The sequence below is a fragment of the Vicia villosa genome, linkage group LG1, assembly GCF_029867415.1.
Source record: "Vicia villosa cultivar HV-30 ecotype Madison, WI linkage group LG1, Vvil1.0, whole genome shotgun sequence".
NCBI lineage: Eukaryota > Viridiplantae > Streptophyta > Magnoliopsida > Fabales > Fabaceae > Vicia > Vicia villosa.
In genome coordinates, this window is record NC_081180.1 from 152370381 (window position 1) to 152442469 (window position 72089).

Sequence of the window (72089 nt, forward strand, 5' to 3'; positions counted from 1 at the left end):
CCACATTTGATCTAAACGAATCAATGTAGTATGATGTGAACCCCATCTAGTATCCCCGGGTCTAGTGAGACTATGTGATTGGTGCAACCCCCTTCCTATAGATATCTCATCACTCTCAAGTTTATTTAAAATATCTTGGTGTTGTGCCTCCGTCAAAGCATCCCTCCTCTTACAAGATGCACTTGTTGTGGTCACAATCAAAGAGATATACTCAAAGAAATCATGAATAGATGAACAACTACTAGCAACAGACACAACAACCAATTGCAAACGGTGAGCATAACAATGGACATAGAAAGCATAACGATTTTCATCTAGAATCTTTCTTTGCAAACCATTAAATTCACCTCTCATATTTGAAGCTCCATCATATCCTTGCCCTCGTATCCTTGAAACAGATAACGTATACTTATCAAGAATACCATAAAAAGCATCCTTTAATGACTCAGATGTAGTATCTTTATCATGATGTAGAGCAATAAATCGTTCGACAACACGCCCTTTGTCGTTCAAAAACCTAAAACAAATTCTACAATTTAACTTGGCGGCATAGAGAATAATAGGTAATGAAAATTATAATGGAAAATACAACTACTAACATCAACATCACCGCCATTTGCTCTTTGACGGATATATCACGTGACTCATCAATAAGCACGGAGAATTGTCTATCATCAAGCTCTTCCATAATCACCTTGGTAACTTCATGTGCACAACACGTCGCAAGCTCCTTTTGAATGTCATCGGAAGTCATTGTGCAATTTTTCCACCACGATCAAAAGCATCCCTCACTTGTTCATTCGTAGATTTTACCCAATCTACCATCTCTCTAAAATTGCCCTTATTTAGAGATGCAGAGGATTCATCATGACCACGGAAAGCCATACCTTGTGCCATGAGATATCTTGAACAATCTACAGAACAAGTCAAACGAATGTTATACAATTCTTCTGATTCCTTGGTTGCTTTAGCAAACTTACTTGCCACACTTTGTCTTTGATTATTATAATCATCGTAATGCGTGACACATGAGTTGTGTAAACTATTATGACTACCAACGTGATCTTTCAAGCTTTTAGATGCATGCTTCCAATCTCTATATCCGCTTTTAGTGAAGACTTCAAAACCAAAGTGCTCGGCCCTCCCGGGTTGCTTAAAGAGAAAGCAATAAAAACAATAAGCTGCATCCTTGATCTCACTGTATTCTAACCATGTGTAATTCTTATACCATGATTTACTAAATGCTCTAGAAACACTTCCAAATGGAGTACGAGGAAAGCTTGGCAAATCTGGTTGCATTGGACCCTTCAATATATATATGCCCTTCTCACTTGATCTTGAATATCTGGAGCATATTTATTAATTTGTTTCCTACGACCTGGATCACGCACAATCTCATTTGGATTAAACTCATTAACCACATTGGTTGGTGGTTCTAATTTGGTTTCTGATTGCACATCATTCACACTCTCAATACTTGCTCTATCAACCAAAAATCTTCTCATCTCTGAAATTAAATGATCTTAAGTTAATACTCAATTAACAATTAACAATCATAAAATCAAAATTTAAATAAGAATATTTTCACAAAATAAGAGTAATTTCTTATGATTGATAAAGAGTAGGAGCAAGCATTATATTATATTCAATTAAATTTTTTTATAGAAACCAATAAAATTAGATAACCAAAAAATGGTGAGACCTAGCTAAGTCACTCTTAAAAATTGTAGATACTTTATGAATGCTACCAAACCAATGTTTTGGTTTTAACCAATGAATCTTGCAGTGGAATGATCTTACACTTAGCACACAATGACAAAATATGTTATAAAGTGTAAATGTTTTTCAAAAACAAATTTACTCATAATATTAGCTAGAGTATCAAAAACAAATTTACTCATAATGATCTGACACTTAGCACACAATGACATAATATTTACTCTCTAAATTTACGCATAATAATGTTTATTGAAATTGTGTTGTGGTTGGATAATTTTGTTAAGAGTATCAAAAGATGCAAAATATTATAATATAATTTCTATGAGATGTTAGATAAACTAGATAAACTTGAAAAAAGTGGGACCCATTTTTACAATATTATTATAAGCAACTCAACTGGTACTTCTAAATAGTACTGGTACTTCTAAATAGCATAAAACAAAATATTGAACATTGTAAAGCAAACCCATATCCAATTTTTTTTCTTCTTCTCTGCTACTGCTAGTATAGGCGGTGTAAATGGAAGAAGATAATATTGTTTCTCTGCTGCTACAAACAATTTTTATCTGCTACTACAAACAGTTGAAGTAAAATAATTACTATTTACTAACCGAAACAATGGGGGAGTGTGGTAGTCGGAAAAGAACGGTGTAGTCGTCGGCGTCGAAGGCGGAAACTTCACGTTTTTACGGTGCTACTGTGGTGAGGGAAGCTCTACACTTCTCTTGTTTCTGTTACCTATTTCTTTTGCCCTTTTAATTTTTAACCTTTCAATTATTTTTCCCTTTCAATTTCTTGCCATTTCTTTAATTTTTTTCATTTAATTTTTACCTTATTTTTTTATTTTTTTACCAAATGAATTTGGGCCAGAGCCTGGGCAATTGCCCAGTGTAGTCGGGCCTTGAAACCGCCTGTGAGTATAGGAAGATACTTAATCATAAAGATAAGGGTTTTAGGAAGATTTTTAATCCTCAAGTCAAGGAGACGTATGCTATGAAAGTTTGTTTCGGCCAGAGGAAGATCAGAAAGCCATACATACCTACAAATCCTTTCAAACCAGATTTATGTTTTCAAACAAAAGAAGAAGAATATTTAGAGTTAAAAAAGGCACATGTAGGTGAATTAGAAAAACAAGTGACTGCGTACAACCTTCTAGAAAAAGAAAGTAGCAAATTTCTGATCTTGGCTTCGTTAAATATTAGAATCCAAACCAAAGTGGTTCGGTTCATGAAGGAGAATCTAATAGTTCATCATGTCATAGCACCCAAAAGTAGGTGGAAATATCAATTCTCAAACACATAACTGATAGACGTCCAAAGAAGAAAGTCCAAAAGAGAGAAGGAGCAAAATAATGTTCATCTCTATTCCTAAAGTCAGAGCAAACCGTTTTTCAATCCCTAAAGAACTATAAACCTAAATCAATAAAGGAGCCTCTCCCACACACCTATCAAAACTTGCCCCAAATTTGTTTCTAATTTCTCAAAACTCTTTCAATCAAAATTGTCAAAATTTTATAGGGGATCAACCTTATGTAGCAATTTACACTACTAAAAATAAGATAATTGATGTGAAAAATATTTGTCAAAGGATTTTACCTCAGATTTTATAACAAATTGATGTGAAAAAAAAATTTGATTTACTAATTTTACATCAGACATTTAACTCAAATGATGGGAAAAATAACGCGGTGGCAAACTTAAAATTAAAACAAAAATGGGTTATAAGGGCTTTTACATCGGTGGAGAAATAAACCGATGGGAAAAGTGGGCCACTTAGGGCGTTTACATCGGGTCATGTATGCATCTATGGGAAAAGTGGGCCACTTAGGGCATTTAGATCGCGGCATGTATGCACCGATGGGAAAAGTGATGGCAGTTACATCGGCCCACACTGAATAAATCGATGGGAAAAGTCACTTTCTCCACTAAAACCCTAATCCCCTTTCAAACCCAAAACATATTTCTTTTTCTTCTTTCTTTAGTTCTGCTCCGTCCCTCATCTCCTAACCTGCAACCATTCAACTGTTGTCGTTGTTCCTCCCTTGCGCCGCCATCCTTCCGCTCGCGTCGTCGTCCTCCTCTCTCGCCGCCGTCACCTCTCGTGCCGTCGTCCTCCTCTCTCGCTGACGTCACCTCTCACGCTGCCGTCTCTGTCTCCACACCGCCACGTACTTCTCCGCCTCCTCTTTCTAAGGTAACCTACTACATTATCATTATTTTGCTATCATTTTAAGGGTTTATGAAGAATATTATATGTTACTGCTACTAAGTGTTTGAGTTTTTTTGTTTGGATGATATATATATATATATATATATATATATATATATAAATATATATATATATATATATATATATATATATATATATATATATATATATATATATATATATATATATAACTGTTAAATGGTTTAGTATATTGAGTCATATTTGAACTGGTTCAATATTTAGTTCTCATAACAAAAGTTGAAAATAGATGAAATACTGTAGCAATTTTCTGTGTTGATTGTTAGAATTTATTTTTTGTTGTGTTGCCACGGTCTATTTTCCTCTTCTTCTTTGTGTTAACAATAATTTATATTGTTGTTTTTTTCAGTTGAACATTACTTATTGGAAGTACAACAAAATAAATGAGTTAGAAAAAACTAGTTTGCAAATAGTAAATATAACTTTTAGTATGTGCTGATTTTAATTTGGTTTAGCGGAAGTTTCAAGAATTTCATACACAAGAAACTTTCTTCTCTCTTAAAGTGATGTGATTACTCATTTATCAAGTTTTGAAGCATATAGTAGTAGGCTTGTGAAGCATATAACAACTTTATTATTACCATTTATGTCCTTCATAGTGCTACTTGAAATCAAAGAAAGAGAGGATATGAGAATATTCATAACATATGCCGAAAGGGTAGGGAAAATGTGGCTAGGAATGTATACTCACATGTATTATCTCGTGGAGGGTATCCCTTGCTCGAGGAGACAATTAAAAATGAAAGGATATCATCAAGATATGATTCTACATTAGATGATAATGGTAGTCCATCTCCACCGTCACGCCATGAGTTATGGAAGAGAGTACGACAAAAGAAAGGAGGAGAATACACATCAAAGTCTACACAAGCTGTTGCGGAGAAAATTGTCAGTAAAACTTGGAAATTACCTCAAGTATCATTATAATTTTGATTATTTAAAAACTATTGAATTTAGTTGTGGCTTTTGCATTTTGTAGGATTCTCTAGTTGAAGAAGCTGAAAAAGGTGTCTTTGTTTCACATGGACGTAACGATATCTTAACAGCAGCCATTGGAACATCTGAGCATGGGGGTCGTGTTCGTGGTGTTGGAAAGTACCATAAACAAAGCACTTACTTTGAAAGGTCGTATTCACGTCAAGGACAACATATAGATGTAAATGAACAACTTGAACAACTTTCATCAAAATTGAAAGCAAGACTTAGAGCTGATTTTGATAAAAAGTTGGTTGAAGAGCGTAAGGCGTTGGAACAATCTTTTATGGAGACACTTAAGTCTATGGGTTTTTCGCAAAGCACATATAATACTAAATGCATTGAAAAAATGGAAGTAGTTGAAGGAAGCAGAAAAGGAAATTGTTCAGCTGCAAAAGGAAGCACAAAAGATGTGGAAGTTGACGATGTTCAGAGAATATTACTCATGGTTGTGAAAATGGTTGACCAACACTTGGAAATGGAATTAAGTCATTGTAAATCTGCCACTCATTTTTATATGTCAGCTAAGTGTATCAGACAGTTGTTGATGGATTTTCATTGGCTTGGCGTGTCTACTCTGGAAGTTTAGTGCATGTAAGTACATTTTCTTTTTTTATTACTTTCAATATCTATTAATAGGTTATATCTCTCATCACTTTGAATCTAATGTTTATTTTAAAATTATTCAGGTATATTCATCGTATATGTATTGATAATTTCACATCAGAAGTGTATGGATTTATGGACCCTGCTATGTGTATGTATTATGATGATGTGCCAAAATCTATAGCAGGTGTTAAAAAATACATATAAGATAAGTTAATGTTGGAAAATAGAGTTTTCCACTTACTACCACTTATTCATGGGTAAGTTTTATGAAATTCTGTTTTCTATTTTTTAATTTTGATAACAAAGATATTTTATGTGACTTTTGTATTTCCATACACATGTACAGACAACATTGACAATTAATAGTCATGTGTCCAAGAGAAAATATTGTGGTCGTCTTTTGTTCACTTCATCGGGATATTGACAAAGCCACGAAGAAAATTATTTCAACGTAAGTTTATCTTTTATGTGAATTTTGTTATAATATAGTATATATCATATATATACACAAATTGTTACAAAAGTAATTTCATATTTTATGTGGCTTTATATGAATTTTTTTTTTTTGAATTAGTGCTTTTGAGGTTCATCAATTTGCAAATGGCAATAGAAAAAGGCTACATGGCTTAGGCCCAATGTAAGTGTGATGTAAATTATAATTCTATATTTGATTTTTTGATAATTATTCACTAATTATGTCTTTCATTTGTAGACAAGGAAACAACATAACTCTAATGATTGTGGATACTATGTGATGAAAAATATGTTGGATATTGTCTCTGCCAATATAACTGAATCTTGGATGCAGGTAATAAAATAACTTTAATTTGTTATTTACTTTGCGTTTCGCAACTTAGTGTGAATTTTCAAAGAATAACTCTATTTTGTTATTTACGTATTGTAGGTATTTGATGATCCTACAGAACTAACACAAGAAAATTTGTATGATTTGCGACTCCGTTGGGCAAAATATTTCTTTGAGCTATATAAAGAATAAATTTATGGTTCTCGTGGATGCATGTTGATTTTTCAAGTGCGCGAAAGGACTTAAATGATTGGATATTTGTTGTGTTATTATTTTGTAGTAGTATACCGTGTGTAAACCTTTCTTATCATTTTGTACACTTGTGTATCTTAGATTAATACTTTTGTATATTTTGACGATATATATATATATATATATATATATATATATATATATATATATATATATATATATATATATATATATATATATATATATATATGCATCTTAGCTATTTGGTGCAATTAAATCTGGTCTGTGTGTTGTGTGAAAAATATGCAAAATAGCGACCTAACTTTGGTTTGTGTGGTATTTGAATCTTATATGGAAAATTAGGTACAAAATAAATTACAAGTTTAAATAGGAAAAACAACCATTATATGTTTAGAAATAGAAAACATATTACATCGGGCATTATGAAAACCGATGTAAAAGCCAGTCTATTACATCAGGAAAAGTTGAAAACCGATGTAAAAACAATCTATTACATCGGACATAGTGGACAACCAATGTAAAATATGGCGTATATTTTTTTATAAAAAAGTTGCATTATTTTTCACATCAGACATCTGAATTCAACCGATGTGGTATGTTAATTTTTCACATCGGGCCTTGGCCCGATGTAAAATATCTCAGACTTATTACATAGTCTGGCTTTACATAGGGTCCGGAACCGATGTAAAAAGAACTTTTTTCTCGATGTAAAAAGTACTTTCTGCACTAGTGTTAATGAACTCATCTAATGTAACAAGAGGAAATTATATGTTCTTGGCCAGAGAAGAATTCGAAGCTGCAAATGAAATTTGGAATATTTAAGTCCTTTGCTTCTTTTATAAAAGTTATTGTTGGTCTTTATTTCTTTGGAAGCAGCAGCTAATCAATTTCTTAACATGATCTGCACTGGTATAGTTTTTATTCAAAACTTTAAGTCCATAGGCTAACGTTTGGAAGATAAGTCAGAGTTACAACAATTCTCTCACACTTGAGAGATTTTCAATATAATCCAATTGATTACAATTTCCCAAAGATATATCATAGTACATTTGCCCTATATCTTATATTTTTCAAACCCAGAGAACTAATCCAAACTGATCTCTGTTTATTCTCAAATATTTTGGCCACAACTTATTCCTTTGAAATAATATTTTTTTTCAATAAGCAAGATATATTAAAGAGAGAACAAAGGGTTCTCTAAGCCTTTTACAAGAGGACACGGGAAAAAGCCCAACAAAAAGAAAAAAATTACAAACCAAATTAACTTACGAGAGGAAAAACAACGGATCCTTTGAGAACTCGTAAAAAGAAAAATTGGAATGTGTAATTTTTCCACAAAAAGTCCACCTCCAAACAAGCATCTTAATATTCCAAATGGTATCGTTAACACTCCATTTATCCTTCCGGAAAGACACCCTATTCCTAAGTAACCATATGGTCCAATTAGTAGCTAGCCAAACAACACCTAGCTTCCTCTCTTTCACCCTTTTAAAACGAAAGAACCGGTGCCAATTCATAAAATTTTCCAATCCATCTTCCTCACCAATTTCCCCTTTTCCCACCCACAAAGCAACCCCCCTCTAAACCTTCTTAACCACCGAACAACTATAAAATACACGCTTCATGTTCTCCACACAATTCCCACACAAAACACAATTTAAATCATCAAGAGACAAAGGCGTACCTCTAGACAACAAAAGATCTTTTGTGGGGAGCCTAATCCGGAAAAGTCTCCAACCGAATGCCTTTATTTTGAATGGAACTTCCATTTTCCAAGAAAACCAAACGCTTCATCGTTCTTGTTAGGAGGACAAAAGGGATTCGAAGACGATCATAAAAATTATAGCACGAAGATACCGAAAAAATTGACTCCGAATTTCCCCTCCAAGCTACCGAATCCTTTCCTTCCTTCCACCCCCCGAAAACCTCCAACCGACCCTTCAAATCTTCCAAAATATTACCAAAACCAACATCCCTCATTACTCCCGCATTTAAGCCTAAATCCCCCCAATACCACCTATTATCCCTCCAACCACCCATCGCCGCCATCGAAACACTCTTCAAATTAGAAGCCTCGAAAAGATCCGGAAATTCTTCTTTCAAAGAAATACCATCCAACCAAATGGAATCCCAAAACGGAGTGGTATATCCATTGTGAACGAAGAACCTAGTATTGGCTTTAATTGGATCATGAGAAAAAGAAGAAAAGGATGAAGAGGTAGTAGAACCCAACTTAATTAATTCCTTCCACCAAACGGAAAAAGAGGAAGAAACATTACAAACCTTACCTCCTCCCATAATGAACGACGATAAATCACCGTAACGAGACTTCAACACATTATACCACAAAGAATTATGCCCATCAAGAATTCTCAATCTCCACTTATTAAGAAGAGCCAAATTGAATAAAGAGATGTTCTTCATACCTAACCCCCTTTCTCTACCGGCAAGGTTACATCATCCCATTTAACCCAATGAATTCTTCTTTTTTTCCTCCACACCCCCCCAAAGAAACTTATTTTGAATAGAAGTCATCCTCTTTACCACAACTCTCGGCATTTTGAAGAAAGACATAGTGAAAATGGCTAAAGAACTAAGAACGGCCTTCAAAAGAGTAGTTCTACCTCCCAAATTTAAGTATCGATTCTTCCACCCTTCCAATCGATTCTTCAACTTTAACACAAGAAGATTCCAAGTATCTTCCTTCCTTGGATTGAATCCAATCGGAATACCTAGAAAATAAAAATTACTCTCTTCCTTTTTGCAAGAGAGAAAGTAAGAAACCGCATCCAAAAAAAGATTATTAGTGTTAATACCAATTAACTTACTTTTATGAAAATAAATACCGAGACCGGAAACAATTTCAAAAGCCCGAAGAACCGCTTTGATCGCTCTAACATGTTTCCAATTACCGTCACCCACAATTAAGGTATCATCCGCAAATTGGAGGATGTCCACCTTGCAAGAGTCCTTGATGGCAAAACTTTGGAATTCCCCCACTTCTATAGATTTTCTAACAAGACCCGTAAGACCTTTCGCTATTAGCAAAAAAAGAAAAGGGGAAAGGGGATCACCTTGTCTCAATCCTCTTTGAACAATAAACTCTTTTGTTGGACTCCCATTTACAAGCACCGACATACTACTTTTAAACACCAATAATTCCATCCATTTCATCCATTTCGCACCAAACCCCATCCTTCTAAACATGTACCGAAGAAAACTCCAACTAACTTTATCATAAGCTTTCTCAAAATCCACTTTAAAAGGAATGCAACTTTTCCCTTCTTTTCTAGCATAGTCAGCCACCTCGTTTGCCACTAAAACTCCATCCAACAATTGTCTCCCGGGAACAAAGGCACTTTGACAAGGAGAGATGATAAAATTAAGCACTCCTTTCAATCTACCCGCCAAAAGTTTAGACACCACTTTATACATACACCCCACCAAACAAATTGGCCTATAATCGTCCAAACACAACGGATTTTTAGACTTAGGGATCAAAGTCAAGAAGGAAGAAGAAACCGCCATAGAAATAGAACTTCCCTCAAAAAAGTGGTTGAAGAAATTAATAAAGTCTTCTTTAATAATATTCCAACACCTCTTAAAGAAAATAAAAGAATACCCATTCGGCCTCGGACTTTTATCCCCACCACAATTTCAAACCGCCTCTTTTATCTCGCTAACAAGAAAAGGTTTTTCAAGCCCCACCGCTTCTTCTACACTTATGGATTTGAAAGCAACACCACCCAACACCGGTCTTTCCTCTTCCGAATCGATAAACTTATTACCAAAATGATTAAAAACCGCTTCTTTCACTTCCTTCACCGAATCTACCACTCCGCCCGAAGTGAAAATCGGACCAATGTGATTGCGCCTTCTTTTTTCTTTCATCACCTTATGAAAAAAGCCACTATTGGAATCTCCCTCTTGAATCCATTTCAATTTAGATTTTTGAAGAAGCATATTCTCTCTAATACCCAAATTCTTCCAAAATCTACAACACGCTTCCCTTCTCTTTTCAAGGTTCTCATTGAAATGTGAATTATCATCCGAATCCAACTTCTCATCGGCGGTATTGATATCCCGAACTCTTCCCTCAATCTCCAAATCAAACTTCCCGAAGACCTCCTTATTCCACCATTTGAGCTTCTCTTTAAAAAGTTTAAGCTTTTCTTTTAACACAAAATCTCCTCTTCCTCCAACCTTCAAACTATTCCACTCTTTCTCCACAAAAGGAATAAAGGCATCATTAGAAAACCACTCGTTATTAAATCTAAAAGGTTTAAGACCCCAATTAGATTTATCCGACATCAACCAAATTGGACAATGATCCGACAAGTCCCGGTCTCCAATGAATTGACCAATAACCTCCCACTTAGATAAAAGAAACCGGTCAATCCTACTCTTAGACTTACCATCTCCGCTAAACCAAGAAAATTTCTTCCCTTTGCAAGGGATATCCACCAAAGAAGTTTTATTGATGAAATCCGCAAATAAATCCACCTCCCTATTATTGTGCATAACCGCCCTCCCTTTCCTCTCACTAGCATTTTTAATGGCATTAAAATCTCCACCCATAATCCATTCTCCATCTTTGAATCTTTCCATCACCGTAAGTAAGTCGTTCCACATGATTTTCTTTTTACCGAGAACACACGAAGAGTAAATATTCGTCACATAATAAATTTTATTCTTCCACCGCACTTTAATCCCCAAAAAACCATCTCCTTTGAAACTATTCAACACTTCAACATTGTCCTTATTCCATAAAGTGAGCAAGCCCCCCGATCTTCCCAACGAATTTGAATAAGAGAACCCCAAATCCGAACAATTCCAAAAACTATGGGCGAGAACATCATTCATACTAGAAATCTTAGTTTCTTGAACCAAGAAGATATCCGCTTTTCCTTTATTGATCAAAGAACAAATTCTTCTCCTTTTGAGTGCATTCACTCCCCCTCTAATGTTCAATGATCCAATAATCATTGAGACACCATTTTAGTCTCCTTCCATACTATTCCACCTCTTCCTCCTCCTTTTTCCAAGTCCACGATTCTACTAATAAGCTTTTCTCTTCCTTCCGCGTCCACCACCCCTAAAGCAACAATAGCCGACCATATTTTTCCCGGAACATCATTCTCCAAAAAATCCCATTGTCTAACATTATTTCTTTGAATATCGGACTCTTCCTTTTGATTACCATAACACACCGACACTCTCCCACTGCCATCATCTTCCGCTTCCTTATTATAATGCTTCAACAGAGTACCTTTTTTATTAACATTGGGTGCCAAAGAATTTTTATCCTTCTTATTTCCAAGGACTAAACTATTTCCCTTTTTACGCCTATTACTATCTTTCCCCGAACACAAATTACCTGCACCTCCCACCCCATTAACATTCTTCCACCTTATCTTTGTACTCCATTTGTGACTCAAAGGATCCTCCCTGATGCTTAGAGAACATCCCACCACTGTTTGATCAAAACTGTGTTTCGAAAAATCGCTCCCCTTCCTAACAGCATCCCCTGTTTCCTCCCCACAAAACTCCCTTATTCTTGCCAACTCTCCATCGAAACCACCCTTCTTACATTTTATACATTTACCCTCTGCCTCCTCACTCACCAATGCCTCCGAATCTCCACTGAAACCTATCCCACCCACTACTTCCATATACTGTCGCTCCTTAGAAATATGACTCTCCAATAAGTTCATGCTACTGTTACCGAGAGTACTCCCAGCGGTGCCAACCAATTCTGTCCCAACCTTTTTCCCCTGCTGCGTGTAGCATTTCTTCTCTTTATTCCAAACAACAAGAGGCGATGAGAGAACAGCATCACCGCAATCAGTTACATTCAAATTACCGCCACGGAAACTATTCTTACTAATTTTCTCAGAACCAGAGGAAAATTGATGAATACTATCTTCAGAATATAACGTGTTTATATCGTCTCCTACCTCTAGATTATTATCACAGATGAAATCATTGTATTTCGATGATTCAGAAACAGAATATAGGGAATTCAGGATACCTGGGCTAGAACGAACGATTCCCATAGCGTCTTCTCTCACTGTGACCTTGAACAAGACACCGTCGATGCTAATAGATAAATTGTTTTTGAAATAATATAATCAAATAAATAGAAATTAACAGAGTATTTACAAATATCACTTACTAGAGGATGTAAACAAATTTGAGCATAAACACAAATGTTTAATAGTGTATACACTAAAAAATCATTTATTGTTTGCTTTTTTTTTTTCCTTCTTTATTTTCTTTAGTAGTTTTTTTCTCTCTAGATATTTCTTTTAAAAGTCTTTTAATTTGTTGTTTCTCAATTGTTTTATAGCTAGATATTTTGATTTCTTTAGTTGAAATTGTCCAGGAACAAGGCTAGTAGAGTTGGTGAATGGGCCACATTAATGCAAAGGGTTAAGTCTAGAGGATGGATTATTTCAAGAGACTTATCTATCCAAAAATCTCAATTATTTCAAAAATGCTATCTCCTTCCGGTCATTATTATAAACAAATATATATTTTTTTAAATTCATTAAGTAATAAATATATCTGGTATACATAAAAGACTAAACACATTAATTATTCATTAAATTTAAAAAAAAACTTTGCTTATAATAATGGCGGAATTATATGTTTAAATCAAAATACCCACGATAGAATAATATAGATTTTTGATGCATTCAAAGAATTATCGCTTAACTCCTATAGTCCTATTATAGGAGCATGTTGGCAAGCCATCAAAATACACTACCCATGCCCTCTTGTTAAATTTAAAAAGATCCAATAATGCACTTAGCTGCAAGAAAATATTAATAAATAATGTAAATAATTTATCTTTCAATTAATTAAATAATGTAGATCAGAAGATACAATAAAAACACAGGAACATTGGCATAAAATATTAGGATCAAAACTACCATATGCACTCTTGTAAAATTTAAAAAGACCCAATAATACAGTTAGCTGTAAAAAATATTAATAAATAATGTAAATATTTTGTCCTGCAATTAATTAAAACAATAGCATCAGAAGATCCAATCAAAATTCATTTTTAAAGACCTCAAATTATTAGGAGAAACTTATTTTAATAAAAATAGCAATAATTCACTACATTTATCTGTCAAAAAAAAAGATAAAATAATTATGGTAGGTAATGCATTACTCTTCTCTATCAATATATATATATAGCTCCTCATTTTTTGTTAGTAATATCATTGAGTAGTGAAACATAAGCACATGGAGAAGCTTATTTCAAACTGGTCAAGCATGGAATCTGTGCCTGGTGGCTATACATTCCCACCAGAATTAAGACCAGGTGATACCAAAATCCCAATCAGCCACACCATCCCAGTGATTGATCTCAGTGAAGAATATACTGGTGATAGAACAAATACAATTCAGAAAATTATCAAAGCTTCTGAGGAGTTTGGATTCTTTCAGGTTCATAGCTCTTACAACTACTATTAATTTTATAAGATTTTAAATAAACAAGTTGAATATTTATTGATTGAATTTGAAGCAGGTTATCAATCATGGAATTCCAGAGAATGAAATGAAGCAAACGATGAGCGTTTTTGAGGAGGTGTTCCAGTTGCCTGATGAGTACGAGCAAATCGTGTATAATGATGACCCTTCTAAGACATGTAAGAAGTTTAGTAGCAGTCTCAGGTCTGAAACCGAAGAGGTTCATTTATGGAGGGAGAGTTTTAGACACCCAGCATATCCTTTGGAGGAGTGGCAACACTTGTGGCCTGAAAATCCAACTTCTTATAGGTATATATATGAATGAATAATCACTCCATTTTTTCTATGAATTAATTGTTGTTATTGGTCCTATACTATAAATATTGAATACATTGTTATATATAAATTATAATAGCTCTTTTGTATGTTGCAGAAAGTGTGTTGGAGATTTCTCGGTTAAAATTAAGGAGTTGGGTTCCAGGATCATGAATTTGATTAGTGAAGGACTTGGTCTAGAGTGTGGATATTTTGACGAAGATCTTAGCGGATCAATGATTATTTCAGTTAATCATTATCCATCTTGTCCTAACCCAAGTTTAACTCTTGGTTTAACCAAGCACTCAGATGCTTATCTCCTCACTATTTTACAACAAGGTGATGTATCTGGGCTTCAAGTATTAAAGGATGGAGAATGGATTGGTGTTGAAGCTTTTCCTGACGCATTTGTCATCAACATAGGCTATGCTTTGAAGGTACATTTTATGATTGACATTGCACATTTTCTATAAGAGAATCATTTGATTCAATTCTTCAAATATTTTTTACTTGTGTATAGATAATAAGCAATGGTAAGCTACAAAGTGCTGAGCACAGGGCTGTTACAAATTCAACTCATGCTCGCACAGCTGCTGCCTTTTTTATAGCTCCAAAAGGTGAATGTTTTGTAGAGCCTGCAGAAGATATCATTGATGAACACAATCCACCAATTTTTAAGTCGTACAAATACCAAGAGTTCCTCTGGCGATTCTTTGACAAACATGGTGACATGGAAAAGGTGATGAAAACCTTTGAGGAATAAAACTAAATATTGTGGAAGATAATGTAATGTTGTATTAGTTAAATATTTTAATTTATAATTAAGGATTTACTACGGCAAGTCAACAATGCCCTTCAATAAATAAAGGGTTAATAGTAATTCATCCTCCGGTAATGTTAGCGAATTTTGCTTTTCTCCCTCCCTACCTTTTGGCAACGGTGGGGTAAACCAAAACACGCTCATATTAAGGGAGTAAACTACTATTAACCCATAAATAAATTAAAGGATTGGTGGATATGGAAGATTTTCTAGGCTTACAAATGGTATCCTGATAATTTGTGGGGAACTCCTGGGCTTTCTCTGCTTGGCTCGAGGACTCTATCCGGCTTTTGAAGCAATAGCAGTTTGAGTGGCCACGACCTCCGTTTGATGTGTTTTTGCTGCTCAGCAAAATGTGGTGTTGTTTTCTTGCCATACTACAGTCTTCCTCTAGTGTTTCCTCTATTTATCTTGATGTTTAGTTGATTTGGTTATGCTTTTTTTATTGTTGTTTATATTTTGTTGTTTGTCAATATAACTCTTATGTCATCTTTTAGCGCTTTGTTGTATATTATTGACTTTTAGTTTCTCATTATATATACTCAATAAATTCATATTGTTTTAAAGCATTATGATAACTATAATGGCTTAGTCAAAAAAAAATGATAACTATAATGGCTATGAATTTTAATGATAAAAAATTTATTTAGTAATTATTAGATATTTTAATATATCAATTATCAATTATTATTATATTTAGAAGTTTTTTACGTGAATGTGCCACTTGGATGGTTATGAATGTGCCACTTGGATGGTTAGGATGGATTTGAGTTTTTTTTTTTGATAAATGTAATGTCTTATTTTAAAATAAAATTAAAAAACCTTATGATTGTTATATTTATTTTAATAGCAAAATAAATCAATAAATATGAAAAAAAGAATAAAAATCTAAAACAAAGAATGCTAAGGGAATACAAAAAAACAAATAAAACCAATAAAATTAACAAAAGACCCATGTCAAAACGGACCAAAGCACATTCAACACCTGCCCAACCAAACACACTGAAGTTACACACAACACCAACATAATACCAAAACAACATTTATACCGGCAAGTAACAAAACTAAACCACCTATTGAGCAACTAGAACAACTCACGACCAGGAAACAAAGAAGGAAAAACTACCAACACCACTAACATAAGCAAGAAGCCTACTCTGAGACATCAGACACAACACCTTTTAGAGCGCAGAATGAAAGGAGTAAAAGACGAGCACCCACAAGAAAACAGAGAAGGGAACCTAGCCACCTAACCCACTCTGAAATACTGTTCATATAGGGATTTATTCTAGTCATAAGATCATCCTATAAAAAAGCTTATATTTGAGGATTGTGTGATTGATTCTAGGTTTGGTTGAAGATTAGTCAATATTAAAATATTTAAAGGTTCTTGGTCAGCCCGGTTAAAACCAAGATAGGTTGAAGCTCAACCCCGTATTTAAAACTTCATAGGTTCAAATTCAGCCCGATCAAAGTCTCTTGTTTTTGGTTAGCCTGGTTAAAACCAAGGTATTGAGCTCGATTTTTTTTGGAACTTTAAGGCTAACCTCCTAATGTCCATGTTTGTGGAAAGAAGACTAAGCGCTTCATTCCACCGTCGGGAAGGAAGATTGGTCGCTTCACTCTCATAATATATTGAAGAAAAGATGCAAACACCCACATTCATCGTCTCGTAATAATTAATTGAAGATAAACCATCATTTCTTTGTATAAGGGGTTCGTGAGACTTTTCTACTAAAAACTCTCAACTATTATTTGAAACTCTCAAGATCAATTCTTGAGGAGATGAGTAGGTCCTTTTGATTTGAAGGAACCTCTACAATTATTGGTGTTCTTCTTTTCCCTTGACTTTTCTTTTTCACATTTTATTTTCCACTGCTTCATTTTTTAAAATGATTATAAACTCTAATTTTCCTTGTCAAAAGTTTTCAAAAGCTAATTTTTCCAAACCCCACAATTCACCCATCCCTTACTTGTGTGCGTGAAATCGCAAGTCCAACATGGTTGAAGAGACACTGAGTCATTTAGGCGAGGCGTTTTATCCTTTCTAGTGGAACTTCTATTAAGCGCTTAAGCAAGACTTGAAACAATGTCTTCACGACTTGATATAGGTCGCGCCTCTTAGGCATGACTTATTAGAAATAATCGCGCCCAAAGGGACATGAAGTCCCTCAAGAAATAGTCTAGTTAGACTGAGAAATCTAGGTTCCTTAAACATCGCAACACATAACCTAGCTGACGAGATACTGCGTCTCTCAGACGAGACGTTTTACCCTTTCAAGCGGGACTTCTATTGAGCCCTCAAGCAAGACTGGAAACCAAGTTTTCGGGGCTTGATATAGGTCGGACCTCCTATAGTTTTAGGGGCGATGTATTAGGTGTCACTTCGAGAGGAATCAAGGATCTTTATGGGGAATTCCAGCCTATGTATTTCCTCGAAGGATAGCAAGGACCTTTGTAATCAAGTTCAACATATGTATCGCCCCGAGGGGTGACTAGGACCTTCGTAATGAAGTCCAACATATGTATCGCCTCAAGAGACGGCAAGGACCTTTGTAATAAAGTCTAGCATATGTTTGCCTCGATGGGCGACAAGGACCTTCGTAATAAGGTCTAACATAAGTATCACCTAGAGAGCTGGCAAGGGAATTCGTAATGAAATCTAGCATATGTTTTGCCTCGAGGGGCGACAAGGACCTTCGTAATAAGGTCTAACTTGTGTATCACCTCGAGGAGTGGCAAGGACCTTCATAAAAAAGTTGAACATATGTATCGCCTCGAGGGGATCTAAGGACCTTCATAATGAAGTTCAACATATGTATCGCCTCGAAAGAGAGCAATGACCTTCGTAATAAAGTACACCCTAGAAAGCACTTTAAAGAGGGAATATCCATAGCTCAAACAAAACACTTGAATAATTGTTCAGAGTTACATGTGCCTAATATTTTATGGAGTTCCAAAAATTCTAACTATAATAATATCAAAAACGAGGAGCGTTCCAAGTCCGGGGTAGAAGTGGTCCTTCAAGTTCTTGTAACTTGTACACTCCATGAGGGAGTTTCTGGTATATGTGATACGGTCCATCCTAGTTAGGTCCCAGCTTCCCTGTTATGCAGGTATGACTACTTCACTAGTACTAGGCCATCCTCCTGCATCTTCCTCGGCTGTACCTTGAAGTTGTATCTCCTTGAAACCCAATGTTTGGCATCAAATTCTCGAATAGCTTATGGTAATTAATCGATCAGATTTGCCACACATTTCAGACCTATCTTGTTCGCCTCTTCGTTGAAATGGGTTCGTCGCCATGATGGTGTCTCGATCTCGACGGGAAGCATTGTGTCTGTCACATAGACCATGGAAAGCCGTTAGCTTGAGGGTGTAACACGTACATGAATTTTCTGTGCACGCCCAAGTCTTTACTAAAGGTGAAAGATAATGAATAAAACATAAAAATTGGCCGAAACCTTGAGATACACGCAGAAGCACTAAAAGGCACAAATATTGGCTCAACAAGGCAAGTCCAATAGAGAGGTAGCCAATGGAAGTGACATCAAAATCCTTTACTTGAAATGACTAAGAGGAAGGTGAAGTTTGACGTCCTCAAACACCACATCTTACATCGAAAAGTAGAAATTTGGATAGCGGTTGCATATACAGTTTTCAGGTGTAGGAACATTATTGGCCCATCTTAAGGCATCTTCCGCTTCCAAGAAGAGAGAAAAAAATACCATCCTACTTGTTCAAAGTACATATATATGGTCTTAGAGATTTCGTCGCAAGATCACTACAAGTCCAACTGAAGGGTATCAAAAGATTCCATCCATATCTGACATGGTCACACAAAAGAAGCAAGTCTCACACTACGTCAAAAAAGAGCAAAGAAAGTGTAACACCCCTCTAATTAACCCGCGGCAATTAAACAAATTATTAAATCAGAGTAACATGTAGAGAGGTATCACAATTCAAAATAACAAAATACACGTCACATAAGTCATGCATCATTGGAACACCTGAAAATCATAACTCATTATTCAAACCATGTTCTACGCAGCGGAAAAATACATCATCAAGTCTACATTATTACTAAATGTATCAGACTTCAACCAAAACAGATAAATATAGAGTTACAATCAAAACTACAAACAAACGTTCCCAGTGTTACAACTACCAGAGCATGACACCTGACGCTAACTAAAAACACTGACTCATGAGCTAATCCTCATCGAGTCGATCAGCCGCTATCCTCAATCTGAAAATGACAACATGTAAGGGTGAGTCTCGTCATAATTAACAAATGTTATAAGGTTATAAAGCAATAACACGTCACAGTTGCATCATTCACCCAATTGTTTCATAAATAGACAATCAAAACAAAACAAATAACAACCAACGCATCATCAGCAATTACAACACTGGAATACCTCCAATCATGTCATAAATCATGCATATGAATGAACTGACACTATGCATGTGGTACCAACGTCATCCAATGGGAATAATCCATGACCGATCTATCATCATCCAGATACGGCCCTGCCAGCACAGATTCCACACAATGGGAATCATGCCCTTCACTGATCCAACACATCCCTTATGGATACAGTATCAACAATGCACATGAATGAATGCAACATATATAACATACTTATATCATTATCATCATCATCCTCAATAATCATCATCATCATTCGAGTATGTTCATATATATTAACATCATTCAACCACAATTCTATCATCATCATGTCGAAAACAGGCACATATTTGCTACAATCATCATCATCATCAAGAAATAGCAACATATATTATCATCATTCCAAAACCAGTCAAATCATCATCACATAGATCGTTTAATAAGGTTCATTTAGCCCAAAACGGCGCATCAAATGAACTAACGGTTAGAAAGTTATGCCTCTTTGAACTTTCTCAAAATATCACAAAACATCAACAGCACGCGGCGCCATCACACATTCGCGGCGCGGAACGAATCGAAACAACGCCTTCGCGGCGCGGCCACATGTTCGCGGCGCGGAACGAATCGGAACAACGCCTTCGCGGCGCGGAACGAATCGAAACAACGCCTTCGCGGCGCGGCCACATGTTCGCGGCGCGGAACGAATCGGAACAACGCCTTCGCGGCGCGGAACGAATCGAAACAACGCCTTCGCGGCGCGGCCACATGTTCGCGGCGCGGAACGAATCGGAACAACGCCTTCGCGGCGCGGTCACCTGTTCGCGGCGCGTACTGAACGCAACAAAACTTCCTGACCTTTTGCCTTCAGGTTCGCGGCGCCTCCCCTCTGTACGCGGCGCGAACCGCGATTCTGAAAACCCCAATCTGCAGAAAAGACAGCATTCCATGTATCCCAAAACACCCCAACACATACCAGTGCGAACATGAAGAAATAGAATGCACAAACAACACAGATTACAACTCGTAATGCACCAATTATACATCAAATGAGACTATAACAACACATACATCATAGATTCAAACACAGGGGTCAATATCATACAATAGACACAATCCCTAAACCTATCATATGACTCAATTGATCCGAATTCTACATCTATTCAGCATCATCAACCCCTAACCCGATAATAGATGATAACCAAGACAAGTCCCCCCTTACCTTAGAAAATTCTGGATTCTTGGTCTCTCCCTCTACCGTTCTCCTTCACGTTCCTCGTTCTTCAGACTTCTTTCTTTCACGCCCTTTCTTGGTTCCCAAATCCAATGTTTATGAAATAATAAAATTAGAAAAAGGTTTTAGAGAATCACCCCCCCTTCTTCCTCTATTTCCACATATGGCCCAAAAGCCAAAAACTTCATTTATTCATTATTTCCACAATTTCTTTAATAATTCTAATTATTAATTCAATAATAAAATTAAATTAATATTAAAATTATACGGGCGTTACAACTCTCCCCCACTAAAAGAGTTTTCGTCCTCGAAAACAAACCTCAAGCAAAGAGCTCCGGATAGGAATCTTTCATCTGGCTCTCTAGCTCCCAGGTAACATTTCCTTCAGCTGGTCCTCCCCAAGCTACTCTGACTAAAGCTATTTCCTTGCCACGCAATTGCTTCAGTCTTCTATCTTCAATCCTTACAGGCAACGTTTCAACCGTTAAGTTGTCTTTTACCTGTACATCGTCCACTTGGATCACATGGGACGGATCTGGAATGTACTTCCTCAATTGAGACACATGAAACACGTCGTGCAAGTTTGCAAGCATCGGCGGCAAAGCGACACGATATGCCAATTCTCCCACCTTTTCAGAAATTTGGAACGGTCCAATAAAACGCGGAGTCAACTTCCTTGACTTCAATGCCCGACCAATTCCTGTCATAGGAGTAACTCTCATAAACACATGATCTCCCTCTTGAAACTCAAGTGTCTTCCTTCTTTTATCATAGTAACTCTTCTGACGACTCTGAGAAGCTCTCATCTTCTCCTGAATCATCTTAATCTTCTCCGTAGTCTGTTGTACAATTTCTGGCCCGATCACAGCACTCTCACCAGACTCATACCAACACAACGGCGTCCTACATCTCCTACCATACAAAGCCTCAAAAGGAGCCATACCAATACTCGAATGATAACTATTGTTGTAAGTAAACTCGATCAAAGGCAGATAGCTATCCCAAGTACCTCCTTTTTCCAGCACACAAGCACGTAACAAATCTTCTAACGACTGTATTGTCCTCTCCGTCTGTCCATCCGTCTGCGGATGATAAGCAGAACTCAACCTCAGTTTAGTACCTAAAGCCTTCTGCAAACCTTCCCAGAACTTAGACGTAAACCTCGGATCTCTGTCTGACACGATACTTGAAGGAATACCATGAAGACTAACTATCTTCTCGATATACAACTGAGCTAGCTTCTCCATCGGATAATCCATCCTCACCGGTATAAAATGTGCAGATTTCGTCAACCTGTCTACCACGACCCAGATAGCTTCACAATTCTTGCCAGTCCTCGGCAAACCCGACACAAAATCCATTGATATGCTATCCCACTTCCACTCAGGAATAAACATCGGTTGCATAAACCCAGACGGCTTCTGATGCTCAATCTTTGACTTCTGGCAAATTAAACAAGAGTACACAAACTCGCCAATTTCTTTCTTCATTCTCGGCCACCAAAACAACTTTTTCAAATCATGATACATCTTGGTAGCACCAGGATGAATACTCAACCCACTACGGTGTCCTTCCTCTAAAATACGTTTTCGGAGTTCAACAATATCAGGGACACACACTCGATCACCAAACCTCAGTATACCATTTTCATCAATTCTAAATTCACCACCCTTGCCTTGATTAATCAAAGTCAACTTATCTATTAACTCAACATCATCTTTCTGACCCTCTCTGATCTCTTCAAGAATGCCACTAGTCAACTTCAACATACCCAATTTGACACTAGTAGGAGTACCTTCACATACCAAACTCAAATCTCTGAATTGTTCAATCAAATCCAATTCCTTCACCATTAGCATAGACATATGCAAGGTTTTCCTACTCAATGCATCAGCAACAACGTTTGCCTTACCCGGATGGTAATTCAAACCAAAATCATAATCTTTCAGGAATTCTAACCATCTTCTCTGCCTCATATTCAACTCTTTCTGGTCAAAGAGATACTTCAGGCTCTTATGATCACTGAATACCTCAAATCTCGAACCATACAAATAGTGTCGCCACAACTTCAAAACGAACACTACAGCTGCCAACTTCAAATCATGAGTCGGATAATTCCTCTCATGTACTTTAAGTTGTCTCGACGCATAAGCAACTACTTGCTGATTTTGCATTAACACACCACCTAAACCCATTAGTGACGCATCACAGTAAATCACAAATGATTCTGTCGGATTCGGCAAAATCAAGATAGGAGCACTAGTCAACCTTCTCTTCAGCTCTTGGAATCCCTCTTCACACTTTGCATCCCAAATAAAAGCTTGTCCCTTCCTGGTTAGTTTAGTTAACGGCAACGCTAACTTTGCAAATCCTTCAATGAACTTCCTGTAATAACCTGCAAGGCCAAGAAAACTACGAATCTCTGATACTGACTTCGGAGCTTCCCACTGAGACACGGCTTCTATCTTTGTAGGATCAACAGCAATACCATTCTTAGAAATCACATGTCCAAGAAAACTAACTTCTTCTAACCAGAATTCACACTTCGACAGTTTGGCATAAAGTTGCTTCTCCTTCAACAGTTCTAACACAGTTCTGAGGTGTTCGGCATGTTCTTCCTCATTCTTAGAATATATCAGGATATCGTCGATAAATACCACCACAAACTTGTCGAGATAAGGATGAAATATTCTGTTCATATACTCCATAAAAACACCAGGTGCATTAGTAACTCCAAACGGCATTACCGAATACTCGTAATGTCCATACCTTGTTCTAAAAGCAGTCTTCTGAATGTCATCATCTTTCACACGTATCTGGTGATACCCAGACCTCAAATCAATTTTACTAAATACCCGTGCTCCAACCAACTGATCCATCAAATCATCAATCCTCGGCAATGGATACCGATTCTTGATAGTAACCTTGTTCAATTGTCTGTAATCTACGCACAGCCTCATCGAACCCTCTTTCTTCTTTACTAACAGCACAGGCGCACCCCATGGAGAAACACTAGGACGAATAAATTTCTTCTCCAGCAATTCTTCTAACTGCTTCTTCAGTTCGGCCAACTCAGATGGAGACATCCGATACGGTGCCATCGACACTGGACTGGTTCCCGGAATCAAATCAATAGAAAACTCCACTTCTCTTTCCGGTGGTAATTCATTTACATCTTCAGGAAAAACTTCTGGAAATTCACACACCATAGGTAATTCGCTACTAGCCACCTTTTCTTTCACATTCATCATTGCGAACAACATAAATACTGTTGCACCATCTCCGATAGCCTCATTCACCTGCCTAGCTGTCATTTCCAGATTATCAGCACAACCCTCTTCAGGGAAAATTACCGTCTTCTCAAAACAGTTGATATGAACACGGTTGAACTCCAACCAGTTCATTCCCAGGATTACATCAAGTTCTTTCAACGGAAGGCACACTAAGTCCATTCCGAATTCTCTACCAAAAATGTCAACCGGACAATTCAAGCATGCAGACGAAGTAGTTACTGAACCCGACGCAGGAGTGTCAATAATCATACTTCCATTTATGTCAGATATCTCAAGATTTAACCTCGTAGCACAGTCCAAAGAAATAAAAGAATGAGTTGCTCCAGTATCAATAATCGCAACTAAAGGTGTGCCATGAATGAAACACGTACCTTTAATCAATCTGTCCTCTGGAGTAGTCTCTGACCCGGTCAAAGCAAAAACTTTTCCTCCCGATTGGTTCTTCTTTGGCTTAGGACAATTAGGACTGATGTGACCCTCTTCACCACAGTTGTAACAAGTCACAACTCTCTTCTTACAATCAGCCGCGACATGACCCACTTCCTCACACTTGAAGCACTTCTTCTGGTTCAGCTTACACTCATTCCTACGATGTCCCATCTCACCACAATTGTAGCATCTGATACGAGCACTGGAATCTCCCCCACTGGGTTTCTTCCAATCAACAGGTTTACCTCTACCATATGGTTTACCTCTGTCCATAGGCTTCTTCCCCTTTCTGTCAACCAACTCGCGAGAGTGAGATGACTTCAGCTTGATGCTATCTTCCTCAAAAATCCTGCTACAATCCACCAGATCAACAAATCTCCGGATCCTTTGGTACCTGATACCCTGTTTGATCTCATCACGAAGGCCATTCTCAAACTTGACACATTTCGAGAATTCACTGGCTTCGTCGTTGTTGTAGTGCACATAGTACTTTGCCAGTTCCACAAACTTGGCAGCATACTCTGGTACAGTCATGTTACCTTGAACCAACTCCAAAAATTCCACTTCTTTTCTGCCCCTGACATCCTCAGGAAAATACCTCCTCAGAAACTCCCTTTTGAATATAGCCCAAGTAACCGCTGTACCGCCGGCATCCAGTTCAGCTTTTGTTGTCAACCACCAGTCATCAGCCTCCTCAGACAACATGTGGGTACCAAACCTCACCTTGAGACTCTCAGCACAATCTATGACTCGGAAAATCCTCTCGATCTCTTTGAGCCATTTCTGAGCACCCTCAGGATCGTGCGTGCCTTTGAACAATGGAGGATTGTTCCTCTGAAAATTCCCCAGTTGCCTATCAGCACCAATCCCTGCTCCTACAGTCCCTCCTCCAAGCACACCAGCAATCATGCCCAGAGCCTCAGCAAGAGCATCATCGTTTCTTCCTCCTCTTCCAGCCATTTGTTCTGCTTAAATACAACAATCCAGTCAGAACAAGTATCGACAAATAACTCGTATTAGTCGTATACACAGGAAAACTGACACTGACACTACGACTCTGGTCACAACGACCGACTATGCTCTGATACCACTATTGTAACACCCCTCTAATTAACCCGCGGCAATTAAACAAATTATTAAATCAGAGTAACATGTAAAGAGGTATCACAATTCAAAATAACAAAATACACGTCACATAAGTCATGCATCATTGGAACACCTGAAAATCATAACTCATTATTCAAACCATGTTCTACGCAGCGGAAAAATACATCATCAAGTCTACATTATTACTAAATGTATCAGACTTCAACCAAAACAGATAAATATAGAGTTACAATCAAAACTACAAACAAACGTTCCCAGTGTTACAACTACCAGAGCATGACACCTGACGCTAACTAAAAACACTGACTCATGAGCTAATCCTCATCGAGTCGATCAGCCGCTATCCTCAATCTGAAAATGACAACATGTAAGGGTGAGTCTCGTCATAATTAACAAATGTTATAAGGTTATAAAGCAATAACACGTCACAGTTGCATCATTCACCCAATTGTTTCATAAACAGACAATCAAAACAAAACAAATAACAACCAACGCATCATCAGCAATTACAACACTGGAATACCTCCAATCATGTCATAAATCATGCATATGAATGAACTGACACTATGCATGTGGTACCAACGTCATCCAATGGGAATAATCCATGACCGATCTATCATCATCCAGATACGGCCCTGCCAGCACAGATTCCACACAATGGGAATCATGCCCTTCACTGATCCAACACATCCCTTATGGATACAGTATCAACAATGCACATGAATGAATGCAACATATATAACATACTTATATCATTATCATCATCATCCTCAATAATCATCATCATCATTCGAGTATGTTCATATATATTAACATCATTCAACCACAATTCTATCATCATCATGTCGAAAACAGGCACATATTTGCTACAATCATCATCATCATCAAGAAATAGCAACATATATTATCATCATTCCAAAACCAGTCAAATCATCATCACATAGATCGTTTAATAAGGTTCATTTAGCCCAAAACGGCGCATCAAATGAACTAACGGTTAGAAAGTTATGCCTCTTTGAACTTTCTCAAAATATCACAAAACATCAACAGCACGCGGCGCCATCACACATTCGCGGCGCGGAACGAATCGAAACAACGCCTTCGCGGCGCGGCCACATGTTCGCGGCGCGGAACGAATCGGAACAACGCCTTCGCGGCGCGGAACGAATCGAAACAACGCCTTCGCGGCGCGGCCACATGTTCGCGGCGCGGAACGAATCGGAACAACGCCTTCGCGGCGCGGTCACCTGTTCGCGGCGCGTACTGAACGCAACAAAACTTCCTGACCTTTTGCCTTCAGGTTCGCGGCGCCTCCCCTCTGTACGCGGCGCGAACCGCGATTCTGAAAACCCCAATCTGCAAAAAAGACAGCATTCCATGTATCCCAAAACACCCCAACACATACCAGTGCGAACATGAAGAAATAGAATGCACAAACAACACAGATTACAACTCGTAATGCACCAATTATACATCAAATGAGACTATAACAACACATACATCATAGATTCAAACACAGGGGTCAATATCATACAATAGACACAATCCCTAAACCTATCATATGACTCAATTGATCCGAATTCTACATCTATTCAGCATCATCAACCCCTAACCCGATAATAGATGATAACCAAGACAAGTCCCCCCTTACCTTAGAAAATTCTGGATTCTTGGTCTCTCCCTCTACCGTTCTCCTTCACGTTCCTCGTTCTTCAGACTTCTTTCTTTCACGCCCTTTCTTGGTTCCCAAATCCAATGTTTATGAAATAATAAAATTAGAAAAAGGTTTTAGAGAATCACCCCCCCTTCTTCCTCTATTTCCACATATGGCCCAAAAGCCAAAAACTTCATTTATTCATTATTTCCACAATTTCTTTAATAATTCTAATTATTAATTCAATAATAAAATTAAATTAATATTAAAATTATACGGGCGTTACAGAAAGTGCTTTTTTGGCCTTTAACAGCGCTTAAAAGCGCTGCCTATGGTGACGATGCTGTAGGTATAGACAGCTTTTTTTTTACGCAAAAACCAGCTAAAGGCCTACTTTAGAAAGCGCTTTTTTTAAAAAGCACTATCTAAAGTAGGGCTGTAGCAGCTCCTTTTCATGATCAGAAATAACAAGCCTTAAAATTCCCCTCTCACACTGCATAATGTGACAAGGAAACTTAGTACTTCGCTTCAAATATATTCATAGTTAAACTTAATTAGAGTATACATTTGAACAATAAGAAGCAAGAACTAACAATATGATTCTTCCAAGAACATTTTCGGAAAAAAATTTCGGTACGTTACAAATTTTTTTGGAAATTTCAAAATTGACCAATCTGTACAGAAATTTAGTTAATTTAAAATTTTTAGAACTTTTCAAAAAATTTGAACTATTGGAAATTTAAAAATTTCCGGTAAGATTTATCGGAAATTCTGAAATTTCTGGTATTCAACTAAATTTTTTCAAACAATTTCCAATATGAACGTGAAATTTAAGATTTTCTACTTACTCTTTTTAAAGAATTTTCGATATGTTATCCAAATTTTCGATATCGTCTAATTTTTTTAAATTTTTCATTGCAAACGTGAATTTGTTAAAATGGTAGAAAATTTGAGTTGGGTTATAATAAACTTTCATTGATTTAGAGGAATGTCATATATAACTCACGGGTGGCTGGCATGTAGAATCCTCTATTTGGGTATTTGGGAAGACACTCATCCTTAGTATGAAAATTAGATGACCGACTGTCTATTTAACAACAAAAAAAATACTCTTTCACTAAACACCACAAGTCTAAGTACCAATAAAACTAAACTTTGGAAAAAGAACATATGAAGTTACTGAGTTCAGAAAACCATGAGTTCATAATACCAAATCGTGAAACTATTTATTTGTTGAAGGACATTTTCTTGCTCTAAATAAATGCTTAACTATAAAGTTGATACATTATCAAGTGATACTCGTCTTTCATAATATTCCATCCGGTTCCTCAAAGGATTTCATCACCTTTTCCATGTCACCATGCTTAACAAAGAATCGTGAGAGGAACTCTTTGAATTGGAATGACTTATAAATAGGTGGATTGTGCTCATCAATGAGATCTTGTGCTGGCTCTATGAAACTATCACCTGTTGGAGCAATAAAAAATGCAGCAGATGTACGAGCATGACTTGAATTTGTCACAGCCCTGTGCTCAGCACTTTGAAGCTTACCATTGCTGATTATCTGCATCCAAGTCACAAAATTTGAAGAATTGAATTAAATGAATTTTTAGTTATTTATTAAGTAAAGTAACTTTATATAATGTGTATGGATTAATCATTAGGTGTACCTTTAAGGCATAGCCTATATTGATGACAAATGCATGAGGAAGAGCCTCAACACCAATCCATTCTCCATCCTTTAATACTTGAAGACCAGATATATCACCTTGGAGTAAAATGGTGATGAGGTAAGCATCATAGTGTTTGAGTAAACCAAGAGTTAAATTCGGATTAGGACATGATGGATAATGATTAGCAGAGATAATCATTGATCCGCTAAGATCGTCGTCAAAATATCCACACTCTAGACCAAGTCCTTCACTAATTAAATTCATGATCGTCAAACCCAGTTCCTTAATTTTAACCGATAAATCTCCAACACATTTTCTGCAAGAAAAAATATCTATTAGAATTTATATATAAGCACATGTGAGAATCAAGATGACAATATCACAATTGAGAGGGGCTAATTAGGTAGTAAAAATTTATATTTAAGTTATTATAAGTTCGCATTCTCGTGTCATGAACTAAAATCAAATCTACCTATATTTAGGATAATGATTTAAGTACTTGAAGAATCAATTTGATTCAATTGAGGAGAGAGAGGAGAGAGAGTCTTATCAATGGAAAGGGAAGAGAGAAGAATCAATTTGATTCAATTGAGGAGAGAGAGTCTTATCAATGGAAAGAGAAGAGAGATGAAGAAAAAAGGATGAGAGGAATTTTAATTAGATATATGTCTCTTAATTAAAATATGAAAGAAGGAATGATATATTTTGAGATTGCTAAAAACTAGAATGTTAGAAAATAAGTAGAGAAGTAAAAAGATGACGCCGAAACTGTCGAGTGATGGAACAACAAGGCAATAGGCGGCGACACTAGAAAAGAAAGGGCGACCGCTACAGGCGGCATTACACGGTGGCGCCAGATCCAAAGAGGCTGCGAATCGACGATTATCATTGACAGGAGCATGAAGGCGTCAGGTGATCAGAAATGGCAGACATTGACTAGAGTTCGGTTGGTGGTGGTGAAAGAAAGTTGGCAATGGCATTCAGGCAGCGACTGCCAGCTGACGATTACTGTTGCATGGTGGGTAGTTGTAAAGTGTTGACAGGCGATGAATTTTGATTAGTGAATGGCGGTCAGGCGGTAGCGTGTTGTTGACGGCAGTTTACATGAACATTCCTGGTGTAGCGGGTCAGGTTCGAGCGGTTCACGACTTTTGAGCTTGGTCGTTCAGTTTGTGTATTCATTAATGAGTTGTATTTTGGATCTGTTATGGATCTGATGATTTATCTAGTTATAAATAAGTATATGTATCACTATTTCTTTTAAGGACTAGAAGAAAATAAATGAAATATGTGGTAATCTTAGTAGTGAAACTTAGTGAGGAAAAGGGTAGAAATCTCTTAGATTTCTTGGAATTTTAGAAAAAAAATTGGAGGTTTCTAATGAGTGGTAATCTCTATTACTATTGTTCTTGTTTTTTATCTTTATGTGGCTTACTATAGATTTTCTTACATTGATTATTGATTGTAGGTTATTTTGTTTCTTAAGGTATTTATTTTGGTTTCAATGGTTATTTGTCTCACATATTCTTACTATCAACGAAATTAATATTATTGTTGAATTTCATTATTATCTTTATCTGGGTTACTATATATTTACTATATTGATCGTAAGTTATTTTGTTTCTTAAGACTATTTATTTTGATTTTCATAGTTATTTGTCTCACGTATATCAACAAAATTAATATTATTGTTAAATTCACCAATAGTTTGGTGTGGCTGACCCTTTCAATTTTACAATGATACCCACAGTGCGGAAACAATAATTTTGGACTATTGAAAGGGAATATGCAACATATCTTAACTCAACAATAGTGTTTTTGAAGCATTGAATGATACTTGCACGCCAAACAAAAGCAAATAAGACTGGTATGCTGGATAAGGCTAAGAGTTATATTATCGCGTGTCTCAGAGATAAAGTTTTAAGGGAAGCTGCTAGAAAGAAGACTGCAGTTTTGATGTAGGCAAAGCATAGATCATTGAATATGACCAATTCATTATTGAACAACTGACTCCAAACATAAAGGGATTAGTGAATTGTCTAGCTTGAAAAATGATATTCAATTATAAAAATTTTGATTTATAAAATCATATAAAATAATTTTATAGATCAAATAGAGAAAAGGCAACGTAATTAATAAAAGAATTAAAATTAGATAGACGAAGAGATAGAAATACAGGGGGAAAAAATTAAAAATTGAAATGTAAGGACATAAAGGAAGAGAGAAATGCACCAAAAATTTATAGAAGTTCGACCTAACCGCTTGACCTACTCCTGTTCCCAACAATTTCTTTTTGAGAGTTTCCACTATATTATATTAGAATTGAGGCTTTTCACATATTACCAAACAAAAAATTTATATTTGGTTGAGTTTAGGAACCAAACAGAATTTTTGATTACTAAACTCAATAATCAAATGAGAGCTTTAATTTTAATAGACTAAACTCATGAACCAAACGGAAATTTTATCTGCTTAATTTCAAGAACCAAACAGAGCTTTTAACTGATTTATCTTAGGAACGAAATCATGATTTCTTCCAAACATAAATAATTTAGAAGCCTCATATTCCCCCAATATTTTAAGAGATTAAATTGTACGAGTCATCTCACTTGTAAAGTATTCAACGTCCATTTTTCTAAACAATGTGAAATTTCTAACTCATATTTATATCACATAGCTATAGTGTTAAAGAGTAACTAGATATGATTTTAAAATATAAATATAATTGGATTAAATTCTTTAGTTACAAGCTAATTTTATATAAGATTTAGTTAAGTCTAATCCAACTTCTAAGAATCAGAATGTATCAGAGATCATAGGATAGAGTAATAGTATTTTTACAAAATGGATTGATTATTGATTTACCTGTAAGAAGCTGGATTTTGTGGCCACAAGTGTTGCCACTCCTCCAAAGGATAAGCTGGGTGTCTAAGACACTCTCTCCAATAATGAACCTTTTCAGTTTCATAATTGTAAGAGCTAGTAAACTTCTTACATGCCTTCGTAGAGTCATCAGGATACAAGTTATGCTCGTACTCATCAGGAAACTGAAACACCTCCTCAAAAACACTCATTGTTTCCTTCATTTCATTCTCAGGAATTCCATGATTGATAACCTGAAAGAATCCAAACTCCTCAGCAGCTTTAATAATTTTCTGAATAGTATTTATTCTATCACCAGTATGTGCTTCACTGAGATCAATCACTGGGATGCTGTGGCTGATTGGGATGTTGATATCACCTGGTCTTAATTCTTGTGGGAATATGTAGTCATCGGGCACAGATTTTGTGCTTGACCAGTTTGGAATATGCTTCTCCATATGCTTGATAAGACTTCACTACACAATGATATTGATAGAGAAGATAAGTATGAGGAGGAGTATAATGATATTAAATTTGGTTTGGTTGTATCTTTTGATTCTACGGTATTTAATTAATCGCAAGATAAGTTATTTGCATTGTTTATTATTATTATTATTATTATTTTTTTTTGACCGATTGTTTATTATTATTTTAGTTACAGCTAATTGTGGTGCTTTGTTGGATCTTTTTAAATTTAACATATTTTATGGCTTTGGACATGTGGTTTGGTTGTATTCTTTTTGTCTTAATGTATTGAGTTAAGGGAACAGATTCCCATCTGATGCACCATATTTAAGTTGTTGGATTGATCCCGTTGAACTATAACTAATTTGAAAAATAATTTTTTTAAATTTGATTGAGTATAATATAATATATAATTGAGTTAAATATATTTTTATCCTCCTAAATATTTCAATTTATATTTTTAGTCTTTGAAAATATTTTCTTTAAGGAATGATCTTAAAAATTTTAATTTTTAGTCTCTCTTGCAACTTAGCTACAGTATTTACAATTTAACGACAAATTTAGCGACGGTTTTTTATTTAGCGTCTAAATTAACGACAATCTTAACGACGGTTTTATAAAAGGGACCAAAAATTAAAATAAAATTTTTTAAAGAATCATATTTTTTTGAAAGAAATATTTTGAAGGACTAAAAAATAAAACTTAAGATATTTAGAAGGACGAATAACATATTTAACGCTATATAATATAATATAATATAATGATTTTATAGTCTCTTATTAGATGTATAAAATATTTTCATATATATATATTTGAAAAATAAAAATAAATCTATCATTTGAATATAATCTATCATTTGAAAAATAAAAATTTTATTTTACTGTTTGATATATATATATATATATATATATATATATATATATATATATATATATATATATATATATATATCAATTTGAATATTGATTATCAGAGCCGGTCTTGAACCAGGGCAACTAGGTCCATATTTCAGGATTTCAAAAAATCAGGAACCTCAAAATCAAGATTTTCAAAAAAAATGTGTTTATGTCTAAAAAATATGTTTACCAAAATTATTACATATTGACATTCCAGCCTAGCGGTAAGCGTTCAGTCTTTTTTTTTTGTGTAAGCAAGATATATTAGATGGAGAACTAAGGGTTCTCAAAACCTGTTACACAAGAACGAGATAAACTCGACAAAAAGACATTACCAACCAATTGACCCTACGATAAATAAAACAACGGATCCTTACAAAAATCCTAGAAGTTGCAATTGGGGTAAGTAATCTCCCCCATGAAAGACCATCTCCAAACCAACGTCTTAATAGCCCAAACCGTATTAAGAACGCTCCAAGAATCTTTCCGGAAAATAATACCAGTTCTAACTAACCATATACACCAAGTTATAGCCATCCAAATGCAACTTTGTCTTCCCTCCTTCAATTTCATGTTTCTACAAAAATTGTAACAAAACATAAAACTCCCCTTAGGGTCTTCCTCCGTCACAACCGACATACCAATCCACTCCGCTATATTCCTCCAAATTAACTTTACAATAGAATACGTGAAAAAATAATGTTCCATAGTTTCAAGATCCGAATCGCAAAAAACACAATTAGTCGTAGCATCCGAAAAACTCATACCTCTAATCTTCAAGAGATCCTTTGTTGGTAACCTGTTAATCATAAGCCTCCATCCAAAAGCTTTTGTTTTAAACGGTACAGCCATTCTCCAAACAAGATTGAGGGCTTCATCATGCCTATTGGAAGGACCAAAAGGTCGGGAAAAACCTGCATAATAACTATAACAAGATTTTACCGAAAATGAGTCACAAGATCCTAACTCCCAAGACAACGAATCACGACCAATAAGGGAGCAGCTGCCCGCGGCCACTGCCATACGGAGCTGCCAGGCAGCAGACTGAAGCACGGTGCTGGCAGCATCAAATTCCGAAATACCAAAGCTTCCCCAATGCCATAAACCGTCCTTCCAGCCCCCCATACTAGCGACGGATGCATTCTTTAACATAGATGCCGCGAAGAGAGAAGGAAAGGACTCCTTTAACAAAACCCCACCAAGCTACTTAGCGTGCCAAAAGGAAGTAATAAACCCTTTTCCAATCTTGAAATTGAAATTGTTGACTATGGCATCCTTGGAGGAATTCTTTCCTAAAGGGAGAATGTCCTTCCACCAATAAGATTGAGAAGATCGAATAGGGATGAAATCTCCGCCATTGGTCACTTGTAAACAAATATCACCATACCTGACACATAAAAGATTGTACCATATGGAGTCCAATCCTTGAAGAATCCTCCACCTCCATTTGTCTAAGAGAGCAACGTTGAAATCATCGATCTTCCTCACTCCTAACCCTCCCTTTTCTACCGGAAGACAAACATCATTTCACCCCACCCAATGAATCTTTCTACTATCATCCGAACCACCCCACAAAAATCTACTTTGAAGTTTAGTGAGCTCTTTAACAATCGTTGTCGGCATCCTAAAAAAAGACATCGTAAATATAGATAGGGAACAAAGAATGGACTTTAAAAGGGTGATTCTCCCTCCAAAGTTGAGATAGCGATTTTTCCAACTCATGAGCCGCTTTTTAACTTTCTCCAAAATCGGATTCCAAGACAATATCCTCCTAGGATTCGAACCCACAAGAATGCCAAGGAAAATGAAGACTTTACCTTCCACCTTACAAGACAAAAGAGATGATGCCGCTTCAATCAAATTGTTGGTAACGTTAATTCCAATCAACTTACTTTTATGATAGTTGATACCGAGCCCGAAAACCATTTCAAACGCCTTCAAAATAGTCTTGATAGCCCAAACATGCTTCCAACTCCCTTCACTAATCAATAAAGTATCGTCCGCGAATTGTAAAATGTTCACCTCACACTTACCGTTAACAAGGAATCCTTCATATTCTTCCATGATAATCGCTTTCTTCACCAAGGCCGTGAGTCCTTCTGTCACTAAGACGAAAAGAAACGGAGAAAGAGGATCTCCTTGACGCAAGCCACGCTCCACCATAAATTTCTTGGTCGGGCTCCCATTAACAAGAATCGACATTTTACTTTGGAAAACCAAAAGTTCCATCCATCCCATCCAAGTCTCCCCAAATCTTATTTCCTTCAACATGAACCTAAGAAAATTCCCATTCACCTTATCGTAAGCCTTCTCAAAATCAACCTTGAAAAGAAAACAACTCCTTCCCTCCTTAAGAGCATAGTCAACGACCTCATTCACAATGATAACTCCATCAAGGAGATGTCTCCCCGGGACAAACGCACTTTGATTTGGAGAAATAATAGAATTCAAAACACGTTTCAACCTTCCCGCCAATAGTTTTGTTAAAGCTTTGTACATGCATCCGATAAGGCAAATGGGCCTATAATCATCCAAGCCGACCGGACTATGGGATTTAGGAATCAAAGACAAAAAAGAAGATGTCACCTCCTTAGTCATAGCACCCCCGGAATGAAAGCCTTTGAAGAAGTTAATGAACTCCTTCTTGATGATATGCCAACATTTCTTGATGAAAAGAAAAGAAAAACTGTCCGATCCCGGGCTTTTGGATCCTCCACAACCCCATATAGCCTCCTTGATCTCGCTTTCCTCGAAAGGCATTTCAAGAAAAGCTCTCTCCTCCAAGCTAATACTTTTGAAATGCATGCCTTCCAAGAGAGGTCTATTCCGATCCGACTCCCTAAATTTGCTCGCAAAGTGAGCAAAAACCTCTTCCTTGACCTCGTTAACGGATTCTAGCATACCCCTCGAAGAATTGATAGGGCCTATGTGATTGTGCCTTCTCCTTTCTTTCATAGCCTTATGAAAATAACCGCTATTAGAATCCCCCTTATTAAGCCACGCCAATCTCGATTTTTGGAGGAGCATGTTCTCATATTCAACCAAAACTGACTAGAAGCCTCTTTCCTACCTTTCACGATATTAATCAAATCCCCTACTTCATCCTCCTCTAAAATAGAGTCTCTCTTATTGATATTCTCCACTTCATCCTCCACCTCCAAATCGATTCTCCCAAAAACCTCTCTATTCCACCATCTAAGTCTTTCTTTAAGAATCTGAAGCTTCTCCTTTAGAACGAAATCACTTCTACCTTCAACAACCGCTTCATTCCAAGATTTGTCAACAAAGGGAATGAACGACTTGAAGGTGAACCACTCATTGTTGACTTTGAAAGGTTTCGGCCCCCAATCTTCCTTATCCTTGATTATCCAAATAGGACAATGGTCCGAAATATCCCGAGAACAAATATTTTGGCCCACTATACCCCACTTGTTAACAATGGAATTATCAACGAGGAACCAGTCTAATCTACTCATCGAAAGCCCATCTCCACTATACCAAGATAATCTTTTTCCTTTGCATGGAACATCGATCAAATTGCAATCATCAATGAAGTCCGCAAAAGCATTCCACTCGGAAAAGTTAGCCGTTGAGGATCTCCCTTTCCTTTCTCTACTATGCTTTATGGTGTTGAAATCTCCCCCGACGATCCACTCTCCGTCCGTAAGTTTCCCTTTAAGATTCACCAAAGCCTTCCATAATTGTTTTTTCTTGTGGACGTCGCAAGAAGAATAAACATTAATAACATAGTACAAGTCATTTTTCCACAACACCTTAATGCCCAAGAAACCTGTCCCAGAAAAACTCTTCAACGCCGACACCGAAGCAGTTTTCCAAAGGGTAATAATACCACCAGACAAACCAACAGAGTTACTAAAAGAATATCCAACTTCTTCATTCTTCCATAAACTATTAGCAATATCATCCTTCATGTCAACAACCTTCGTTTCCTGAATAAGAAAAACGTCGGCAAGACCTTTCTTAATAATGTTGCTAATCCTCCTACGTTTCAAAATACTACAGCCCCCTCTAATGTTCAATGATCCAACAATCATTGAGAAATACAATGTTGCTCCCGCGCCCCTGCCTTACTGCTGCCCAAACCGCAGTCCCCTGAAACATTTGGGTTTGAAAGAAAATTGTGATCAGGCAATGGTACCACCCCAAGAGCCTTATTAGCTTTCAAAATCCTAACACCTCCTAAATCCTTCAAATGATCCCATTTTCTAACATTGTTCCTTCAAATGTCCGAAAATTCAGGTTGTTCCCCATGGAAAAAGCAGAATTCCGACTCAGGCATGGTGGAGACTGCATTGCCAGCAGAATCCGTAGGGGTCGCGCCTATACCTGCACAACCAGACTCACAGGATACCCTACCTCACAGTTTCCCCTTCGGTGTTCCCTTCACTTTGGGGCGAATAGATTTTCTGCCGTGCCTCCCACTAACCTCTAAAATATGTTGAAATTTGAGACTCTTGGGCATCCTTCTCCTACCCGCAGTAGGAGCTGAGACAGAAGCCGAAATAGAATCAACAGCATTTGATTCCTCCGATTCAGCCGCGGACTCTTTACTCTCAGTACTCAAACTGAGACCTTCCTTGCCGAGAGTAATGCTATCGAGGCTCTTCGAGAATTCAATTGCCTTATCAAAGGCACCAACAGGACAAATAGGATTAAGAGCTTCAGAGACCTTCTGACTCCAATCGTAGCCACCACCATCCTCAACCTTCTTGACACAACTAAACTTGAGATTATCCCCAATGTTACGAGTCGAAAATTCTAAAATGCTATCAGACGACTCGTTCCCGTCTATTCCTCCCTGACTTACAGAAAAACTTTTCGAGCATTCGCTCTCTGAACTGGTGGAATCCCCTGTTGCCATAGTCTTTCCAGCAGGAGTCGCCACGGGCTTTAAAACACTGAACGGTTCTTCTCTCAAAATTAAATTGAACACTTTACCATCAATGACGACAGAATAAGAATCTTTCAGTTTCAAGGTAAAAGGAATGCGTAACAAGAACCTTGCAATAACCATGTTGGTTCCCCTCGATGTGTTATCATCCACACAAATGAACGATCCGATAGAGTTGGCTAACGACACGAGTAAATCACTACTCCATCCGTGACAAGGTAGACCATACACCCTAACCCACGTCGCCCTCCAGCTGTCTATATCCTCTTCTTTCCATCTTCTAACATTCAAAAATCATGGTTTCCACCACTGCTCCCCCTCACCTATTGATTCTTTGAGAAATCTCTCCACTATATCTTCCAGCATGCAAAGGTTCGGCCCCAAGGGAGTTACCTTGAAAAAGAAAAACCCCTCTACTTCTAACAGAGCTTGCAAATTGTAAGGAGATCCTGGCACAATGACTTGACCCACAAAACCTTTGTTGAATCTCTCCCTGACTTCCTTACTTGACTTGAACACCACAATCAAAATTGGTTCGGCAGAAACTTGCTCAGATTCAACTCTCCGCACCACCTAAGCGAATGATAGCCCCACTCTCCTAATTCCATTACCAACACCTTCTCTGGTGACCATCTGCTTGCCTACAAAACGAGCTCCCGACACCCCATTACCTCCTTCAACGAACTTTCCTGCAGCCATACCTCTCTCAAAGCTAGGAAGATTCGCGTGGATTTTCTTACCATCGATGATAATGTTATCGAGCCTGACTGCCAGCAAACGAGCATCCTCCACCTCCCTGAATCTAGCAAAGCCGAATCTCTTCCAGACTCTATTATTCCTAGGCGAAATAGCCACTTCCACAATGTCCCCACTGCAACCAAAAAGTTCGAATATGTCTGCTGCCTTAATCCGATTTGGGAATTCAGAGAAGTTCACTCCCCACCGGGTATTCTCCCCACCGGATGTGAGTCCCACTTAGGAGCCAACCACCGAAACCTCCCCTACGCTGGCCACCAGCCATCAACAACCTTAACCTGAGCTGAAAAACGAAAGCTGAAAACAGAGAAACCACAAACTCCGATACTAAAATCGCAAGCCAGAAAACACCACGACCATAATGCCACAAGAAAGGAATGTCGGACACTATAAAACCGTGAGAACCCACGAACCCTAAATTAGTATCTACAAACACCTTCTGAATAAGGTCCCTGAGCCCTAAAGCCAGGAGTTTAAACCGAAATCGAGAGGATGGGAGACACATTTCTAGAAGCCCCTTGAATTTCCACTAATAAAATCGCAAAAACGTCCGGGGAAGGTTACCGGAAGTCTCCTTCCATGGTCGCCGGAAATCTTCTTTGAATAATATGAGTTGAAGTTTTACCAAGTAAGCGTTCAGTCTTTGAATATTAACTACTTTCAGCATTAATATAATATATAATTTAAAAAATATGCATCCCGCAACATATAAATTAAAACTTTCAGTATTATTTTTTAAATAAGTCAACATAATTACTTAGATAGTAAATTAAATTACTAAAGTGGAGTTTTTTTAATAATTTAATTAGAGTTAATCTAAGTAGATGTAATGTTTATAGGATTTTATAATTTTTTTAACTAGTTTAGTTTCCCTTTTTTTTTTATATCAATTTTAATAAAATTTTGAGACTTTTAATATTATGTCTTAAAGTTTTGTGACTCGATTGAAATACTTAAAATTATTTTTTAATTATTAATTTATTTATAATTTAAAAATTAATTTATAATTAATATTTAAAAATTCATCATATAACTATATAACTTATTATCAATTTTTTATGATTAAATATAATTCATTATCATACGTGAATTGTATATTCAAAGACTTGATTTGATTACATTGATGCCTATACACATTCACATTTTTCTAGACATAAACTATTATTCAAGTAATTATTATTTTTCTCTAGTCAATTCAATGATTTAAAGTTTATGGTTTAATTCTTTGCTAGAAAATTAAATTATTATCATCTGTTAAGCTTATTATCATGTCAACATCAGTGAAAATGTTCTAAACCTTTTTTCTAAAAAATAAGTTATAGACTACCCCTCTAACTCTAAAATTTCTACGGTTAATAAATTTTTTGGTCCCTCTAAATACTTCAGATTTGGTTTTTAATCCTCTAAAAATTTCCTTCAAAGAATAGTTCCTCTAAAATTTTTCATCTACACTTTTAGTTCCTCCTGTTAACGTCTGTTAACAGAGCTGACGTGGCACTGCCAACGTGGCAAAGATGCTGACATGGATGCCACGTGGCAGTTAGTTCCCATTTTATATTTGTTATATAAATTTTATTTATAGTGACAGAAATTCCATCGCAAAATCCGTCGCAAACATGAAGCCAAGAATTTGTAGTTAATATGTAGCTAATTTGTAACTAATTTCTAGCTAATTTAAAGACATCATTTTTATGACCGAGAATTTATTTTTTTTCATGATTTTTTACAAGAAATTTTATCACATTTTAAGGATATCTCTCACAAAAACTTAATTTTTTTGACTTGAGGTGAATTAAATATGATATTTTTTACGATTCAATTTTCTTTAAAACGGAAACAAGGAAACGTTAGCATATGATTGATTATTTAGCTAATATTTTTCAAGAAATTATATGATAACACATAAAAATTATCTGTAAATTATCATGGTATTTCGAATAAGTCTCGATTTATTTTGATTTTTAGATCAAAACACATATATGTTTTTCGATAAGAAATTCAAAATAAATCGAGACTTATGCTAAATGTCATGAAACTTTGCAGATAATTTTTATGTGTTATAATCTAATTTATTGCAAATTATTAGCTAAAAAATCAATCATATGCCAATATTACATTGTTTCCGTTTCGTGGAATATCAGCGCTTAAAAAGTTCTTATTTAATTAACCTCATGAAAAAAAAAATTGTGGGAGAGACCCTTATAGTTTGATACACTAATATGAAGAAAGTAAAGTAAAGCATGTTAGTCATTTTACAATTAAATAGATTAAATTTATCATTTTGTCACTTGAAAAAAAAACATTTATATGAGTTTTGATCAAAAAATTAAAATAAATCGAGATTTATTCGAAATGCCATAAACATTTTCAGATATTTTATATATGTTATGATATAACTCTCTAAAAAATAATAGCCTAAAAATCAATCATATGCTAACATTTTCCTTGTTTCCGTTTTAAAGAAAATCGACTCGTAAAAAAATTCATATTTAATTCATCTCAAGTAAAAAAAAAAAAGTTTTTTTTGAGAAATATCCTTATAATGTAATAAAATTCCTTGTAAAAAAATCATGAAAAAAAACAAATTCTAGGTATAAAAATTATGTCTTTAAATTAGCTAGAAATTAGTTACAAAGTAGCACTACAACATTTTTAACTTTAGGCAACGGATTACTAGGCAACGGCCTAAAAACTGTAGCCAAAAGCTTATTAGACCGCACTTTTTTACACGTAGCCAGACTTCTAAACTTTTTTAAAAATCCGTAGCCTATTTGCTTTAAGGTGCGGTTTTAGAACGTGGACATTATATAACCGTCGCCTGTTATATGTAGACTACGGTTTTTACCTTATATACTCTAGACCACACTTTACAAGCGTTGTTTTCTTATTACGAAATAAACCCTTAAAAGCTATTATTTTTTAAAATAAATCATAAATAAATAAATATTGTTTATAAATTTATAATATTAAACATATGGGAGTTGGTTTCATAAATTCTAAAGAATATTTTGTTAAACAAACACACCTTTGTTTTGAATATGTTAAATCAATTATTTTTAAAATTTTAATATTTATTATTAAAATATCAAAAGGGATTTAAAAAAATTCATAATAAAAGGTCTATAATTTCCTAAGAAAAATATTATTTTTTAAATAAACTTCAAATAAAAAACTAACGTCAATAATTTCTCATAAATATTTTTGATATATAATTTATGACTTTAGTGGAGATACACACTCTACGTAAAAAAAAAAATATTGTAATTCAAAATAAACATATCACTTTGTCATATCATAAAAATAATTTTTAATTTTTAATTTAAATTGGCATTCTATGAAAAAATAAGTCGAAATATCTTTCAATGAATATTTATATCTTTATTATCAATACCTAGTATTTTAGTTTATAAAAAAACATATTCAAAATATTTATTATAATTTAGTTAATCCTATAATAATATTAAATAAAATAAATATTGTTATAAAATATTTGAGTTAAAAAATATTTTATAAAATAAAAGTAAATGAATAACCCAATTCTCTGCCATCAGTGAAATAAAATGTAAAAGAAAATCAATTTTCTATCCTCAGTCACGCGAAAGCAAAACCCTTTCTCTCTTCTTGCTATTGAGCCGCCGTCGTTGTTGAGAATTTTGTTCTTCTCTTCGTTTCGCCTTCGTCTCGCAAGATAACATGCATATGAGGTATTAAATGGTTGTTATAGGTTGTGCGTCCTCTCATTCATATGAGGTATTTATGAATTTAGGTTTTACTTTGTTCATCCAATATTCCAAATAATAAACCCTCGCCATTTTAGTGTTCATGTATGTGCATATTGACAGTTATTATAAGAATGTTCTTAAGAATCTTATATCCCCAACTATTCCTTGTTGAGTGTCTATGACAACTGATTGGGGAAATTACTGAATGTTGGTATTTCATGACAATACTTTTGGGCCTTAACACAGAACAGAAGCCTAACAACGGTAATACATCTTCTAAGAAACTTCTACATCATGATCTTAATATTGTAACTTAATCATTGATTTTTTTTATTTGTATCTAATACAGGTCAACATTTTGCAAGATCCTGAATTGGTGTTCATACTAAAATCAGGGGAAGATAGGAAACCGCAATTGGGACCGTAATATTATGGATACAGTAGCCTTTGCAACCACAACAACTGCATAGAAGACCGCAATCGCAATTTCAAATTATGATTCAGGTATAATCCATATCGCAAATGTTGCAAGAAATTTCATGCCTTTTAATCATCAGTGAGCAGATCATCTATTATAGCATTCTATGAAAATATTTTTGACTTTTGCTAAGTTGCTTTTGATGTCCATTGTTAAAGTCCTCTCTCGGCTCAAAACATTAATTTAGTGGAAAAATTAGTAATGAGTGTTATGCTTGTGTTGACCCTAAAACTTACCGAGAACATGTTCAAGTCTCTTTTTGAAAAGAGTATTGAATGGACAAAATCTGTAACAAATGAAACTAGATCAGCCGGAAGTATGGAGAGGGCCATATGCTCTTATGAAATGGTAAATAAGCCTGATGAGAACCATATTTAAGCAATTGTCTAATGTCTCTATATTCCTCAGATACTATTTGACATAAGTGTGCTATACAAGGTTATGAAAGTCAAATGACATGTTGTCCAAGATCTCTGGATTTTTTTTGGTAAGTTGTTTTTTATTCTTGCCAAAAGAATTTATAAAGTAGTGGATTCTATTGAACTACATAATAATTATGTCAATTCTTGTGACTTCATATACACATCATCTGAAAGAAACCAAGAAGTTAAAAATGAAGTATCAGTATTATATAAAAGAGTATCTCTGATTTTATTTTTTATCTTAAGTTAATTATTATTATAATATAAAATATTGACATGGAACTTTGATAGGTGTTTAAGGAAAACGATTCAACATACAAGAAGAAAAATTATGTTGGCTTCCACAATTGGTGCTTAATTCTTACCAGAAGATCTTTTGTGAACATGGTTCAGGTGGATAGTTGAACATTAACTAGTCATTGGTTTCTTTTCTTTGGTCGGAGATATTGAGGTTATATATCACATGTTAAATCTACTAATTTTTGTATATTCAACTTTTTTTTCATTGGTTTTAAGATGTGAGAAATAAGTACTAAAATAAAACATCTTTAGGTGAAAACTCATAACTCATACTCAATAGTAAATTCTTCTCATTGAATTAGTTTTATTTTGTTATTGTTTCCCTTTATTTGTGGAAGTATATTTTCTTGTTCTCTGTTTTTAGGCCATAATTTGATTCTCGTGATTTTAAAATAGTAATTCATAGAATTATTTATATTAGTTTATACAAATTATAGGTAGTGTCAATGGTTTAGAGAGTTAATTTTTAGTTTCTCTACAGGTGAAACAACAATTCTAAAGCATTGGACTACAAACACCAACATGTTTTGAAACTTGAAGCTTTGGAGGAATGCACTATAACATGTTTTGAATACAAGGAAGTAAAGGCAAAAAAGAATATTTGAGATATTGTTAGAGAGCTGGTTAATTGTTGTATATTTAATTTTAATAGAGTTTACCTTTGTATACTATTTTGTTGTAGTGAAATGCTTTAAAATAAATATAAAATGGCTCTTATCATCACTTTAATATAATTGTTATTTGATTATCAATACTTAAATAAAATTGTCTATTAATGTTAATTAAAATATCGTATTCAAAATTTGCTGGGACTCATGACATAGCAATTAGGCAACGGATTTATAATGTTGTCTAAATGAAAAATTCTTGACTCAGACTCAGCCAGCAAACCGTAGTCTAATCTATAGGCAACGCTTATACATGTGTAGTTTAATCAAAACCGCACTCTAAAAAAAATTCAATAACCGCGGCTTATTCACATTTTTAGGCGACACTATTTCTAATTTGTGGGCGAAAGTTAAAAAACCGTAGTTTATAAGAAAAGGCAACGGCCGCATATTCCACGGCTCAATAACCGTGGTCTAAACACTTAGACTACGGTTTTCCTATATATGGCCACGGTTTTCCGTCGTTGTTTAAACTCATTTTTGTTGTAGTGTAGCTACTGATTAGCTACAAATTCTGGGCTTCATGTTTGCGACGGAACTTTTGTCGCTATAAATAAAATTTATATAAAAATATATAAAATGGGGATCAAATGCCACGTGGAATCCATGTCAGCATCTTTGCCATGCTGGCAGTGCCACGCCAGCTCTATTAACGGACGTTAGCAGGATGGACTAAAAGTGTGAATGAAAAATTGTAGTGGGACTATTCTTTGAAGGAAATTTTTAGAGGGACTAAAAACGAAATCTGAAATATTTAGGGGGACCAAAAATTTCATTAACCAAAAATTCTAATATGAGAGACAACTCAACAATAGACAACTTTTTGGGAGTGTTTGTCAAATGTTATCTAGAAGTTTCACCTGGAATGTTTTTTTTTTAATAAGCAATTGATTATAAAGCTCGCACTAGGGGTGCAACCCTTACAAAAAAAACACTAAAAATTTTTTGAATAAGATAAAGGAAGTTTAAACCATTCATAATAAATAGATCTAAACTTAGTGTATCCATAAGACAACCATCTATAAGAGAGAAAGATGATATTGAAACAAACCACATCATAGCAAAAAGAAGCCCCCTAAAAAATTATGGCATTCCTCATAAGCCAAACACACCAAATTATGACTATCCAAATAATGTTGATATTCACCCTATGATTCGCATTCTTCCCTTTTTCTTGAATTAAACCAAAATCCAAGAATTGTTCTCCATTGAGCTCAACCATAATACCCAACCAACCATACATGTTTTTCCAAATCTCTTTCACCACATGACAATTAAAAAAGAGATGAAAAAAATTCTCCGGATGATTGCCACAAAAAACACAATCCATATTATCCAAGCTAGAAACTCCCCTTTTCATCAAAAGATCTTTAGAAGGAATTCTTTCAATGAAAAATATCCAAGCAACAACTTTCAACTTAGGAGGAATTCTAAGATCCCACATAACCTTCAACGAGTTAATCAAATTTGGAGCCTGTAATACGGTGAACTGACTTTAAAGAAATGTCGCGGTAAGCAAGAGTCGCCACCGACTTTTATTTTATCCAATTTAATAGAAAGGCTAAAAGAACAGAAAAAGACCTTTTAAAAAAGATTTTGAGTTCGGGGGGTAATTTATACAAAGGGAAGGTTTAAGGCACCCTTTGCATCCATGGTTTTCCATGGGCTCTTAATTGCTTAGCTCATTTTGAAATGTTTGAAAATGTTTGCAGTGAATAATGAAAAAGATTTGAATAAGGATTTTAGCTTGTAAATAAGCGTAGCCTTTTTGAAGGTTTTTTGAAAAAGGGTAAAACTTGAATTTAAACCAGAGCAAGCAATTAGGAGGTAATTACCCTGAAAATATTAAAAGGTTCTTTTAGCCTTTCAGGGCTATCCATACCATAAGAGGGTAGGAAGTCCTTTTATTGGAGGTTGAAGGGTCATCGCAATTATCGTTCACCATAAGACTGACCCTACCATAAAGAAGGCAAGTAGTCTAAGGGAAGGATAAAATAGTCATTTTAGGCAACCAATGAGGACACCTCAACAATCGAAAGGGACTATCATCATCATGTCGTAGGCAACCTCGAGGGACGGGATCATATAACCGAAGGCAACATCGAAGGGACTTATGATCTTTAGTGATGAGAATGAACTGAGGGCAACATTTGCTGAGGTATCCTCGTATCTGAGGGACTTGACTATTCTGTAATAAACAAGGCAACAATGCAGCAAATAACAAGGCAACAGGCAACAAGAGGGGTTACCTTTAAAGGTGTGTGGGTGCACAATCACGTGTTTGATTCAAATATATTATCTTGTAATTAATTATTCTAAATTCAATTCAAGGTTTTCACGCCCTAAATTACTAACCACGCAGTTAATAGAAAGAAAATAAAGCAGCAAAATTAAACCCTAATTACTATTACAACCTCTGAGCAGTTACATAATAAGGCAAAAAAGGTTTGTGGGCAAACCACAAAAAAGAAATAATTAAATAGATGATAAGTTTAGGGTTACCACAAGGTTTGAGTTTTATCGATCTCGGTTAACCCTGAAAATTAGGCACAAAGAAGAGAAATGGTTAGTGCATTACAGATTCATTGACTATTGATGCAAACCCTATTTTAACCCAAAAGCAAAATAAAAAAAAATGATGTTAAACAAAAAAAATTAGAAACTTAGCTTTTTGATCGGGTGTAGCGCGTGGCTGAAGGATCTTGGTTAACCCTGGAAATTAGGCATGAAGAAGAGAAATTTTAGTGCATTAACTGATCTACAACCCTGATTTATCGGGGTAAATCAGGGTTTTTAAAAAAAACCATAAGATTAAAGATCAATAATTTAAATAACACCCAAAATTAAAGAAAAGTCGAAAATTCGATTTAATATGTCAATTAAATAATTATTGGATCAAATCCTAATTATTTAATTGATTAAAAGGATTTATGAAAATAGAATTGAATTTTTTATTTAAAATATAACCATTATTAACAAAAATAAAAAAAATCGAACTTTCGATAAAAATAAAATAAACAAATAACAAAAAATAAATTTTGACAAATAAATAAAAAGATTTTAAAAAAATAAATATTTAACAAGTAAACAAAAAACAAATAAATAAAGAAAAACTATATACTTAAAAATAAAAAAAAATTAAAAAACTTAGCTGGGATTCTGTGTGACAAGGCTAAGGAAGTCCATGGTACGCCTGCGCCTTCGCATACGTTGGATCTGCAGTTGAGACGATCTAACGGTTGAACACTGAGAGCACATGGTGGCGTTCTAGAAAGCATGCACATGTGATCCATATTTTCAAATCCTCCCACGCGCGCGTTTTTGCTCCAATGAGGGAGCGACACGCAATCGTCTTCTTCCCTCATCCCAGACTTGAATTGGCCAAGAAACTTTGCTAGGAATTTGCTACGAATCTGCAGCCAAATATTCGTAGCTAATTCCACGATTCCTAAACCTGCACAGAAACGCAATAAAAACTCACAATGCCAACCCAGATCGACTCCAATGGTCCCGGCGAATCCAATGGACCTGTTAATTAGACCTGAAATTCTCCCTAAACCAGAATCCCTCTTTTGAGAGGTACGAACCCTAACAATGGCATGCTGCTATAGGTAGTCCCAAACTAAAATCAAAGTGGTCAGACACGTTGCAAACATCACAAGTAACTAGAATATGCAATCAAAATTAACTAACAATGCATGAATTAAGCAAATCGATTCTGAAAATAATGAAGCAAACTGTGGCTTACAGGCCTCGATTCTGAATGGTTTGGACTACGATAAGGCTTGGGAAGCGATCAGGAGTATTCCAGGAACGAGTCTGAATCTTCAAAAGTCTCTAAATCAGTCCCAGAGTTTTATTTTCTTGCAAATTGGTGAACTCGGTTAGGGTTTGTGAAGCTTCAAAAAACGTCCCTCAATGCCTTGGATCTATCACATACTTATAGTAGAACATGTTAGGTTACAGATTTTTGGCCAAATCCATTTGATTCTTGGATTGTAAGTTTGAGAGATTTGATTTTTAAATCTTTCTAATTATGGCCAATCTTTATCCAATCTTGCCAATTCCACTTTGCACGAATTTTGGCATCTTATGTGGTGTGATGGATGATTGAAATTGATCATTATAGTTCCTCTAATTAAATCTTTGATTTCCCTTTGATTTATGAGAATTATATCACTTTTAAATGAGTGAAAATTTCATATAAAATCAAATAAAACTCAATAATTCGTGGGAGTTGAATTAAGTATCTTGGGTAAATTGAGGAACAAGATTGGGCCAAAAAAGATTGGGTCCCTTTGCAAGAAATTTCAATTTAACCCTTATTTTCTTCATGCACCTCAACCAAAAATGACCAACTTTGACAAGGCATATCTCCCTCTATTTTTAAGGTTTGGAAGAGTTCTAGGACTTTTTGGAAACCTCAAGGTGTCCTCTACAAGGAATTATGAATGATACTTCAAAATAAGGATGTTGATAAAAATCAGGAATTTTGACTGTACTTTGACCACAGTTGAGTTTTAGGTCAAAATAGTCGACTATTGACTTTCTGAGCAGTTGACTGAGCAATCCTTGGAATTGAAGCTTGAATATTTATGTGGGTATCCTTTGAATCATATGAGAGGCCATGGGATCCATTTGAGGCATCAAAAGTTGATTTCTCCTTGAGAAAAGAGAAAACCCTAGTTGGAGGCTTGTTGCTTAGGAGACGGGTAAGTGAGCCTAATCCTCAGTGCTTGAGCATTTGAAAGTTAGGTAGATCAAAATATCTTGAAATATGATGGACAAATTTTGGGGTATGATAGAGCCCAAGCAAAAGATTTAGAAACATTAACAATATTTGATATGCTAGCCACCGTAAACTCTTTTTCGGATTTGTGCGCCACAAAAAGCAATCGGTCTCCAACTCACTCGGGCTCACCTTTTCCAACTCGGCACGAAACCAAACTCAGCTAGGACTCACCAAAACACCCGCATCAGTTGAGTCGGAGGCATCACCGCGGCTGAACAAACGCTCCGGCTTCCATTTATGGCCTCCATTTATCCAAACCAACACATCCGCAACCGCACAATTTTTAATGGTTGACATATCAAAAAATTCCGCAAATAGCTCGCAAAGAGATTGATCACCCAACCATAAACTATGCCAAAAGAGGATATTTTTTCCATTTTTGCAACAACACTTGTAACAACCGGTAAAATCGCTAACAACAAATTCATCTATCAAATTAAAGGGGCTTGCGCCTTTAATTTAGGACAATGGTACCTCAATAATAAAAATCTACTCCAAATAGATTTACCCTCCTTTAAAATTCTCCACTTCCACTTTAAAAAAAGAGCCTTGTTCACCTCCCTTACATCTCTCACTCCTAACCCACCCTTCTCTATTGGTTTACAGACCTTCTCCCACTTCACCCAATGAATATACTTTTTATCAACTTTCCCGCTCCATAAAAAGTCGCTTTAAAGCCTTCTTATCTCTTTTATAACCTTTCCCGGAGCTTTGAAAAAAGATAGAGTAAACGTTGGAATTGCATTTAAAATCGCATTAATAAGAGTAACTCTACCTCCCATTGATATGTTCTTACCCTTCAAAGATGAAAGTCGACCCCTTATTTTGTTTATCACATCCATCCACACTTTTTTCTTTTTAGGACTCTCCCCCACCATAATTCCTAAGAATTTGAAAGGAATCTCACCTTTTTTGCAAGAAAGAAACGTCGTTGCCGAGTTGAAGAACCAATCCGCTACATTAACTCCAAGGATGTTACTTTTAGAAAAATTGATTTTCAAACCCGAAACAATCTCAAAACCTCTCAACAAGACTTTCATAGTCCAAAGATCATCACAAGATGCTTCTCCAAGAATTATAGAGTCATCCACAAATTGTAAGATGTCCACATAATCCTCACCCCCCATACTTGAAAGGTATAAATTCCCCCACCTCTACCGATTTTCTCACAAGAGCGGTTAATCCCTTCATTGCAAGGACAAAGAGAAACGGAGACAACAGATCGCCTTGTCTCAAATCTTTATGCACCTTGAATTGCTTTGTTGCATTCCCATTGACCAAAACGGACATGTGACTCGTAAAGATACAAGCATTCATCCATTTCATCCACCTATCGCCAAAACCCATTCTCTTCATCATCTCTCTAAGGTATTTCCAAGAAACGGAATCATAAGCCTTTTTGAAGTCCACCTTTAGCAAAATACAACTTCTTTTCTTTCTTCTTGACCAATCAATTATCTCGTTCACCAATAAAACTCCATCCATCATGTTTCTACTTGGTACAAAAGCGGTTTGATTGTTAAAAACCAAACTACCAATTACCTCTTTCAATCTAGCAGCCAAAACCTTCGCAATGATTTTGTAAATACTTTCCACCAAACGAATGGGACGATACTCACCTATATTTTGCGGATTGTTATTCTTTGGAATCAATGCTAGAAAAGAAGAAGTGTTAGATTTCACAAGAGAGCCTTTTCCATGAAAATCATTGCAAAGCCTTAAGAGATCCTCGCGAATCACCAACGAAAACCTTTTGTTAAACTCTAAAGAAAAACCATTCGGTCCCGCACTTTTGTTTCCATCACACGACCAAATAGCATCCTTAAATTCCATCTCTGTAAACGGTCTTTCGAGATCTAAACTCTCCAGTCCGCTTAGCACCTTCAAAGACAATCCACTAAGGGTCGGTCTCCCCACCACTTCGTTGTTGAAAGAAGATTTGAAATGGTTGAAAATAAAGTCTTTTACTTCAATAACATCTTCCAATCTTCCCCCTCTAGATTCAAGAGCACACAAAGAGTTCCTCCTTCTTCTATCTTTTAAAGAATTATGAAAAAATTGAGTATTACAATCACCTTCAGTTAACCATAATTGTCTCGATTTTTGACGAAGTAAACCTTATTTTTAATAGAGATTATCCCAAAACTCTATTTCCACTCTAGATCTTTCTATCACCACCTCCTCCGGAACGTTACCTGCAAAATGAGCAAACTTGTTATCTAAAAAATTTATCTCTTTTCCCGCCTCTTCTATGTTGAGGTCTATCCACTCGCAAACCTCCCTATTCCACTTAACAATTTGACTTTTAAGAGCTTTCAATTTTTCAACCAAGCAAAAATCTCCTCTCCCCTTCACCAAAATCTTATTCCATTCCATCTCCATAAATACAAAGAAATTATCAGGATTAAACCAAAGATTATTGAACCTAAATGGTTAAGGCCCCTAATTCCTCTTATTATCTTTGATCCAAATTGGAGCTTGATCGGAGATATCCCTTTCCCCTATAGTTTGACTTTCCACCTTCCAATCAACAATGAAATTGTTCGAAAGAATAAATCTATCCAATCTACTCATAGCTCTACCACTTCTATTACTCCACGTGAACTTGCCTCCTATTGTAGGAGGATCCACCAACTCCATCTCCTCTATAAACTCCTTGAAATCTTCTATCTCCTTTCTATAATTCTTCTTTGAGATACCAATTCTCTCATCCAATGAAGTTATCATATTAAAATCCCCTCCGATACACCAAGATTCGGCGCTGCTTTTCCTCTTGATTTCCATTAACCTTCTCCAACTTCTCAATCTAACATTATGATCACTAGATGCATAGATATTGAAAAAATAAATCATTATGTCCTCCTTTTCCACACATATACCTAAAAAACCTTCTCCTCTAAAATTAGAAATTATTTTAAAGAAATATTTCCTCCACATAATTATAATACCTCCCGAAGCACCCTCCGCATCCGAATGAGACCACTCAACCAAGGCAGCTCCCCGTAATTCTCTAACAACTTTAAACTGCACTCCCCTAAGTTTTGTTTCTTGTATGAAAGCAATATCCACCTCTCCTCTTTGTATGTTGAAACCCACTCTCTTCCTCTTCACTAAATTTCCATCTCCTCTCATATTATAAAGAGAATGAATAATCATGGAACCTGATTTTTAGTCCCCTTTGACTCCTTCTCCTCCTTAGAATCACGCTTCTCCATCTCCTCCAATCTCAAAATTGGATCAAAGACATTTGAGATATTAGTAATTCCAAGTTTATTCATAGAGTTCCTAAGCCCCTCGGATGCCTTACCTAGAACTCCTTTAACCACTCTCGAGTTGCAATTCCTCACATCCGAATGTGTTAAAGACTCGCACGATAGCGGTAAGCCATCAGAAAGAAAATTTAATTCTTGAGGCCCAGAAACCATACCTGGATGATGCTTCGTCTGCTCATGTTTCAACGGAAAAAACAATTCCACTGGATAAACAAATTTCTCCACTTTTCCCCTTAAATCAATAATATCCCTCATTTTCTTCCGTACTCTCTTGGAGTTCTTCACCTTGTGACAGTGTGCATCAAAACTCAAAAGCTCTTTATCGATCCTTTTTGTGTTCCATCCAGAAGTTGACGACGCCTTTCCCTTATGGTGAAGTTATTTTTCAATGCCTCTCTGGGGCCCACCTCTTCATCTGACTTCTTGTTCCAATTTTCATTGCTACTGGGTAAATCTGTCTTTTCTAATATTGCTAAAGATAAATTCTTCTCAAGACTCACCCTTGGGCCCACCAAATAATTCTCCTTCGGCCCATTAGAGTGATTGCAAAAATGAACTTTTGCATACGACAAATCGGTATTTACCTCTTCAAAAATGCCCATCGACCCCACTCCCTTAGTCTCCTCTTTCTTTTTAAATGAATTAATGGATGACTCTAATGAACAGGCTACCGTAGTAGAAGTATCATTGGAAATGCTATCTGAGCTACTCTGTGAGATCTTCTCTGAAAAAAATATGTCCTTTTTAAAGATAAAGTCCTCCCCCCGCTAATATCCTTCTTACTTTTTCCATATCCATTGTGTTTTTTTTCTACTTTTATGACACACCTTAAAAGTCCACATCCATCTTCCTCATCCCCAAACTTCATGCTACCTCTCTCATCACCGTCTCTCTCTTCTTCATCCTCTCCTAAACTCTCTAGCTCCGGCAAACCCCATCCTTCATCAAACTCTTCCGAAGAAAACTCTAAAACACTTTTTGCAGATTCCTCATCTTCGATCCTCACAAGAACGTCCTCCGTCACTAAAATGTTATGTCAATCTCCATCCACACACACCTAAATCTTCCTGCTAATGGGCCCTAATTGATCCGTAAAAATCGATAATTTTGTTACATCCATTCTAACCGGCTTAATCTCCAAAGACTCACCATTTGCCACTACTCCAATTTCTGAAAGCAGAGTTTCACAGAACCTTATATTTCTCACAAAACAAGGGATCCCAAAAATGGATATCCAAGCTGCTCTAAAGCATTCAGCATCTGTCTTCCTCCACTTCCCAACCTCCTTAAACTGACTATTCTTCCAATCTCCTGCATCTTGAAGAAGTAAATCCAGATCTCCCTCATTCGTTTCCTCCAATAAGCACAGATTTGGCCCCAATGGTGTTGCTACCACTGAGAAAATGCCTTCTTAAAGGAGACTTTGGCTCACTCCATAAGCTAAACTAGTGCCTTTGCGATACCCACCGTGGCCTTTTTTAATCGATCTTTCTCATCTGAGTTTGAGTTGTAAAATAAGGTTTTGTTAACAGCCTCCTTGTTGTTGTATTCTCCCATGATTTGCTCTCTTCCTTGTTATTTTTCAAGATGTCCACAAACGACTTGTGAAGAACACCTCCTCCTATATACTTTGTGCCACCTTCCGTTGCAACCTTCCTCTTTCCTCCTTTCTCTATCCCTCCTTTATTAACTTGATCCTCAATATTAAATGTCTCTACCCTCTTCTTCGTCTTAAATTTAGATACATTTGCCTTCAACTTTCTCCCTTCTAACCATAAATTGTCCAACTTTATCTCCAGCAACCTGTCATTTTCCACATTGAAGAATCTCACAAAATTGTATTTTTCTCCTCTCCAGTCCTTTTTCGGTGGAATCACTATTTTATCATTGACGCCTAGTTCCTTAAACTCAAAGAACAAGTCCTTGGCCTTCCAACTCGAGTCAAAATCAGTGAAGAAGAATGAAGTAATTTCTCCTGATGCCCCTTCATTGACATTCTTAATTATATCCCATTTGTCGCATGTGAAATCGCTCCTCCCCTTCCTTTGGACCGTCTTCCACCCACCTGCCTGAATCTTGCTTGGAAGAACCATTGAATGTGCAAAACGATGAAACCCTAGCGCAGTTTCTCTCTCTTCATTCTACTACTAATATTTTGAGTGATATTCTTCCACCCACCTAGAATGTGTTGCTAATATTATTTCATAATTTTGAGTGATAATAGTATAATGCTAGAATGGTACCACACCCATGCCGGAAGAATCAGTTAACTTTAAAAGAAAAATGAAAAGTTAGAGTGTGACTAATTGATAAAAAATTAAAATCAAAAGAAAAATGACTTAATAAAAAAGGGTTGCTTCTAGGGTGAGGGTCCAATTAAATCTCTCACCCATGTACCATTAGTAACCACCGTTAGATTAACCAACCTTATTAGATCTTACTATAGAGGTACATAGCCAATAATTTTTTCCTTTTTTCATCATATCAAACCGAAATATTGGCACTCTTTGGTCACTACTTAAGCGTATAATTTACGCGTCTTTCCTTCTGGAAATTTCCCCTCTCGTCTTACCATTTTCTAATTCAAAAAAATTGTATTTGAGGACCAAAAATGTCGTAACTCAATTGTGCAGATTTATGTTAGCTTTTAGGCATATAGTTCTCCAATAAACTATTACTTTCAATTACAGTCATTGATAATGATCCATAAAGATGGTTCTATGAAATTTGTGTATCATAACAACCCGTTAATTCCCCATTTCACATCTGCATCATCATCCAAATTAGGGTTTTTCTTTTTCTTGTGAAAAATTGTTTTTAGATTTCTGCATATTGTATGTTGAGTTTGTTTTATTGGGAAGAAAACATATTATCCTATTCCTTTATTGCTTTTTTGTTTTGTGGATGAATGCAATGTTTGCATTCAGTTTCCACTGATGTAATATGCATTCTGTTTTGCTTTCTAGATTTAATTAAGGGGTAAAAAATAAAACTTATTAATGAAAAGAGTTGGAAAAGAAAGTGTTTTCAGTCAGATATTTTTTTGATATAATTCAATTAGTATATAATTTGTTTAATCAAAGTATTTAAATCTGATAATTTAATATTTATATTTTCTGGAGCATTTTGATCCTTAGGATTTTCTTTAAAAAAGAGAGGAAAGAAAAAAAAAAGAGAATAATAGAAACGAGGAGGAAAAATTGTGTATGGAGAAGTATACAGTAAAATTTAATATTATGCAAGATCTAATGATATTTAATCATGGTTCATGGTGAACCATTTAAATGATGGTTCACCCTAGACACTACCATTAAAAAAAAAAAGAGTTGTGCATTGCATATTTTTGTTTTCCTTTTTAGGATAAAGTGAGATGACTCCACCAGCACACATTATCCATCTCTTTCAGCAACTTGTTTATGCGGTGCCAAAAGTCGTAGACCCACTTAATTTTATCCTATGCTTGATCCTTTAGAATAGTCCCAGTTTATTTTACGGTGTAAAGGTAATTTTGATATTTGATTTTTGTAGGCATATGTTTTGTTTCTTCAATGACAAAATATTTAGGTGGCATATTTAATGTACATTTTATATTTTATGGATTTTTTTTCGATAACATTTGATATTAGTTTTATCCATCAAAACATTATTATGTTGAAATGACAAGATCAATTTTTTTTACATAAATACCCTTTTACTGATGTTGTTTATTTCTGATATAAAATTGAAAAATTTAAGTATATATATATATATATATATATATATATATATATATATATATATATATATATATATATATATATATATATATATATATATATATATATATATATATATATATATATATATATATATATATATATATATATATATATATATAACTATATATATATAACTATATATATATAACTGACGTGTAGTAAAAAAAGCAATTAAAATAAGTAGGATTCAACAATAATAATTTTTATGCAATAAAACAATAATTTAATTTAGTAAAAGAAAACAAATTAAAGACAATAAACACAATCAATTATATATCCAATTTGATCAAATTAAATATTATTTTTCTTTCTTGGAGATGGTTAACTTGCAGATATCCTAAGTTTAGATCCAATTATTACGATTGGTTTAAACTTCCTTTATCCGATTCAATCATTCTCTAGTGTCTAGTGCGAGCTTTATTAATCAATTACTTATATATATATATATATATATATATATATATATATATATATATATATATATATATATATATATATATATATATATATATATATATATATATATATATATATATACTTCCAAGAGCTATTACAAAAATTTACAAATGAGTTACAAGAAAATAACATAGTAGTTTTAAAAAATAAACCTATTTTATATCCAAATTTTTTAGTCTCTCTAACTCTCTCTGTATAAATCACACAAGCATTTACACTAAAAAAAACTCAAATTTATCAAGTGAAAACCACTATGCAAATGCAAATATCACCCTGCAATGCAACAGTTGCAAGGTGGTATAATCACCCTGCAAAACCGTTAGTCGCAACTTTTTATAGGGGCATATGCACCCTGCAACATTGTCAGGTGATTTTCAACCCGCAATGTTGCCAGTTCATATGTACCCCGCAAACACGTTTTCCAAGACTTACATATAACATCATTCTATGTGAAATAGGTTAGTTATAACAGGCACACAGTTGATTCAGAGCAAACGTAACAATATTTCAATGAGTTTTTGATAATAATAATAATAATAATAATAATAATAATAATATTCAGTTTATAGCAATACTTTGATTTAATAATAATAACATTCAGTTTTTGATATAATAATATTTTGTTTTTGATAAAATATAATAATACTTTGATTTAAAAAATAATAATAATATTCTATTTCTAAAAATTAATCATAATATTTCATTTCTTTTAAGAAAATAAAAATTGTTTTTGATATAATAATAATATTCTATTTTTATAAAGTATAATAATACTTTAATTTAAAAAATAATAATATGTTGTTTTTACATATAATAATAATATTTTGTTTTAAAAAATAAAAATAATATTTCATTTCTACAAAAAATAATAAAATTTTGTTTTTAAAAAATTTATAATATCCTAATAAGATTTCATTTCTATAAAAATTAATAATATATTTTTAAAAATAATAATCCTTATATATTATTCAGTATTTAGACATATATTAATAATATATGTTTTTATAAAGTATAATAATACTTTGGTTTAAAAAATAATAATATGTTGTTTTTACAATAATAATATTCTGTTTTAAAAAATATAAATAATATTTTATTTCTATAAAAAATAATAATATTTCATTTTTTTAAAAATTATGCTATCCTAATAATATTTCATTTTTTAAAAAATTATACTATCCTAATAATATTTCATTTCTTTAAAAAATAATAATATTTTGTTTTTATAAAATAATAATCCTTATATATTATTCAATTTTTAAACATATATTATTTTTTTTATGAATATAATATTCAGTTTTAAAAAATATATTGTATATATTTATTTTTGTTTTTATAATTTATTTATGTAAAAATCGAAAAGAATTATATATATATTAAACCTAAAGAAATTATTATTAACAAACTTAAAAACAAAAATTATTATTAATGGTTCCTTAAATTTTTACCTATTCTAAAAACATACCTTCTATGTAACTAACAAAACAAAAACATATATTCTATCATTTAAACAAATTAATATACAATATAATAAAAAATTTATCACAAATTTTTTAACATATTATACACATATATAACCATCACTATTTTTATCATACAAATTTCACTAAAAGAGACATAATCTAAACAGCTCATACAACCCAATATCAAATAACAAACAATTAATTTTATATGTGTACCTTATAGTAGATGACTTTGATGAAAAAATTGAAAGGAAATCCAAATCCAACAAGATATATGAATATTGAATTTTTGTTTGTGTTAAAAATGGAAGATATGAGTGTTTGTGGAGAAAAAAACGTTTTCTGCAAAGTGAATGTGAACGAAATGAGAGAGAGAGATAAGTTGAATAGGCTGGGAGATATGAGATATAAGCTGAAGCGTTGGGGATATTTATTTAACATTTGTGACGTGCATTAACCCTGTAAAAGTTATTACCGTTGGGACTTGCGAGGTGGAATGCACCCCACAACGTATGTGTCATAAAAGTTGAGCCAACGTTAACCTACGCTCTAACTAAATCAGTAAAAGCAGCTTTTTTTTCCCCCAATTTTTTCAAAAACACTTGCGGGGTGAATAAAACTTGGCAAACTTTAATGACGTTGGAACTTGCAAGGTGAAATTCACCTCACAACTTATGTGTCAGTAAATGCAAGCAACGTTCACCTGCCAACCTGAACACACATTAAATATTGCTTTTAATTTCCTCCCAATATTTTCAAAAACACTTGTAGGGTGAATAAAACCTGGCAAACTTTAATGACGTTGGAACTTGCAAGGTGAAATTCACCTCTCAACTCATGTGTCAGTAAATGCAAGCAACGTTTACCTGCCAACCTGAACTCACAGTAAATATTGCTTTTAATTTCCCCCCAATATTTTCAAAGACACTTGCGAGGTGGCTATTACCTAGCAAAGTTATTTTCAAAATTTTTGAATTTCTCACTCACTGTTGCGAGATAGAAAAACATATTTTTTTTATAAAAAAACTGCATTGTGAGGTGTAAAGCACCCCGCAAGTGAGTTATTTAGGGAGGTGACTATCATCTGGAAATATCACCTAGATAATTTGATGTTTTCTTATAGTGAAGGGGTTTAGAAGTGTTTCTTAGTCTCTCTTAGATATCTCAATGGGTTTCTCAAATTTCAAAAACATCCTCTAGGAGACTTATCTTTGTCTCCCAAGGATTACCACTAAAATTTCAAATCATTCTCTTCATCTTCACCTCTAAAGCTCTAAAGGTTATGTTGACAAAAATTATATAAATACATAATTATAAATGCTAAAACCTAACGAATCCATAACAAGCTAAAAAAACAACTCATTAACGAATGAATGCACAAACTTAAACTAAAAAGCCCAAAATACAAGAACAGAGAAAAATTGAATAAGATAACTAAGAAAAACTTGATCCTCCGTGGGCCAGCTCAGACCTCTGTCAGGTCAAATCGCCACTGACTGGTCGTCCATTGAAGCTTTGTCGTTTATCCACTGACCTCGGGCGTTAACCACCTACCGACAATTCTATTCGAGATCTTAATAGCTACCATTTACCACCAACATTGGCGTCTGACACCCCAATGGTCGTTGTTACCATCTGTTGCTCCTGATCCCCAGACACGAGAGTCGGTCGCTACCACCGTGGCTCTAATACCATCGTCTGCACTTCTTTCCATCGATTTCCGATTTTGCGACCGCCACCAGCCACCTCTGTCGAACCGCCTACATGCGGTTCCTACGCCTTCTGACAGCATCCTAGTTTATTTTACGACTTTTTAGTTTTTCAGTTATGAAATATGTTTCGTTCTAAAAGCCCTTATGAGAAATTTGTTATAATCAATGTTGTTCCTTATTAGCTTTATTCAAGAGTGAGATCTCTTGAGAATTGTAATTTGTATAAGACTTATGCGTTGCAAGCTAAACCTTAAAAAAGCTTGTGTGAAGGTTCTTGAGCTCATCTTGTGTTAAATACTCGGTTTGGTTTTTGAGGGACTCTCAAAAACCTGATTTTGATGAAACTCATAAGAGGTAACTATTGGAGACATGAGTAGTCCAAGTGGTTTGTCCAAACTTGTATACATCTCTAGTACAATCTCTCTAACTCTTATCTTTTTATTGTCCTTGATTATTTTATTTCCGTTGTGATTCGCTCTTTTATCTCCTTCATTCTTATATATCGCTAACTGAATCTCCCTAGTTTCATAGTATGATTCACTTTGCTTGTTAAGTAAAACATATTTAGTCCTTTTTGATATAGGTATCTAAAAATCATTTTGAAGATGACTTTTTGAGGATTTTGGCAGGGGGCCTAAGAAAAAAGTCAAAAGATGGCCCATGTATTATGTAAATGGATATAAGTTTACTACAAATGATTATAGTCATGGGATGAACACAACTAATTGTGGTGTATCTGTTCAAGGTGGTGAGAATGAGACAATAATCAATGATTACTATGGGGTCTTAACTGACATTATTGAAGTTTATTATACAGGATGGCCAATAAAGATGTTGGTTTTGTTCAAATGTGATTGGTTTGATCCTAGTATGAATCAAGGGACAAAGATAGATAATTATGGGATTGTTGAAGTCAGAGCATCTAAGAAATATAAATATTATGACCCATTTATATTTGCACAACAAGCAAATAAAGTGTACTACGCACAATACCCTGAAGGACACAATGATTGGTTAGTTGTAATTAAGACCAAGGCACGAAGTACAATTAAAACTTTAGAAACAAGTATGCTTGAGAAAGATGTTCCATACCAAGATGAATCAATCACACAATCACATGTGACAATTGCGATTGAAAATCTTAAAGAAAGTCTAGTTGATGTTGTTGAGGAGGTTGAGGAAGCATATGCTCCTTTCTTGAATGAGACTAGCTTTGAATGGGATAAAGATATTGAAATTGAATTAGAAGAGAGTGTTGATGAAGAAGATGATGATGATGATGATGATGATGATGATGATGATGATGATGATGATGATGATGATGATGATGAAGATGATGATGATGATGATGATGATGATGAGCAAGAAGAAGATGAAAGGTGTTCTAACTATAATATAATAGCCTTTATTAATTTTTATAAATTTCAATTAGTCAACTATTTATTTTTGATGCATTTACATTTACTTGAAGTACTTAATTCTTAGGATTATGTGATTGTGAAAGTTTATTTATCAATTTATGATTCAATATTTTTTTGTTTTTCTTCTTTTATTTGATGTTCCTTGTGATATTTTAATTTAACTAAAATGATTTCATTACTTTATGTTTTACTATTTATAGATGACAGGTAGAGGTAGAGGCAGAGGAAAATGTAAAGGAATTGTTGTCACTCACCCACATATCCCATCTCCCCAAACTAGACCTAAACTACATATATCTAAACCATTGCGAAACCCACGTACAGATATCCCATCTCCCCAGCCCCAACCAAGACCAAATCCAACCATACCTAAAACTTTGCAACACCACTACAACTTCCTCATCTCCTCGTACTCACACTAAACCAATATCAATCACATCTCAACCATTACAAAATCCACCTGCATATGTGACATCTCCATATGCCCAACAAAACCAAATCCAAAAACATGTAAGAATTTGGACAAGACCATTACACCTTCCCCATCTCCTCATACTCAAACTAGACCAAAACTACACATTTCTCAACCTTTACAAAACCCCCCTACACATGTCCCATCTGCTCATACTCAAACTAGACCAAACTCATCCACATCTCAACCAATTCAAAAGACTCATAAACATGTCCCATCTCAACCCCAACCTACGCTCGAACCACACATGTCTCAATCATTACAAAAAACCACTACACATACTCCATCTCCTCATTCACAAACTAATTCTCCAACCATATCTCAACCTTTTCAAAATACCTCTATATCTACTCCATCTCAATTTCATTCTCAAAATAGGGTAGCACCAACTATATCTCATCCCTTTCAAACTGCACCAGCATCTTCTCCATCTTATACCCCCCAAACTACTCCTATATATGAGCCATCTACACACTCTCAAAGTGGGACTTCTATAGACATGCCACTAGATCCTTCTCTTGATAATGGTTCACAAGCAAATCTACACACAGAATTACCTTCTTTAACAGAGGAGAACATCAAGTGGGGGTCAAGGGATGAAGATGGACCAATTTGGATAAGATCTGCTCCTGGAAATAAGTAATTCAAATTTCTTAGTATAATTAAATTTAACTATATGTATATATGCTTAAAATTTCATCTGACACATACTAATTATTCTAATATTTTCAGCTTTCAACCAGAATTTAAAGTGAGGGGTGCAATCACACAAACTTTGAAGACAAATTTTCAAGGGGCGTGGTCATGTTGGAGTAGTCTGGATAATGTATCATATAAACTTTTGTTTGACGACTTTAAGGTATTGTGTTGCATTCCTTATTATTAGAACTTGCCTCATTGCCATCCTTTTCTTAAACTACTATGTGGACATGAGTTTTTAGATATTTAATGCGGAATCTAGTGCAATATCTTATGGTACCACATTAGCTACTGCTTTAGAAATTATTCTGATAAAAGTGCTAGATGCATACTGCTTTATAAACAGTTTTTAGGTATTGCATTAGCTACTGCATTAGAAATCATTTTGAAAGAACTGCTAGATGCATACTTGCTAATGGATACTGCTTTAGAACTTTAGAACTGCTTTGTAAAGTGTCTGAATATGATATATAAATCTGGTTATTGCTACTTATATATGATACAAGCTTTTAGTTACAGTAGGATCATATAAACTTTTACATGATATAAGCAACTTATATATGATACACACATTTTAGTTATAGTATGATACAAGCTTTTACTTATATATGATACACACATTTTAGTTACAGTAGGATCATATAAACTTTTACATGATACAAGCTACTTATATATTGTGCCAGCTACTTATATGTGCCAGCTACTTATATATTGTGAAAGCTCACTTGTAATGTTATATTTGTATTGATGTTATATTAGGATGATATTATATTAGGATTATACAAGCTTCCAAATTCAATCCAAGTGGACAATGATATTCAATCCTTATTTTTTTGTTGCAATAATTTTTTGTAGTCCAAAAACAAATGGCTGAAAAAAGATGAAGCTAACATTGAGAAGAGCTTTAATAGTAGGGAATCTTTGGCTCTAAAAAATGCTTTGTATAAGGTTCGTAGTGGTGAGGATGAAGGTTGTTAGATTGATGAAGATGATCTAAAGAAATTAAAGGCTCAATGGGAAGATGAAAAGTGGCAAAAGATTTCTATGATTAATAAACAAAACAGAAAGTCTAAAGTTGGACACAATGTGCATAGTGGAGGATCTATATCTGCTAGAGAACATGCCAAAAAAATGGTTAGTAATTCTTATAAATGTCGTGTTTATTGTTAAATATGTTTATATTAACTTAAATTATATTTGATTATTGTTTTTGAGGGTGGAGTTGCATAGGGAACCAACATGTTTTGAGCTTTACCAACGTCTTCATAGACCAAAGGGAAAACCAAATGAGTGGTTTAATGAAACACAATCTAAGATAGCTGTATGTAATCATTACACAGGTTTATATCTTTTATAAATATAAATATAAACTAATAGCAACAATTTTTTTTAGGAGATGTACCAAACTCAAATATTTGAGAAAAACTCACAAAGTGGTGAGGGCAACAGCGAGCAATCTACCCAACAATCTGATAATGATGTTTACATTAATGTTGTTGGAGGCATAAACAAGAAAGGACACATATTTGGATTAGGATCTATAGCTGCTAATGTTAAAGAAACTTTAAAATCATCATCTTTTATGCATAATGATGTGTCATCCGATAAAGTTGCTGCTATGGAGGCTAAGATTGAAGCATTAACTGTTGAACTTGAGAAGAAAAATCTTGAACAAGAAATGATAAAACAAAAGATGGAGCATTGGGAGCGAATGTTTGGAAGTTTTATGCCTAATTTTAATCAAAATTTGTCACTTCAACCCGAAGGAGAAGGCGATAATGGAAATGTTGAGATGAATGATGATGAACTTTAGTCTTAGTTACTTTGATTTTTGCTAGATCAAATATATGATCTTTTTATATTTTGGACATGTTAAATTTTAATATCCTGTAATGGTTTATTTAAGAATTTGTAAGGTCACGTACTTTTTATGGTAATATTGTTATTAACTTTAATCATAGTTACATTGCTTTTAGTTAGATATATATATAATTGTTTTATTTTTTTGACATGTTAAAGTATAATATCTTACAAATGTTTTGTAAGAAAAATATGTTGGTTAAGTTGAATGAAACTTAATTTTTTTATTTTAAATAAATATATAAAATTTATTATATAAAGTCCAGAGACAAATTTATAATATTTAATCGGAATAGAGGCGGGATTTTTTATAATTGAGACGGAATATCAGAGACGGAATCATATAATTCAGAGACGACAATGTTATCATACAAAATATTAAGGGTTAATAGTAGTTCACCACCCTGTAATATGAGCGTGTTTTGATTTACCCCCTCACCGTTGCCAAAGGTAGGTTTTGGCAACGGTTTTTTTGAAAAAACCGTTGCCAAAAGGTAGGGAGGGGGAAAAGCAAAATTCGCTAACATTACAGGGGGGTGAATTACTATTAACCCAAATATTAATTGTCTTTAGAGACGAAATATATCGGTCTCGAGTCAGAGACGGGATAAATATTTCGTCTCTAATCAACTTGCGACGAATTTGATAACAATGGATGTTGACCCGTCTCTGATTCCGTCTGTAACATATCCAGTGACGAAATATTAATGCTTTAGCGAAGGATTTTTCCTGTCTCTCCTATTGCCACTATGTCAAACTTACTAAAGATGATAAAAGAGTGATTGTTAATCAAATTACCTATTTAAGTATTATTGGAAGTCTACTGTATCTCACTTATATTCACGCTAACATCATATTATTTTTAGGTGTGTGTGCTTATTATCAAGCTAATACTAAATAAGGCCAAATTCGGACAACCCCCATCGAGTTTTCACGAAGGGTGGAAGATAATAAAGAAAACATGAAGATTGGATAAAATTTTGAGATACACGCTTAAGCACTAAAAGGCTAGAATATATCCCAACAAGATAGGTCCAATTGAGATGGATCCAACAATTGAAGTTACATCAAGAGTCTTTTACCACTATTAATATTACATTTTATGACAATACTTTAACCTCATCCAACAAAAAATCGAGATAAAACTCCTAGACGCCCTACATTATTTTTTTTTCCAAAAAATATCATCTATTCCCTCGGTTTTAGTACATAACTGAGGGGTAAAATAATTCAGGGTATATGATTCGAATCCCAACAACTGCAGTTTTTGTTTTTATTTCTTTAAAAGTGGCGCATTTCTTTTTATTTTAGTTTTTATATAATTATTAAATAATCTATTCCATCGGTTTCTCTAATAACCGAGGGGTATGATAGCGATATTTAACTATTAAAGTATTAATTCACTCAGTTTTACCATAAGTATAACTCATATATACAGCATTCCATACTCATAAACATCATTATTTGGGATGGATTGTAAGACAGAAAAATTCTTTGGTTCTGTGTTGTTGTTCTTCTAACACCATCCTTTAACAAATTATTTATGTTCTTGCAATCTATCTCACTTAATGGTGTTTATTTTTTCCTTTTGTTTTTGTTGTTGTTTCCTCATCCATTGTCGAATGGTAAAAGAAAATATTGTTATATTTTGGAATAACTTCTCAATGTTGCTTGTTAAAAGAAAATATTATATGATATATTTCTTTATTCGGTTGAAATATTGACAAATTTATTCTTAACCATATTGCAATGTAGTTGTTTAACAAATTAAGATCTTGAAAAATTTGTTTAAAATATATTCATTTGTTTGATTATTGCAACATATAAAGAAATTGGTGAATGGTATAAAATTGAAAAAGGAAACAATACATGTTACTTTCAAATTTTCCAACTCACCTTTTTTTTTTTTGCAATTAAAATAATCTATTAACTCGGGGGATTTAGACATTGAGGGGAAAGGTCCCTATTTTATTTTATTTTATATTTTAAAAAGAAGGGTTAAATATATTTTTAGTTCCTATAAATATGGCAACCTTCAATTTTAGTCCCTACAAAAGTCTTCTTCAAACAATCTTCTCGCAATATTTTTCGTCCCTCCCGCTAGATTCCACTAACGGAGATTTACGTGGCACGCCGCGTTAGTTAAATTCAATACTAAAGACAGAGAGATATATCGCGGGGGCTTTAAACCCCTTTTAAATAACCTAAAAAAAATCAATTTTAACAAGCAAACAGTTGGTAGGGAAATTGTTCATATATGGAATTCAAAGTTGCAATTTAATTTGTCGTGTTTTGCCAATGCACCAAAAACTATTTTGTTCATTATCATTATTCTATATCTGAGGAATTCCAAATGTAAATGAATATGCATTTTGAGTTATATGTCTTGTGAAGCTGTGACGGAAATGTTCGTCTCTGTTCAGGTTTTCCTTGGCATGTTTCCTTCCCTAGGGAAGATTGTGATTCAAGTACTGATTTAGCAATAAGGGATTTTGAATCTCAGTTAAGTATACACAACATGGATAATGGGTTTAGCATTCGTAAGGATTGGTTTTCTACCCTTTGTCCATGCAAAGGTCACTACAACATTTATTGTCTGTTACAACACTTCAAAATTGTTGCCAGAAATGAAAAAAATGTTGCCTAGAGGAATAGGGAACGATTTTCAAGTGTCTTTTATGCAAGCATTGCCTATAATCTAAGGCAACGATTATTTATCTCTTTGGGCACACTTGTAACAATCGTATCCTAAACTTCAAGAATATGGGACGTTTTGTTGTGATATCTAAGGCAACGTTTGTAACACCCCAATTCTACCCAGGCATATAGGTACAAATATCAGAGTATAAAAATTAAATTCATAAAAACAATTAGGGCGTTACACTTAAGTAACCACATAACCAAACATAACATACTCGCAAAAGATGCGTAACACAAATACTCAAAGAGGACGGATACTCATAAACACCTGAATGTATTCATACTTATATATATGCATCGGTAAACAAAATATCCACAACATTCCTCCAAAATACACCGTATGAGAAGGTATCCAAAATACATAATACGAATGCATCTAAAGGATCAAATATACATCAAAAGGATCCTATAAGCATTATCTACAAAATAAGTGTTCGATTTCCCCCCCCCCCCTAGGTGTTACGTATCACGAGCGGACGATACCAAAACGGACGACTACAAAGAGAGCACCTACACTTGCGGATCACATGCACATTACCCACGAGTAGGTAACATTAAGGCAGAAGGGTGAGAATATAATTCATAATGAAAGCATGATCAATATAGTAATGCCCACAAATATCATTAAGAATCATATAACAAGATAATCCAATAAGTCAACCACAGTCAATATATAAGTAATGCGGTACATGAATGATAACATGAATTATAAAGACTGACGATGATGAATGAGACTCGACCATGCGTATGCATGTGGTACCAAATCCGGAGTAAAACTCCTCCTTGTCATTATGACAAATACACCTTGCCGAGCATTATGCTGGGACTTCTTTCCCTCAGGAAAATACACCTTTGTCGAGCAGTAAGCTACGACTAACCGTCATCGAGCATCTAGCCCCCACTGATGACCTCTTGCCACTCGGGAAAATACACCTTTTTACCGAGCACTAAGCTCCCACTGGTAATAATTGCCAATTCAGGCCACCTGTTAATAGCATTCCGCCATTAACGTAATGAAATGTCATGCTGTGCATACAAACGACTCAATTACATAACAACAACAACAATATAACTCGGTCACATATCTACATCACACCGGTTATATTAATCCACACGGATACATCATCGAAATTGCCACTCAGGCGTTCATATTCACACAGCACACATATACCGTCAAAACATACTTGATTAGCAAATATCATTTCACAAAATACATTTATGAAAAATTCATTCAACCACCAACACACTCCTCTTTATCATAAAGCATACTCAAGGGTTCTCATAATACTTCAAACGGCGCGTAGAAACGACCTACGGTTCAAAGGATACAACAAAACGAAGTTTGGAAAACAAAATTTCGCACAGTCCGCTTGATCTCCGCTCAGCGGACCCAGACAGGGAATCATCAAACAAAAATTACAGAACCTCCGCTCAGCGGACCTTCACAGATATTTTTCTGCAAAAGGACCTCCGCTCAGCGGACCACCTCCGCTCAGCGGACCTGCGTAAACCTAGAAAAATCAGTTCTGCTACAGACCTGCAAAACCCCATCCAATCCTCTCAAAACCTCAAATAAGCTTCCCTACACATCCTACACAACCCATACATGCCATATATTCACTCTATCAATCAATGATCCATGGCCCACTCACTAAATGTCAATAACCTAACAATTTCTTCATGAGCAAGAAAACATGGAGAAATGAAAAACAAACATGATCCATGGGAATATCTATCATCATAGTACACATACACACCATAAAATCAAATTTATAACTTCAAAGCTCACAAAACACCCAATTTACCATTGTTGATCAAGCTTAGAAAAGAGCAAGAACAAGAACAAAACACACAAAACTATAAGAACCATACAATCAAGATAAACTAGATTCATCCCCCTTACCTTGGTTAGATTCTTGGCTCTAGCTTGGTTTGGATTCCTACACTTCTCTTCTTCTCTTTGTTTTTCTCTTCTTTCTCTTCTCTTCACAAGCTCTCTTTCTTTCTTTCCCAAAATATCTCAAAATATCTCTTTTTCTCTCTATATCTCTTTCTATTTCTCTACTTCTCATTATCCCCCACTCAACTTTCATAAATTCTAATGTTGGCCCAAATGTTACTAAACATTAATTCTAACCAATTAACACCCAAAACATAATAATTACACACATGGAAAGTAATAAGTAAAATATTAACATAATTAATATTTACCGACTGACTCGACTCCAAAAATGGTAAAATTAGGGAAATGTAGCAAACATCACAATTAATCAGAAAAACACATTTATGGGCGTTACAACGTTTATAATTGTTGCTATGCATAGGGACAATCAACAATTGAAAAGGCTCACGCTAACCTAAAGTATACTAAAGTTCTGTTTGGTAAGACAAAAAAAAGAGCTTTTAGCTTTTCAGCTCGTATTAATAAAAAAGCTCTGTTTGATAACTCTATTTTAGCTTTTAGCTTGTAGCTTTTTTACTAACTTTTAGCTTTTTTTTCAAAAGCTAATTGAAGTAGCTTTTGAGCTTGTAGCTTTTAGCTTGTGAGTTTTTCTTCCATTAATACCCTTATTATTTTAACTAAAATATATTATTACCCTCATTAATTAAAATGCCATTAATGTCATTTTGTATCTATCAACTAATGAAACAGCTAATTTACCAAACACTCACATTAGCTTATCAACTACCAGCTATCAGCTACCAGCTACCAGCTAAAAGCTACCAGCTATCAGCTATCAGCTAGTTTTACCAAACAGAGCCTAATACTTTTTTGTTAACTTTTTTGGGATTGATAAAGTTTTTTGTTTTGTTTTATTATATATGTTTTTCTACATGTATAAACCACTGAAACTGAAAGTTTAAGTATCTAATTGACCATAAAATTTGGTTTCGTTTCATTTTTAAAATTAAGTAAATATTTTTTTTCTAATTTATACTCACTATTAAAATTAATATTATACTAATAATTATATTATTTTATCCTATTATATGATTATATGATATTTATAGTGTTAACAAAGTTTATCACTATTAAAAAATGTATAGATTTTCGTTATATAGGTTTTCTTTTTTATCACTGTTAATATTATACTTATTTTTTTATATTATTGTTATTCATTTTTAAATAAAATTTATATAATATCAATTATATTATACAGTATAAATTAGAATGTAATACTTAAATTATTATTTTATATTGTTTAAATAAATTATTATAATATTCCTAAATAAGTAAAAAATTATAATAGATTAATAACTTTTATTTAAAAAATAAACAATTTTAATATGGTTATGAAAATATATATGAAATAAACTAGTGTATGTGTGGAGGAAAAATTGCAGCCAAATTTTTCACGGATGTTAAATTTATATGCAACACTTGAAAGTTGTAGCCTTTTATTAAAAGATATACAACATTCAAAAAACGTTCCCAAATATTTTTAAGGGAACACTTATCAAGTATTGTCAAAAAATGACATGGGTACGCTTCAAAATCGTCCCCATAGAATGTTTAGGGAACATGTATAAGCTGTTGTAAAAAAGTTGTTGGCATCAAGTGTAAAGTGTTGCTAGAAATATACTTTAGGCAACATGTTTTACCTATTTCCTAAAAAAGTGTTGCCAGAGACAATAAATATTGTAGTGGGTGATGACTGGAGGAGGAACGGTGATGCCCACGATCGATGTTCTAGGAAAAAACTAGTTCTAAATAATGGTTTTCTGTTGTGCCAAATGCCAAAGCCAAGGATTGCTGCTCACTGAGTCACACTTCCATACCCGAGGCAGTGATAGACAACATCCAAGGTCTTCTTGCTCATTCACTTCAACCTATGATAATAAGAGAACATCAACTGAAGACGATTCTTAGTCAAAATCAGTTAGTGATCAAGGTTTTTTACCAAATCATGGAGTCCATTAGTGTCCCTAAAGACCATCTTTGTACTATTCAGGAGTTGCAACTACATTTGGGTGACTGGTATTACATTGATGGTTCTGGACGTGAGAAATGGCCTTCATCATTTTCAGAGCTATAATATTTAGCATATCAAGGAATTGTAAAAAGGCATAGCAGTGTGTTTAGTAAACATGATAAACCCTAGATTCATATTACCTTTACTAGAGAAACTACAAATGATTGTTTTACGAGCCACCAAAAAAGTAGTTCAATTGGGTGCATGCTCTGATCATCCATCAAAGCAAACTCAACTTGTTTCATATGGTGGATCTTACACAAGTTCAAGTATGTTTAACAGGATGCACCTCAGTTTGTTGGTTTTACTCGTGGGAAGCTGCACGAACTAGTTATGAAATCATACAAGAGCAATGAGTTAGCCGCTGCTATAAATTAGGTTTTAGATTTCTGAATCAATGCAAGACAACCAAAGAAAGATATAGTAAATCAAATATATTGGAAATTAGGTAATTTTGGTCTTTCATATTCCTCCCCACCCCCATTATTCTCAATCTCTGTAAAATTTGATTTTGTCTGCTTTTTTATTTTTGGTTTAAACTTCCGACTGATGTGTGTCGCCTTGTCTTGTGCTTGTGTGGGGGAAATGTTCACTAGATTAGACTTATTCTGGAAATTCAATTCAAGCGGTCTTATTATTTTCTTGTTTATTGTGTGTGTTAGGGGCATGTCAATTTTTATAAGGCGACACACGAGCTACCAAAAGAGCTCGGATGTTAGTTGATGATAGTAAAGAAGACATCGGTTTGGAAGATGATGTTATCATTAACAAGAATGAACCCACTTTTGAAGATCTATGTGGTGATGCTACTTTCCCTAAAGACAAAATTGGTATCTCTAATTCTGAAGTGAGAAGCTAGGGCTCATTGGATGGTCCGTTATTGGCACGAACTTTCCATTTTTTGAGATAAACTATTGTTTTTTAACTGGCGTGGCGTGACACGTGACGTGCCACGTAAGCCTCCGTTAGTGGAATCTAACGGGAGAGACCTAAAATAGGGACGAAAAATATTGCGAGCACTATTGTTTGAAGAAAAAATTTGTAGG

The 72089-nt window shown here is 34.8% G+C and overlaps 7 protein-coding genes and 2 long non-coding RNA genes across 12 annotated transcripts in view; 3 read left to right on the plus strand and 6 right to left on the minus strand.

The window, feature by feature from the left end:
- LOC131657670 (uncharacterized) overlaps positions 1–754 on the minus strand; it is a 1845-nt gene extending 1091 nt beyond the window's left edge. The window contains exons 1-2 of the mRNA XM_058927042.1: positions 600–754; positions 1–517 (exon numbers count right to left, since the gene is read on the minus strand). The exon at positions 1–517 is cut by the window's left edge and continues 64 nt beyond it. Of these exons, the coding sequence (XP_058783025.1) occupies positions 1–517; positions 600–754 (672 nt within the window). The remainder of the gene's footprint in view (positions 518–599) is intronic.
- On the minus strand, positions 751–1299 carry LOC131657677 (uncharacterized). Its single transcript, XM_058927049.1, has one exon. It carries the CDS (start codon positions 1297–1299, stop codon positions 751–753), a length of 549 nt encoding a protein of 182 aa, XP_058783032.1.
- Positions 1300–2175: 876 nt separating this feature from the next.
- LOC131619141 (uncharacterized) lies at positions 2176–6641 on the plus strand. The gene is made up of 8 exons (XR_009288931.1): positions 2176–3912; positions 4566–4854; positions 4946–5535; positions 5631–5807; positions 5897–6001; positions 6125–6187; positions 6263–6358; positions 6455–6641. It is a non-coding gene; the product is annotated as an uncharacterized LOC131619141 (long non-coding RNA).
- A 3584-nt stretch (positions 6642–10225) lies between these two features.
- On the minus strand, positions 10226–11554 carry LOC131657693 (uncharacterized). The gene has a single exon (XM_058927063.1). The coding sequence runs from the start codon at positions 11552–11554 to the stop codon at positions 10226–10228; it is 1329 nt and encodes a 442-aa protein (XP_058783046.1).
- Positions 11555–13812: 2258 nt separating this feature from the next.
- LOC131619148 (hyoscyamine 6-dioxygenase-like) lies at positions 13813–15696 on the plus strand. The gene is made up of 4 exons (XM_058890279.1): positions 13813–14026; positions 14109–14359; positions 14484–14802; positions 14886–15696. Exons 1-4 carry the CDS (start codon positions 13823–13825, stop codon positions 15126–15128), a joined length of 1017 nt encoding a protein of 338 aa, XP_058746262.1. The 5' UTR covers positions 13813–13822; the 3' UTR covers positions 15129–15696.
- Positions 15697–28447: 12751 nt separating this feature from the next.
- LOC131644473 (hyoscyamine 6-dioxygenase-like) lies at positions 28448–32393 on the minus strand. The gene is made up of 3 exons (XM_058914983.1): positions 31849–32393; positions 28981–29299; positions 28448–28874 (listed from the first exon to the last, which is right to left on the minus strand). The coding sequence occupies exons 1-3, from the start codon at positions 32301–32303 to the stop codon at positions 28617–28619; spliced, it is 1032 nt and encodes a 343-aa protein (XP_058770966.1). The 5' UTR covers positions 32304–32393; the 3' UTR covers positions 28448–28616.
- A 3764-nt stretch (positions 32394–36157) lies between these two features.
- On the minus strand, positions 36158–37261 carry LOC131657708 (uncharacterized). The gene has a single exon (XM_058927075.1). The coding sequence runs from the start codon at positions 37259–37261 to the stop codon at positions 36158–36160; it is 1104 nt and encodes a 367-aa protein (XP_058783058.1).
- A 5174-nt stretch (positions 37262–42435) lies between these two features.
- On the plus strand, positions 42436–44502 carry LOC131644474 (uncharacterized). 4 transcript variants are annotated; one of them, XR_009296513.1, is made up of 5 exons: positions 42436–42860; positions 42946–43100; positions 43483–43561; positions 43788–43889; positions 44267–44502. It is a non-coding gene; the product is annotated as an uncharacterized LOC131644474 (long non-coding RNA). The 4 variants fall into 4 exon arrangements; XR_009296512.1 differs by having other exon boundaries at positions 44278–44502; XR_009296515.1 differs by having other exon boundaries at positions 43513–43561; positions 44278–44502.
- A 7196-nt stretch (positions 44503–51698) lies between these two features.
- Positions 51699–52388, minus strand: LOC131657719 (uncharacterized). Its single transcript, XM_058927087.1, has one exon. The coding sequence runs from the start codon at positions 52386–52388 to the stop codon at positions 51699–51701; it is 690 nt and encodes a 229-aa protein (XP_058783070.1).
- Positions 52389–72089: the final 19701 nt, after the last annotated feature.

Coding starts and splice junctions, on each gene's coding strand:
- LOC131657719 (XM_058927087.1), bottom strand. CDS start 52,388: ATGAGAGGAGATGGAAATTTAGTGAAGAGGAAGAGAGTGGGTTTCAAC.
- LOC131657677 (XM_058927049.1), bottom strand. CDS start 1,299: ATGCAACCAGATTTGCCAAGCTTTCCTCGTACTCCATTTGGAAGTGTT.
- LOC131657708 (XM_058927075.1), bottom strand. CDS start 37,261: ATGATTGTTGGATCATTGAACATTAGAGGGGGCTGTAGTATTTTGAAA.
- LOC131657693 (XM_058927063.1), bottom strand. CDS start 11,554: ATGATTATTGGATCATTGAACATTAGAGGGGGAGTGAATGCACTCAAA.
- LOC131644473 (XM_058914983.1), bottom strand. CDS start 32,303: ATGGAGAAGCATATTCCAAACTGGTCAAGCACAAAATCTGTGCCCGAT. Junction 29,300..31,848: donor CAAAATCCAGCTTCTTACAG/GTAAATCAATAA, acceptor TTTTTCTTGCAG/AAAATGTGTTGGAGATTTAT. Junction 28,875..28,980: donor ATATAGGCTATGCCTTAAAG/GTACACCTAATG, acceptor ACTTGGATGCAG/ATAATCAGCAATGGTAAGCT.
- LOC131619148 (XM_058890279.1), top strand. CDS start 13,823: ATGGAGAAGCTTATTTCAAACTGGTCAAGCATGGAATCTGTGCCTGGT. Junction 14,360..14,483: donor GAAAATCCAACTTCTTATAG/GTATATATATGA, acceptor TGTATGTTGCAG/AAAGTGTGTTGGAGATTTCT. Junction 14,803..14,885: donor ACATAGGCTATGCTTTGAAG/GTACATTTTATG, acceptor ACTTGTGTATAG/ATAATAAGCAATGGTAAGCT.